Raw genomic sequence first — 72089 nt, forward strand, 5'->3', positions numbered from 1 at the left:
CCCTACACACCCCCTCCAGCGGGCTGTGTGTCCAGCCTGATAATCTCACAGAGATACACAGCGCTCAGCTGACCTCTGACCTCACCGGCCGGCGTGGACACCTGTGCTACTGCAACATCTCATCCATCACAGGCTGAAGGAACATGGTCTGGTTGTTACATGGATTACCTTCAACATTCCTGTATGCCTGAGCATGACGCATACTTTTTACAATACCCAGTTTGGATGCTCTGACCACCACATTTTTTTAACCCTCTGAGGTCGGCAAACGCGCCGGCGGGACCTCAGAAACAAAACACCAAAACACTTCACAAGTCTCTGCTTTTCGGCGAGTTTGAAAGACGTGCCGTGAGCTTACATTGGATTTACATCAGAAGAAGAAGAACGCGATTTGAAGACAAGAAAGATGTAAGGTAAGAAATTCTTACATATTAGTTTGTTATTGTTGCATAAATTTCACATTGCAGTTGAACTGTTGCTAGATATATGGTGAATATTATAATATTTAGTGTTTACTGTTACTGTGTTTGTGGATATCTGCTCAAACATAGATATGTAGGCTATATGGTAACCATAATGTTTTATATTTGAGCGCGATCGCGTTTGAATGTTTCATATTTTGGATCGCGTTTGAAAAGCAAAACGCACCAAACTAATCCGTGTATAATTCGTTCTTTTCATATTCAATTGAGATTCCAAAATCGGAAAATGAAAAAACGGTTTGTTATTTCGTTATTTGTTTATAATTGTGATACCAAAAAACAAATAACGGGTCATTTTTCATACTTTTGATTTAATGCTCAGATCAAAAATAAGAAATGAAATAAAGGGGGCACGACGGTCCGTGTACTTGGCGGCCAACGGATTTTCGTTTTGAAAGGAAAAAAACAAAAACGAAAAACGGCCGGTTTCCCAATTACCATTAGTAAATAGGAAAACGGAAAACAACCCGTTATTCGTTTTTTGTTTTGATATTAAAAAACGGAAAACGAAAAACAATCTCGTTATCCGATTGTCCTTGATGTGTTTATATATGGAAATCGGAAATCAAAATACGCACGTATAAAGTCGTAATCCTTAATTCTGCATGGGTATTTTTTTGGACCCGGAAGTTGTTACTCCCGCCATGCCAAGACCCGCCCGTCGGCCAGGCGTCCATGAGCAAGGTAAAACCAATACGTAACTGCGACAATGGAATCAAGCTATGTTCTTTTTCGAGAAGGCAAACGAGTCACAGTAAGAGACGATGACATGTCTGTTGACAAAATATGCAGGATATTTCAGGTAAGTTAAGTTACTGTTATTGCTCAATATAATAGAGGGTTTTCACCAACGTCACGTTCTGGGCGGTAACCGCACAGGTTCCGCGGCCATTATATGGAGGCACTCGGATGTAAACAGCATGGATTGCACTGCTTATGTACTACTGAACACATTGTTACACTAATAAATCACGAAAAAAAAACCTCATGGAAGTTGCAAAAAACTAAAGTTTGACAAACTAAAGTTAATGTGTGGGAAAGATACGAACGAGCTAGCTTCTCTAGCCCTTACTGCAGTGCAACATGACATGTTTGTGCATGAAACACAAGCTCACAGCCATATTGTAAGTTAATACACTTTAACTAGCAGAATAATACAAATGTGTGTGTGTGTGTGTTTGAGAGAGTGGGAGACAGAGACGCGTGCGCGATCGAACAGTGGAAACAAAAAAATACTCCGTAATTTTGTGTTCATAGCAACCCCCGTCCGAGACTGCGGTCAAGCCAGCCGACACCCCGAAGTGCACTGTCAATCTAGCCGCCGCTATATTCCGCGGTTCGCGCATACACTAGCTATTACGGTCAGACCTCTCTCTCTCTCTTTCTCACACACACACGCATATTATGAACATATCCCAGCAGCAATGCAATCTTGACAAACGTCGAACGTTGGGGAAGGGGGCGGGGCTATGTCGAGTTTTGGAATACAACACCCATTGGTTACATGGTTACTACGTAGCAAACACATCAAATTATAATCGACCTGGGGTGCGTTTCCCGAAAGCATCGTTGGCCAACTATGGTCGCAAGTTCCGTCGTTACCAATAGAGTTCAATGGACATTGCGATGAACTTGCGACCATAGTTGGCCAACGATGCTTTCGGGATCGGGAAACGCACCCCTGTTTAGCTGGGATGCTGTCTATTTTTGTGTGGTGTGGAGAAATGGAGTCAGTGAGCGGAAATGGAGTCAATGGAGTCAATGGAGTCAATGGAGTCAATGGAGTCAATGGAGTCCCCCCCCCCCCCCCCCCCATCCCATCAATGCAACGTCATTCCTGTATTGCCAAAGACCTGCATGGACACACAAATCAGATCTGAACAGTTGCGATACAGTGTGGACATTATTTTAGATCAAATTTTAATCATTTATTATTTTATTAATACAACTTATTTAAAAAATACAAGGCTTAAGACATTTATAAAAATGCCTTCTGCATTTTTGTTTTGCTTTTCACTCCATTGTACCGAAATCGTACCGAACCGTGTATGAACCGAACCATGACTTCTGTGTACCGTTCCACCCCTATGTTAAACTAAGATATTTTTATGTTTTCAGAAATGTTATTTAAACGTTTTGTTTATATTCGTTATTAAGCTAACAATGAATCTGATGGATTAGCATTAGTCTTTTTACTGTTTACCATTTATTTTAAATGTTCTTTAAACTTATGGTATTTTTCATTCTATGCACTTCAACAGGTTGATGGCAGCAGTCTGTACATTACAGATGATGCAAACACCGCAACATTTCCAGAGCCATCTGGACGTTTTTGCATCCTCAATCTTATGCATCGCGGTCATTACGAGGTCCACGGGGATCCAGAACAAAGTCAGCTTCCTGCAAGCAGAGCCCTACCCACTGCTGCTGTTGCTTTTGCCTCCATGCGCCGCCCGCTCCTGCTGCTTCTGCCTCCACCGAAACACCACGACCTTCCCCGGGAACTCCACGAGCTACTGGCCTGTTCCCTGCAAGATCCTTCCAAAGGTTACTTGTTAAATATGCAACTGAACTCTGCTGCTAAGATGTCATCCTATAGCTAAAATATTAATATAATTTTAGGCCCACAGGTGTGATTATAAACAGTCTGGTTTATCCACAGGTCAGTCCATGTTGCTGAAATAGTAAATGACAAGCTCAGTACTTCCAGGACAGTTGTTATTCGCTTTTTGGAAGCTGATGCAACTGTTGAACGAATAACAGCAAAGGTGAAGGATGCATTAGGCTGTGATGAGCCAATTACCCTGACAGACAGCCAAGGAAATGAAATTGTGGACTCAGATGGTACAAGAAGTAAGTTTTATGGTCATAATGTTGCTTCTAATTTGTGTTTTGTAATTAGTGTTGATTTTTAAAGGCACGTATTATGCCCCTTTTCACAAGATGTAAAATAAGTCTCTGATGTCCCCAGAGTGTGTATGTGAAGTTTCAGCTGAAAATACCCCACAGATCATTTTTTACAGCATGTTTAAATTGTAATTTTTGGGGGCTGAGAAAAACGAGCTGTTTCAGGCCTTGTCCACACGGACAGTCGTGGGAGGGGCTTGGGCAATTCTACATCACATTGCAATGATTCTGAGAACAGCTCATTCCGAGACACTGCTTATGATTTATGGGGATTAAAAAAAAAAAAAAACACTGGTTGGATTTTTATCATTATGGGGTGGTTGTGTACACACAGCCAACACACATTTATGTTCAAACACAAAAGTGAAGTAAATTTTTTCTGCTTCCTAAGGTTCCCAATACTGGAAACAGAACTCCAGAAAAATCTACGCCATCTCTGAATATGACTTTGTAGAATGGAAGAAGAGCTAAAGCAAGGTAATACAACATTTCATGTGAAGGCAAAATCATATGAATGTAAAAAATTGAATATAGATTTTGGATATGTGACTTACATTCTCTTGTAGATCCTTTTTTCACTACATGCATGATTAATATTTGAAAATAATTTACAAGAATCAGTTTTGAGTCATGGTCATGAATTTATTCATTATGATTTAATTATAAGTCTATTTACTCAACAGAAATGTAAATTTAAAACAACTAAGAGAATGTATCTGAGGTTGACACTATTACAGAGTAAAATATTCAGAAATATGTGTAATCATTTGTTCATACCGTATACATCATTTGAATGCATCTTGAATCATTTCTTTTCTGATCCTACATTTAAGTCGAAGGGCTGAAGACAGTTTGAGTGCACAAGAGGTCATTGGTAAAATTAACCAACTAAAGCAAGCTGCAGAGGGCCTCCAAGACATCACTACAACCATATACCAGCTGTCTGAGCTTGCAAAGTCCAAAACCACAACAGTAATGCCAGATGCTTGTCTGCACACTTTAAAGGACGCCTTCATCTGTCTAATTTGTAAAGGTATGTGTGAGTGATGTAAGAGTAGGTACATATACAGTACATGTTAATTTCCCTTTTATATTGAAATAAACTATTAAATGTCATTCTGCATATTTTTCTTTGATTACTACCTTGCAGCTCTAATGGAAGAGCCCATGTTTTCCACATGCTGCGAGTCTCTGGTTGGATGCCACACACGTGTGGAGCAGTGGCTGTTGACCGCAGATCACTGTCTGAAATGCAGAGCTCAAGAGTTTGACTCCAAGGTGCACCAGGTTAAGGGTCTTTCTGCTTTCCTGTCTTCTTTCAAGGAGATACAAACAGAGTAACTCATGTAACACTGTTTCAGCAAGGATGGCATCCATGTTACTGGAAAGCTACAGAGGCTGCACATTTTTTATTTTAGCAAACACCACAGCTGTTGATTTTAATAATCTGTTTTCTCAGAGGAAGATGAACTTGTTAATAAAATCATCTGTTGTGGTGTTATGTTGAAATGGCAACATGCAGCTTTCCAGGAACATGTCTAACCATCTCTGTTTTGCATTTTTCATTATCACATCTGTTTGATACGTGGTTATAATGTTCAATCCCGTTTGATGTTTTATAAAACACTTTGGAATGGAGCAGTTGTTCCTCAACAGCAATTGACCGCTTAAAAGAACAGTTAAAAGAAGAAGTAGTTAAAACAGATTAACTGATGTTATGTTCTTTATTGTGATCTGATGAGCTAGATTTTTATACAAAAGCTCAACTTCTTTACATGACAATTACATTTAAAACAAAGACTTTACAAAGAAACAAAGATTGTAAGTGCTGTGTATTCATTGTAAACATTCAGAGTTACTGCATTGTTAGTGCAATTTATCTTTTTTATTTTTCTTGTTATGGACTGAAACCACTTTTACAGTTTCCTCTGTAATAAATGTTATTTTTGGAAGTATGCTGCTTCTTTATTGACCACTGCAGGTCACAAACACCTTCTGGTGAAATCAATAAGAGACCTAACTGCATCTTTAAAAGGGCCGTAGTTATGGTGAACCACATTTTCGTACAGTGATAACAAGTCAAAGTGAGAACCAAACTCAGTTTCAGTCCATTGTTGGGCCTCTGCAGAGGGGAAAGGATCACATCCAAAAATGGATTCCCTTTTCAACGCGGATCCCATTTCCTGCTGATACAGGTCAGCTGCAACAGAGCCAACAGGCAGAAGGTCCTCTGGAAGTTTCGCAGGACACCCTTCTTTAGCCAGTTCATTTGGTATTCCCTTTCCTGTAAGACATAACATGTTTTACATGTTTAATCTGCCCATATACTGTAGTTTAAATATACATTTTCAGTTTAATTAGCTACAAATTAATTCAATACAGATTGAAATCTAAAATAGAACAGCAAAAAATATTTAAACTGCTTAATTAATAAGTCATAACATTAATGTAGCCAGTAAAATGAAATGTATTATACCTGGGATCCTGTGTGCATTCCATGCCTCTGTGACTTTTGTGATGCCAATCCTAGCCATCTGGCATGTCAGGTTTGACACACAATACTTTGATGTGTTGTCCTCCATGTTCAGTTCATCTTGGTCCACCAGCTCTACCAAAGCTGTCTTCAAAGGGTAGTTGACTCTGGCATTCACCTCCGACCACATTCTCTCGATCACATGGTTCTGTGCAGGTTTTTAAGGATAGTGTTAGTCTGCCTGCCCTCATTAGAAATACAGTTGCAAGAAACCTGGATTCATTTTTAACAAAACATGTATTTTACCCTTGTAGAAGGAGTCTGAAGGTAAGGCTGCCTTTGAGTATTGTGTCTGTGTTCTGCCAGCTTTTCCTGTATGAAGAATGCCAGATAAAACTCTTTCCCACAGTCAACTCTGACCTGATCCCATAGTCCATACGAAAGTACAGCAGGTCTGAAGACAAATCACAGACAAACATAAAGTAACCTTTACACATGTAGAGCATTATCTAAGCCATAAATCCCTAAAGTGCAAATTAAAAGTCCAAAGCACTTAACATTTTTCCAGCTGCACTCCACACACACACACAAGGTGGTGTGACACCCATCAGATTCTGTGACCCAAATAAGTAAAGCGCTCAGGGTGGTTGACGTTGTGAATTGGTCGCAGTTTGGTTAGGTTTAGGCACCAAAAATACTTGGTTAGGTTTAAGAAAATATTGTGGTTTGGGTTTTGACACAGAATCTGATGGCTCGTAGAATTTGGTGTTACACCTGCAAGCTACCACACAACCACCGAGAAATTTGGGCACAGTGTCTTGCCCAATGACGCTTTTGACATGCAGACTACCACTACTAGCACTAACAAAGTTATTTTACCTGTACACTTCCTCATAAATGATGATGTTGTTCTTTATTGGCATAGTGGAGTGACTGACAATCTTCTTGCTGAAACCATCGATAGCCATTACATGGGTCACTCCAAACATAACAAGCTTTTCATTCTGATCCATATGTAGCTTGTGCCCCATGTATTGTGCATTGTAGGGTATTGGGTTCAGATTTCGGGCACCCTAAAATATAAGAACAACATTATTATAAAATCTCAATAATCCTTGATTTGTATGATAAGATTCACCTACACCTAAGTTACAGCGGGGTCCAAACATCTGAATCCCTATTTCAGCAAGCAGGCTTAACAGACACAGCTTATCCCTGAGCTCTGAGTTGACTAAATCTGAGATGGGAAAGTCAGAGTTTTAGGTTCCAGAATAGCTGATAGAATTAGTTTGATCAACTCGTTGAACCGGTTGGAAGCACGTGAGTGGGGAACTGGGGATGAAAAAAAGCTGTCATCAATGAAGCTCTGATACTACGATTTACCATGGCAATGGGTGAATAAAGAGCAGAGCCTCCAATCTAATCCAGTGGCACTAGAAATATGAATGTGTGCCAATGCGGACCATGACATTTATCTTAAAAAACAGGAGTGGAGGAAGGATCAATAAGTTACAAATATAAAATTGTATTCAGCGTATTCCACTCGTGGAATATGTGACTTCCATCAGATTCAACATACTGAATATTGAACTAATTCTATGAGCTGTTCTGAAACCGTGTTTCACCTCTCAGGGTCAGTCAGCTCAGAGCTCAGGGTAAAGCTCAGAGTTTGTTAAGCCTGCTTCCTGAAACAGGGCCCTGATGTGTTCTATTGAAAAAAAAAAGACCTTTACCTGCTGTCTTGCAATGTGGTAGGGTTGATGAATACGTCTCAACACTTTGCCCACTCTGCCCTCAGAAGCTTTAACCCCTTTTGCAGATAGATAGCCTGTCATCATTTTTCGTCCGAAAGACGATCCAGTCTGGGAGCAGGAGTGCAACTTAGTTTAAATGTTAATTGTTATGCCTAAACATTCTACTTAGTGATAAAGTGATTAAGGCATTTTTTCAAATACTGATTTTAGCATCTATCGATAAACAAAACATGTTTGGTGATTGCATCGGCCTAGCGGTGGTCAGCTTTTTATTTAAGAGTGGCATCAAAGAGTATAGAAGCCCAAGAGGTGAAACTCTGTTGTGTTATAGGTAACACTGTAGATGGCACTGCTGAAAGCTGCTGAAATCGTTAGCCCCAGTCAATGGCAAAATCCATTTTAGTAGGTGTTTATAGTTCATGTGTGCACTTGCTAGTTTGCACATCTTTTTTGTACCTTTCCGCCTCTAATAGGACATTCACAGATTGTTTTTGTTCTTGCCATTGAAACGTTCACTGTGTGCACTTTCACTGAAGATGTTGAAAAAACAAGTTGTTAATATTTATGTGATATTCTATGTAAAATATTAACTGTCTTTAGAAATGTTCATTTATAATTTTATTTATTTATTTATTTTTCCAAATCATATATATATATGGTGATGTTCACTAATTTCAAAATCAACATTAAAAAAAATATCTTATTACTTATATCTAATTACTGTGTGTCTGCCTATAGCCTATATTATTTCATGAATTTCTGTTAGTCATATAACAAGGAAAATGCATAACAGAACATAAATATTGATAGATTAAAGTTTTGCAGTAATTGTATCTTTGCAAACCGTAAGTGGTAGGCTAATGAAGCCGATTCGGTGGGGGACATACCCTTACGAAAAAGTACTATAGGAATCTTATAGTATTTTGGGACACAATATTATAGTAATCTTATAGGAATACTATAGTAATTTGCGACATACTACAGAAGTACGACAAGACTACTATAGAAATACTATAGCAGCTTTAAAATATTATAGAGGTATTACAGAACATCACAGAAGTATGTTATGTTCTGTAATACCTCTATAATATCCTAGAGCCGCTATAGTATTTCTATAGTAGTCTTATAGTACTTCTATAGTAATATTTTGTCCCAAAATACTATTTTCCTAAGGTAATTAGGCCATGCATAACCAACACATAGACGTATATTTTCTGTCATTTAACGTCGGTCATCCTCATTAATGTATTTTAAATTGTTTTCATATTTAGATATGACAGCCAGAAAAAAATAAGTTATGTTAAGTTTTGTTATGTTAAGTTTTTCAGTGCCATTGACTCCCATTATTTTTCGGCGTTTTCCTTCAGTTTTCAGTCCATAAAGGCGGCCGCGCCGTCACGTCATGGGGGCAACTGTTGCTATGGAGCGTTCTATTGAGTTTCGCCTCTTGGGCTTCTATACTCTTTGGTGGCATTCATTTGTATATTTAACAAAAGCGGTAAACGGCGATTGATAAAAAAAAAAAAAACTTACCTCAGCAATACCTTCAGCGATTTCAACTTCAAGTTGGCCGTCAGGACAGAAGTTCCTCCTAACAAGTCCCTGCTCAGCACACCACCTCCGCACACTCCTCTCAGAAAACCCCCGTATCGTTCCAAACTGTGAACCCAACGCAGCTGCTATCTCCCCACAAGACATTCCATTTTTTCGGTTTTCTAAAATAAAACTAGCATATTCATCTAAAAACATTTTACGTCCTGTCTGCCGTGTCAGAGAATGACCGTGTTTATGGTGTATCTATGACAACCTATGATGACAACCGCTTACTACTTACGATCGCTTCCGGGTCCAAAAAAATACCCATGCAGAATTAAGGATTACGACTTTATACGTGCGTATTTTGATTTCCGATTTCCATATATAAACACATCAAGGACAATCGGATAACGAGATTGTTTTTCGTTTTCCGTTTTTTAATATCAAAACAAAAAACGAATAACGGGTTGTTTTCCGTTTTTCGTTTTCCTATTTACTAATGGTAATTGGGAAACCGGCCGTTTTTCGTTTTTGTTTTTTTCCTTTCAAAACGAAAATCCGTTGGCCGCCAAGTACACGGACCCACGACCGATTTTGATTTTGATGTTTAATTTGCCCGTCTTTCAAATGTTGTAACTAATAGCTGTATTTTTCTTAACAGACAGGGCCGTCTTATGGCCGCAAGTTCATGACTGGCTATCTGTCTTCAATGGGAGTCCGTGCAGGAGAATGTCGAGTTGGGAAAATCCTCAGAGAGATTCATCAGCCATACCACGAATTCCGACGCCAGGTAGGCTATGCTAAGAATCAAGTAGGCCTACAGGATATTGTTATGTGGTCTAATAATATTAATAATAGTAATAACACCGATCAACCATGACATAATGACCACCTGCCAGTGTTGCGAGTAACGCGTTACAAAAGTAACGCAAATACAGTAGGCCTAATTTATTGCTTTTTGCTGTAACGCAGTTAACGCGTTACAAAATAAAAATCTGTGATATTATACCCCATCACAATCTCAAGAACACGCATTACAATCTCAAGAACACGCATTACAATATCAAGTCACCTTTATGTATATAGCGCTTTTTACAATACAGATTGTTTCAAAGCAGCTTTACATAGATCACAGGAAAATAATGTTGTAATAATATTTATAAATCTAAAATTAAATGTCCCCAACTAAGCAAGCCAAAAGGTAATGGACACAAAGGCGAAGAAAGGCGGAAAAAACTCCATCAGTGACAGAATGGAGAAAAAACCTTGGGAGAACCCAGGCTCAGTCAGGGGGCCAACAAACGAACTACAATGCATTTTAACACGAAATTAAGTCCTGTCTTTTTTAAATATAGGTATAATTCACAAACACTGAGAAACATTTCGGCACCCATTTTTCCGGCTTCTAACATCAGCTATGAGGACATGATGTTTACTCACTGACAGGTGCCATGATAACAAGATAATTCGTGTTATTCACTTTACCTGTCAGTGGTCATAATGTTATGGCTGATTGGTGTAGATCATCATTAGAAAAGCTTAAATATATTTAGGAGTTGAACTTAAAACAACTAGAATAATATAACCAGCCCATGCATATAATAATTTATTTGTTGTGACAAAATTTCTTCAGGGTGCTCGTAATCTAAATCCCATCCCGTATAATGCTGAATATATGGGCCATAAAATTCACCTGGACCAAAACGAGAAGCTTGTTATGTTTGGTGTGACACATGTCGTGGCAGTTGATGGCTACAGCAGCAAAATTGTTGCCAATGCCACCATGCCAGTGAAAAACAACCTTGTGATTTATGAGGAAGTTTACAGGTGAATACATTCAGAACCAAAGTTATTGTCATAATAGTTTCTGTTCAATGTATATTCTCTTTTCATTGAATGTAATTTTCATTATTGGATAAATTAAGTTCAGTGCAGCCCTTTGCACATGTACACATTCTTTTATCCCAGATCTGCAGTGGTTAACCCTCTGGGGACCGAGCTGTTTTTGGGGCCCTTGAGATGTTCTGACATGCCTTGACATTTGTGCTTTTTTCAGTTATTTATAAACATGTTAATGGCAAAGGTGTAAATTCACTCTATATAGCACAAACAGGGCTACCATAATATGCGAGCAACGTGTATGTAGATGTTTGTATTTTTAAGAGAATAATGTTTATGCGTGGTTATTGGAAAAAATAAAAATGAAAGTTGCTGAATTAAGACCACAAAACACATATTAAATATGTGTCCACAAGACTTTTGACTAATGGATGTGGTCCCTTTGAGTTCTAGCTTCAAAATTATGTGAAAATAGTCTTGCTTTATCGTTCACAAAAAAAAAAAAAACATTGATTTAAATGGTGTAAAACAGGTTTTGCTTGGAAAGCCAATATGCGAGGGGGGCGTGAAGGAGGAGTAGTTTACACCTCAGATGTCCCACCCACTCTGCATAATGACTCTGCATAGCCATTCATTCAGGTGTGACACTAGCTGTGTCCCAAAGTGAAGGCTGCATCCTTCGAAGGCCGTATTTGAAGGCCGGATGGCCGCATTTGAAGGCCGATTGCGTCACCGCGGCTCGATGAAGGCGGTCCCAATTCAATTCTCCATCCTTCGAAGGCCGTATGCGAAGGCAGGTTGCGTCATCGCGCCGCGACGAAGGCTTCCCTGATTCAAAAGCGACGCCAAATGCACCCTTCGTTTCCCCGTGAAAAGAAGGATACATAAATGGACACTTAGCGGCCTATTCTACCCCATAAGTCATTGCGCGCCGTTGACGACAGCATTTATTTATTTATTTTTAAAGGCGGCCGAGAGTAGAGATCGGTGGTGGACAGCAAATTCACATTTAAATGTAAGTATTATGTTTTCATTTACTCAAATAGCTAGCGAAACCAGAGTTAAACTTCTTCTTAACTCCTTCGTCACCATTGCGTGGCTACATTTATCAGGTAGTTTTAGGCAAAACTTGTGGTAATAACGTTATTAGTTTAACGACCTATTTGTGATATTTGCACTTGTGTATTATAAGAAATATCACTCACCCAATAAAGCCCAAAACAATAAGAAAAGCACTAGATAAGGCAATGGGATTTCGTTTTTGTAGTGCTGTCATGCATACAAAATATTTAAGAAATCATATTTCTGTATACTAAAATTTGGTTTAAACCACATAGATATATATATATATAGATATAGATATATATATATATATATATATAAGAAAAGTAATACACACATCTTTGCTAAAAATTTATTGTCCTGTTGTGGTTAACAAGCCATGGTTTGTGGTTAATAAGCCATTTGCTCTGCCTTTAGGATTGCAAGTGTCCTGGGACAGGAGAGGGTGTGAGTGGGAAACCCACTGCTGAAACTTGGCCCCCAGCACCAGCAGGAGCACCAGCACCAGCACGAAGCCGGCGAGACAGGACGGGTTTTTGGACTTGATCAGAGAAGACATGCAACTAGAGAGGGAGGCAGAGGCGAGGAGAGCACAGGAAAGAAGGGAGAGGATGGACAGGCTGTTTTCTCTTCTTGAGAGAATGATTGAAAAATATATACATTTTCTACATATTCTTGTTTAACGTTTTTATTTGTATGCAACTTTAATTGTGTAAATAAAAGAGAATGAATTGTTCTGGACATTGTTTATTTGTAATGACAGTAATACTTTCTGTATGAAACAAATTCTGTATGAAACAAATTCTATATCTTTTTATTTTTTCAAATAAAATTGGTAAATGAAAATCATTTGTTCTATAGGCTACATTAAAGTACTTTTTCCAACTATTTACAAAATACGTTAAACATATCAAAATCAACATAAACATTTAATTTTACAATACATAAAATAATAAAAAAAGGATGTAGACTAGACTCTATTGAGCTGAGCTGCTGGACCGGGATGGGCTGCCCCTGTAAGGCCTCCTGCTGGTGGGACATCATCTGGGATGGTCTCCAGAGTGCATATTTCCACTATCCACTAAGTTGTCTACTAACAGGTTTGCGGGGCTGATTCAATCGACGGCTTTCTGAAAAAAGTACTTTTAATAACTACTGCATTTATATTAGGCTAATACTGCATTACTGCGTAGGCTATGTTGCATTTTACTTCTGGATATTTTCAATATACAGTAATATCTGGTTGTTACATACTTTTGTGTAGTTTAATGTAATCATATTGTGATGTGAGGGAAAAAAGTACTTCAGTAGGTTACTTCACATTTGTAAGTGAATACTTAACGAAATATGCAGTTCCGACAATTAAAGTAACAAAATGTTGGCTTATTGTCACAATATTAACAAATTGTTGCTAACTACAGCAGCGTCCCATATCAAAGGGCGCATCTGAAGCGCTCGGAACGGTCTAGCCTACAGAGGATTGTTCTTGTCGCCTGGCAACTGTGACAGCTGCAGATGACGAGCGCGAGAAATACTGGACTTTTTATATTCAATTGGGTTTTATATTCAAACAGGGCTAAACTGAAAATACATGACCTGGCAGTGCCGGGGCTAAAAAATCCTCACCATGTCCTCCAGTAAAATATAAACCATAAAAATGACAATAGCCAATTCTGGCTCCATAGCTGTTTACTCAGTTATCAAAATGAATGATCAGGATGACAGCTGTCCTCTCGCACCGGTGCTTGGCGCCAGGAGCGGTGATCGGGAACACCTGGTTGCACAATTAGGAAATCATAGGAAGGCTACATGGTGCGTCCTTCAAAGGATGCAGCCTTCAACATTGGGACACAGCTACTGACTGAGCCACAATGCAAGGACAAAAGATATATTTAGAAGAAGACTTATATTGACAATTTAAGATTTCGCTTACATCTATCTTGTAAATATGTTTTGCTATTTTATTAAAAAGGTTACAATTACAACAATAATTACAATTTCAACAATATTTCAAGTGTACTCTTTCTTTGTAAAAAAAAAAAAAAAAAATTATAGGCCTACATTTTATCATATGTATTCATTAGTTTGAATATAGCCAACATTGGAACATCTAACATCTTAGTCTATGACTTTATTTTTGACAAAAATAGTGTGACTAACGCCTGACTAACGTTGTTTTATTGAAATATTAGGGCATATAAATGTTAATTTACGTTGCTTATACAAATACATTTTATTTCAACATATTCCAGTCGATTTTTACTCATCTCAGTAGGCTATAGCAAAGCAGTTTATTCTTTCACACACAGACGCCCGATTCATATTTAGGCTAAACACTCTTTACAAATATGTACCCTTCATTCATCTCACAGAAATATTATAGAAATGCGATTCATCTTTTTGCGGTTTACATAGGCCTACACTGACGTTATTCCATAACGTTATTCCACATCAACATTTGAGAAAAGAAAACAGCCTACCTCACTCCTCAGCGGGACTGCTCCTCATATCAGGAGATATTCCTCCTCATATCAGCACTGTTCTGAGGAAACTTTTCTCCATAAGGTAGGCTATATTATGCCTCACTCGCGACGCGCTGTGTTTACAGCTGATGTGGGCGTTTCACAGGTCTGAAATGGTTCTCAGAATTTGCGTTTGAAAAGCATGCGCTCTCCGTGGGCGTGTCACATTACTTGTGAATGAGCTCGTAATGAGCTCGACTGGAGTCGCTCTCTTTTTATACAGATTACAGAAGCTGATAATATTTGTTTTTTATATAAATTACTTCATTTAACTCTCTGAGGTCGGCAATCGCGCCGGCGCGATAGGCTCGTTTTTTTCCTTATCAGTGAAAAAAAATAAATAAATAAAAATATTACTTTTTATCTTATATGCTTGTGTTATACATCAATCGATCCTGTTAAGTGTGTATTATTTTTGTATATACTCACAATAAAAACAAAGTGTTGTGCTTTTTGCCAAATAAAGAAAAATAAACGTGATGCGAGTTCTAACTTCTCTCTGTCAGTGAAGTCCATTCTGAAACGCGTCCGAAAATGAACTGTAACTTAGCGAATACTCAGTCAAACAGACATATAAACACACACGCATGAAGCTTTAATTCTCTTATTTTAAATGAAGTAATTTATATAAAAAACAAATATTATCATCTTGTGAAATCTGTATTAAAAGAGAGCGATGTCAGTCGTTCTCATCTCAGCTAATTTTTTTTAATGTGACTCCGCCCACAGAGAGCGCGTGCTTTTCAAAAGCAAATTACTGAGGCAATCCTGCAAACCTGTTAACGCCCCCCATAACAGCTCGAGAAAACACAAGTTTAATCTTATCATTGTAGCCTACTAACACCGTCTGGCAGTGCTGTGAGGAATAAAAATAATGGAAAATCTACCTCAGAAGTGCGGGTATTGCGAGGAGCGAGGATCCGACTGAGCTGAGGAACTGTAGTAAGTTTTTTTCCTTCTCACGTGAATCGCGTTTCTGTGAATGAACGGCAGCCGCAGAGATGCACGCTGTTTACCACGGCTCGCAAAAAGACAGTTTAAATTTAAATTGCTTTTCTGTGGGTGAATGAATGATGATGTTTTAGCAAACTGTATTGCTATACTGAGATGAGTAAAAATCGACTGAAATATGTTGAAATAAAATGTAGGCTATTTGTAGCAACTGCAAATTAACATTTATGCCCTAATATTTCATAAAAACAATGTTACAGTCAGGCGTTTCTGTGTGTGAATGAATGTTTCGCTTTTAACAAACTGTATTGCTATACTGAGTATGTTAAATATAGTATGTTATGTCAAAAATAATCAAATAATCAATCAAATCCTTAACTTTGAAATATGTATGATAAAATGTATACTTTAGTTTTTACAAAGAAAGATTACACTTGAATTGTTGTTGTAATTGTAACCTTTTTAATAAAAATAAAAAAACAAGGTAGATGTAAACAAACTAATAAAAGGTAAATATAAGCCTTTTCTTTAAAATAAGTTTTTATTGTGTATTATTAGTGACAAATTTGGGGAGAGGATAAATATTCCAAAACTGAAAATACAGTATGAGAATTAACTGCACAATTACTAGACATGTTTTCCTTTTCATATTATAGGCTAATTTGCAAGCACAATTTGTGGAAAAATTAAAAAAAATGTAGATGCTTCCAACTGTTGCTCTTGCATTCTTTCTTGTGTCACACCTGAATGAATGCCTCATTAAGTATGCGGGCCCCATTGTCTCCAGGTGCGAACCACTAAATATGCATGATCGTTGACGCCCACTCCGCATATTGCCTTGCCAGACAGAAAGTGTTTTGCAAAATTTAAATCAATGTATTGTGTTATGTGAATGATTAGGCAGGATAATTTTTACATCATTTTGAAGAAAAAAATCTAGGCAATGACATCCATTAGTCAAAAGTCTTATTGACACATATTTATTATGTGTTTTGTGGCCTTATTTCAGAAACTTTAGTTTTTAGTTTTTTCAATAACCATGCATAAACATTATTCTCTCAAAAATACAAACATGTACATGCATGGTGCTCACATATTATGGTAGCCCTGTTTGTGCTATATAGAGTGAATTTACACCTTTGCCATTGATATGTTTATAAGCAACTGAAAAAAGCAAAAATGTCAGGGCATGTCAGAACATCTCAAGGACCCCAAAAACACCTCAGACCCCAGAGGGTTAAAAGATGCGATCTCAAGCTTTATGCCCGTGGGTCTGTTTGCCTGTTTGACTGAATTTTCGCGGAGTTATAGATCATTTTCGAACGCGTTTCAAATGGGAGTTTACTGACAGAGAGAAGGCAGAAATCGCATCATGTTCATTTTTCTTTATTTGTCAAAAAGCAAAACACTTTATTTTTATTGTGAGTATACAGAAAAAAAATAGAAACTGAACAGGATCGATTGATGTATTACACGAAAATGAAAGATCAAAATTAACAGAGCATTTAGTGTTTATTTTTCATTGCTAAAAAAAAAAACGAGCAAAACGCGCGGGCGCGTTTTTGGTCCCCAGAGGGTTAACCATGGGATGTGGGACCAAGTCAGGGTTGACCATGGCAAGGAGTTTTACATGTGCATGTGCTTGTACATGCAAGAGATGCTGTCAAGACATAGACACAACCCTAGCAGGCCACCATACCTTCAAACAACATCAAAAAGTGTGAGGTTTTTATAATACGGACAAACAGTACAACTAATATAATCAAACATAGTAAAGAAAGAAAGACTCTGGCCATTTATTCTTCTAACAAATAAGGAGTGAAAGCATTTAAAATGGGAATTAATTTCCCAAACTAATCTTCAACCTATTACATTTTCATACCATCTAAAATCATGTTTGTGTTCCAACAGAATCTTCGAGTGGAAAGGATTTGGCCCGAGGTGAACAATCGCGTGAATTACCCGTTGAAATACGCCCTGGTACACCTGCTGGACCAAGAAGTCCTCAACATAGAAGACAATTTGACTAAATTCTGCATTTCAAACCTGACATGTCAATTAAGTCAAATTGGACTAGGCAGAGTGGTGCAATCGTGGAATGCACACAGAATCCCAGGTATGCTAAACTGAGTATGTAGAACACTCCAACCACATACAGCATAAATGGCATTGCTTTTTTAGTTATTTGTTTCCTTGTTTTAGGCCGTGGGATACCCAATGAACTCGCAGCATGTGGCTGTCCAGCTAAAATCTCTGAAGAGCTGCTGCCCAATGCCTCTGTTGTGGCAAACATGTATGAGCAAGATTTGGGATCCTCGCTGACTTGGGAGTCTGTTTTTGGAACTGACCCATTTTTCATCTGAGGAGGATAGATGTCATGCAGAACAAGACTTTGCAGACACCTACCCTGCAGGCCCGGAGTGGGTAATCGGGAGAATCGGGAGAATTCCCGGTGGGCCGCCTCACTTTTGGGCCGGTCGAGGTTTTTTTTTTTTTTTCACATTTCAATGTCACATAGTTACATTAGGCTATACACGTTCCGCATTCACCGCAGCACTCTGCATGGGTTGTACCTCCCCTCCCCTCCTATAGAGTTGGTTGGGTCCATAACCCGTCTAGTCCAAAACGTTTTCTCAGGTAGGCTACCACGGCACCGCCGGCGCCTACCGTTAGCTGGGCCGGCCGTAACGGTCCGCGTCAGGGAGGATGGATGGGAGGAAGAGGCCAGGGGGTATGGAAGCTTTGTTTCCGCCACAGAATAAAACATTTTAAAAGATAATTGCGACTTTTTATCTCACAATTGCGAGTTTACATCTCGCAATTATGACTTTATTTCTCAGAATTGCGCCATATAAAGTCAGAATTGCGTGAAATGAAGTCGCAATTGCGTGTTGTAAAGTCAGAATTGCGAGATATAGAGTCAGAACTGCGTGATATAAAGTCGCAATTGTGTGTTATAAAGTCAGAATTGCGAGATATAAAGTCAAAATTGTGTGAAATAAAGTCGCAATTGCTTCTTATAAAGTCATAATTGCAATATATAATCAGAATTGCGTGATAAAGTCGCAATTGTGTGTTATAAAGTCAGAATTGCGAGATATAAAGTCAGAATTGTGTGAAATATAGTCACAATTGCTTCTTATACAGTCAGAATTGCAAGATATAAAGTCAGAACTGTGTTAAATAAAGTCGCAATTGCTTCTTATAAAGTCTAAGTGAATTATTTAACCTTTACATTATTTGTTATACAAATTAATACAAATTACACAATAGTACGAGCTGTTGCTTCATTTATCCAATTTTTTTTTTTTAAAAAGTGCTAATTTGGAATTCCACCATGGAAAAAGTGGGCCGGTCTTGGGCCTGAAACTCCCGGGCTGAAAAGTGCCCCCACTCCGGCCCTGCTACCCTGACATCTCTCTTCTTTTTAATCATGTGGTAAACAATGACTATACACCTTTCCAAGATGCCTTGTTGCACCTTATAAATGTCACCCGAAGATATGTTTGAAAAAAGTAACTGAAATGCTGTGGTATTGAGTAGCTAGGACATCAGACTGTGTTATGCTACAGTGCTGATTCAAAGTTTGTCAACCCTTTATGCAATTAGTTTTTATATAAAATCTTTGTTGGCCTCCACACTGTTGGAATCGACTATTGATCAGTATGTTTTGTTCTCTACTTCATCAAACTGTAATCAGTCTGCATACAGCTTCTATTGATACCCTCTTAATTGTTGCACTTTTTACTGTATGTTTTATGAGAGCACCCTGGATAACCCTGCTCTTTAAAAAAACCTAGGCATACAGATTGTTATAAAAATCGTATGTAGCTGCTACTGTGCCCCCAACTTGCCAGTTGAATAATTTGACAAATAAATCTTTGCTTTAAACTCTGTTGTATTGAACCCTTTTAGGTGAAATAAAACATTGCATACAATGACAAAGTATTGCACTAGTATTGCCAGAAGGGCAGACTTTATATGCTTAATTTAAACTGTTAACTTTAAAATACTGAAAAATATACAACATAAAATAGTGCAAATTTGAGATTGTAACAAGTTTTGAAATCATTAAAATGACCTAATAAAACTACACGCATGAAATAGTGCTTTAACTGTAAACTCGACCTGTTGTTCAAGAAGAAATAGAACACAAAGCGGCAAAACTACGCTATTATGAATAGCCTACTTAGTGTACAATATTCCTAGAGTATGTTTCCAAATGCAAACAATTTAAGAAAATATACAAAGTAGTGCAAATCTGGGATTGTAACTTAGCTTTCACAGCATTGAAACATGAGGAAAAATGTTTTTTTCTTAAATTGTAGACTTGACATGTTACCCAATAACAAATTGAACACAAACAACAGTAAAACAATGCAATTACACATGATTGCATTTTGTACACAGTTTTACTCCCTGAGTATGCTTCCCAATGCAGTCGATGCATCAGAGAGTCCAGTAAGTCTTTGAATGTTGCCACCAAAATCATCAATTCGGCATTTTGGGCAAAAGGCAGCTCTTCAATGCAGCTCCTACAGCCAACAAGACTTTGGCAGCACGATGAGACCATGGGCTCAACCACTGGACCTGCCCATTTAAATCAGAAAACAGTTTCAAAAACTACAGTATTTGATTGAATTGAATTGCTATATTTGGTCTATGTTCTTCATGGAAAGAGTTAATTAGTTGCACACACACATATACATATACACACACACACACATATATATATATATATACATATGTTAAGTAGACTAAACTTTGGTACTATGGTATGGTACCATCTGTTTATTTACTGTATCCACATCTGTGGTTGTCAGAAGTCAGAACACCTGACCTGGGATTTTCCTTATTTATCTTTATGTTTTTTTAACAACTTCTGAATTATAGGTAATACAGGTTTTTAAGAAAACAATATTTTTTTAAAAAAAATTACTTTTGCAGACAATGCAGGCAAAGGCATCTCTAACAGCAGCTGCTTGGGCCTCAGTCAGGGACAGTGTTGTTCTGCGGTTGGAATTTGCAAACTCCATCAGCTCCTTCATTGTAGTGGACAATTCTTGCAGTCCCTGGGATGCCAGGACCACCTCTTCAATTCTATCAAAAATCAGATCGAGGCCTGTATCTTCTCGTCGACTGAAAAACAAGCACAATATACAACAAGCAAATTATATCAAATAAATGCAACAATTTTAACCCTGACAATATCTACTATGGTCACTGTAGACATAGTATTGAATAGCCAGATGGTTTTATGCTGTAAGACTGGAAAAACTGAAAGAACTAGTTCTATATGGTTTAATGTGAATAATTATCATTGAATATTATACATATTTAGAATCATTTAAAACGTCTCAGGGTGACTGGTACAAATGTCAAATGTCTTTCCCTGGAACAATTTGTGACTATCTGTAACGGGGCCTATATTGGCAAAACATCTTACAGTTACTCCTCACCTATGAATTTATTAAAACAAACAAATATGCGACCATAATAATGTGCATTTTCCAAATTAAATACCTCAGTCTCCTCTTTTTACTAGCTTGTAACTGCAAGAAGTGTTCTTCCTTCACAGCAAATATTTTCCTTGCATTTTGCTTCCAAAATGCTGATCCTGTGTAGAAAATAGTCCATTAATTATGCAAATGGCATGGCATGTCTCAGGAGATGGGCAATAACTCCTAATACAAATAAGTTCATTCGAAGCATACAATAAAGGTATCCTGGATTTATATATACTATTTCATATTTTTTTCATATAAACAATACAAAGTGTTCAGTTATACCTCTGGTTCCTTCAGAGTCCAAGATTTTGTTCCCCTGGCCGTCAGTGAGGATGCGTGAATCCTCTTGTTCAAGGGCATCATTGACTTTGTAGAGGATGCCCATAACAGAAGCTTCAAATTCTGAAAAACGCACAGTCAGCGTTGTGCTAGTCTCCAACTTGCCATCCACAAGTTCAGCGATGAAGATGTTCCTGAATATTGATAATAGAAAACATTTATTTTACTTAATTTATATTGTTTAGGCTTTATTCCTACGATACAGCCATATTCATAATGCAGCCTATCAAATGCATCCAGGTGAATTATGCAGATATAGTATTGACTTGATAACATAATGAAGCCATTTCATTGAAAGCGCATTCGTCTGGAGATGTATTATCAGTGTCAAATATGCTAAAGTCAGACTTCTGAAAATGTTTTATTTCTGTATGTAGTTATGGCTAGCATAACAAGCATAGCATTGCCTTGAACACAACTGTAATCGTATTAACATACTCTTAACATTGGTGTGATGGTGAAAGTTTTATTTGGTCACCTTTGGAATGTTTTTGTCAGATTAGCTCTTTGATTTGCTGAAGCCCTTGCAGCAGAACTTGCAGCGCTGGTTGGGCGGTGGAAAGAAAAGCGGGTAGGGTGTGTTGCTGGCACACTGCAGGTAGATGAGTCTTCCACGCTGCTTTCGCCGTGCACCTCGTAATGTCCTCTTACAATGAGGTCTAAAGTGCTAAAACGGCCATCAGGCCCAGGAAATAGGGCTATGTTGCTGTCATCGGTGATGTAGAGACTGGGGCCATGTACCTTTGCAAATGTAAACAGTGAAGGAAGGGTACAACGTTAGTTATAAAATAAAGTAACGTTAGCTAACAGTTAACTTTACATCAGTGCAATTTTACAGAACAAGACAGACTTCTTTTTAGATGAAACTACAATAAGTTACCTGAAAGATCCTGCCGATTTTTTCGGTCGTCATGTCATCTTCTTTGATAGTCACCCTTTTAGTTCCTCTGAACAAGATAAAACTGAAACTCTCCATGATTGATCTCACATTTAAAGGCTGACGTTTGGTTAAACTGAAGAAGTAATCACTGCAAGATTGAGGGTTTGCAGGCTTCCTTTAACTCTTTGCAAAATTGCGGCAAACTTCCAAGTGCAACACACACACACACACACACCCGCCACCTATCTTGGAAAATAACTTCCGGTTCACGCAAATGAAACAAATTAAACATCAAAATCAAAATCGGTCATGCCCCCTTTATTTCATTTCCAATTTTTGATCTAAGCATTAAATCAAAAGTATGAAAAATGACCCGTTATTTGTTTTTTTGGTATCACATTTATAAACAAATAACGAAATAACAAACCGTTTTTTCATTTTCCGATTTTGGAATCTCAATTGAATATGAAAAGAACGAATGATACACGGATTCAAACGGCTTCATGTTTTTACTATTATCTAATTTCATATCATCATAACGAATGGAAACATTTGAAGTAACATGATAATCAATATATTTTTCTCTAGCTTAGTTGTTACTGAAATATTTTGGAAGATTTATAGGCTGCTATAGGTTATTGTTATTATTTTATGCAGCACTGCGCATAGCCTATGCTTACAAGGCACAACAAACCTGGTGTTCATTATATTATATATATTGTTGGAAACATTTGTGTGTGTGTGTGTGTGTGTGTGTATTCTGTGAATTTTAAAAAGCAAATTTAACCAGAAAAATCTACATTTTATTCCCAAAAATCGTGCAGGCCTTTCTCTTGATATCAGTATGTTCACTTTTTCTTTTTCTTGAAGTCCTGCTGACTTCAACATTCACACGAGTCTCTATATGAACATGGTAAAGTGAAAATCAAACACTTTGGAAATGAAAGGTATTTACAATGTTTTTAGGAATGGCACAAAGGTCTCTGTCTTTGGATCATTGTTTTCAATAAGTGCTTTTTTGTCATTTGTTGTGTATCTTTGGATTATGTTGTGTTGTAAATAAATCCAAACAATCTAAAAGCCATTCTTTTTTAAATCTCCTCATACTTTGTGAAAGGTTGCTCAGAATGACAGGGCCTGATAGCTCCTAATAGGGCCGTTAGGGAGTGTCTTTGTCTTTCTCAGGTGTGAAAAGCTTACATATTAATGAGGTGATCCGCCCCTTCGCATAAAGCTTTCTCACACAAAACACGTCTTAGAAATTTTAAATCAATATATTGTCTTCTCTGAATGAGCAGTCAGGGTGATTTTCACATAGTTTTGGAGCAAATATTCTAGGCTACGTCATACAATTTTCAAAAGTCTTGTGAAGAAATAATGGTAACACTTTAGAATACTGTATCTTACTTACTGCATAACTAATAAGTAATTATTGAGGAACTAATAGATAATTATTTATTAACACTTAAGTCACTACTGTTAACTACTAAGGAAGATGTGTTAACTAATTAGTATGTAATAGAATTGTATGATTGTGTTAAGTTTCAGTTAGTTAATCAATAACTAATGAATTATGTCATAACTCTTGAAGAACTATTATTAATTATCTATTAATTAACGTGCAAGAAAAATAACTAAGAAGTAACTACTAATGAACAGTCATACACAGTGGTTACTACAATAAACCGTTTTATTTTAGCAGTGGAGTGGTGGATGAAGTACACAAATCAAGTACTTGAGTAAAAGTACAGATAACCCAATAAAATATTACTCCAGTAAAATGATAAACTATTGGCCTATTCATTTTCAAAATTACCTTAGTAAATATACAAAGGTAATTACTTATAAAGTAAAAAGCACTGATCAATGTTTTTTATTTTATTTTCTAGCCAGTTTGTCATTCTTCAGCACTAATAAGAAAGATAAGTGCAGACATTTACTAGGCTATATATTGATCTGCAAATAAGCAAACTTTTTATTTAATTAGCAAAATGTATCATAATGATAACTTATCTATTTTACAAAGGTTTAGATAATACCGTTAATAATGTGTTTTTTACAGTAAGTTTGATTTGAGTCAGAAGTATGTGGTAATTCTGTATTAATTACTAGTGAGTTCCCTATATTCTCACTTTAGAATACTGTTCCAGGTTCCAAGTAATTCCTGAAGAATTATCTAATAATTATTTGTTAATTACCAATTAATTTCCTTATATGTTCACTTTAGAATACTGTTTCAGGTTATAAGTAGCCTAATTCCTGGATAATTATTTGATAATTATTTATTAATTACTAATGAGTTCCCTATATTCTCACTTTAGAATACTGTTCCAGGTTCTAAGTAATTCCTGCAGAATTATTTGATAATTATTTATGAATTACTAATAAGTTCCCTATATTTTCAGTTTCCCTCAGTCATTGCCTCAAACATGAATTTACTCAATGGCATTCTATGCTGAGGAAAACAGACACACACAGTACTGAATATAAAATATAAAAACTAATCTGAGGTTAGTTTTGTATGACTGTTCATTAGTAGTTACTTCTTAGTTATTTTTCTTGAACCTTAATTAGTAGATAATTAGTAGTAGTTCTTCAAGAGTTATGACAGAATTCATTATTTATTGATTAACTAACTGTTACTTAACACAATCATAAAAATATATTACATACTGATTAGTTAACACATCTTCCTTAGTAGTTAACAGTAGTGAAGAAGTAGTTAATGAAGAATTACCTATTAGTTCTTCAATAATTACTTATTAGTTATGCGGTAAGTAAGATACAGTATTCTAAAGTGTTACCGAAATAATCAGTATGGGTTTCATGGCCTTATTTCAGTGACAATTTTTTTTGGTATATTCACAAACCACGCATAAATGTCATTATCTCAAAACTAAACAAAAGAAGTGGCTAGCCGCACACTGATCCACTCAAGACTAGAAGTCTACAAAAGCATATTTTATTTTTCAAATTGCATCGTGCAAAAAAAGTGCAAAGTGCATGTGGGTTAAAAACAGACTAGACACCAGCAAACGTTTCAGCACATTGCTATCTTCAGTGCTCAGTGCTATCTTCATTATCTCAAAACTACAAACTTTTACACACATGCTGCTGATATATTATTGTAGCAGAGTTTGTGCTGAATACAGTGTAATCAGACTTTAGCCATGAAAATGTCACAAGTAACAGAAATAAGCACAAATGTCAGAGCATGTCAGAACACCTCCAGGGCCCAGAAAACACCTCAGACCCCAGAGGGTTAAACCCAATCTTTGATTGAATACATAAATTTAAAAGGGGAAAAACATATGCATGTGTGAATTGTTCACAATAGATCCATTACACTCATTTAGAAAGTAGATAGGATGGAATTTCTTGTTGTGCAGACTTTAAGTTAACTCTTACCAAAGATTAAAATGCTGAAGTTTTAATCTAAATTGCATTTATTTAATTGTCTTGAGTAAAATTGAAACGCAATATACCTATTGTATATAGGCCTAACCCTAAACATCAACTTTTAAACAGTAATCTACATTATGAATTACCATAACGCCCGATTTTGTGAGGTTGTATGCAAATCCGGCAGGAAGAAGGATCAGCCATTTCATTGGATTTGCCATAGGAATACATCATTTTGGCACCTTTTTAACAGTTATAGCGCCACCAAGTGGCCAGTCACCGCGCATCATTTTTCACGTGCATCATGGGAAAATGAGCAATAACACTAGGGTTTCAGCACTGAGTGCTTGAACCCCTAAATATCAAAACGTGCGCAGAATCAGAGTCCGTTAAAGGTCGCGCAGGAGGACTCAGAGACAGCTCCACACAACTGCAGATTCAAGAGGTGAGATGGACAGATATAGAACGTATAATTGTTGACTTTAACAATAAATGAAGTTATTTCAACAATTAATTATATGAAATGGATTTTAAATATTAAGACAATAATGTAAGTTCTACCCTGATTGGACAGTCTCTGACAGGGGAATCTGTTTTCTGAGGAACGTTTTACTTCAATAATGTATTAACCTTTCAAAAAGAAAACAATAACAAAACAACAACAAAAACATTTCCAAGAAAAAAACAAACAAAACCTGTACTGATAGAGGCCTTTTCTCCACTGCTTGACAGGATAGTTCTCTCTTTTTTTAAAAGTAAATATTAATGTCACAAGAAATGTTATCAATGAATATGAATTCATTTATTAATCTAATGTATTTATTTATTTAAAGTCATTGATATCATTTATTGTGAAGTAAAGATTTACCAAACCCTTGTTGTTATAAACCACGGCAATATAGCCCGTTTGATTTGAACCCTGGCGATCTATTTTATTATTTTATAATTATATATATATATCTCTCCTTTTTGGACTTGGGGTGTCCTTTAGTGGTCAGTAGAAAGTGGGTCACATTACGCCATGAGTTACTCTTTTTTCTACTCTATCCATAAGTATTTCTTTTCTTCTGACATGAGATTCTACAGAGAACAGAATTTAAGAGGATAGCAAACATAACAGTGTAGGTTTTGTTATTAATAATATTTCTATTTACACAGGAACAACAAAAATTGCTTGTTAAAAAATGCTTGTGTGTATACAGATCAAAATGAATAAATAGTACTGTATACACAGATTTCATAAAAAACACAAAGTGAAACACATATAGACAAAAAAATGAGAAACTCATATTAGTTAAAAAATCTAAAAAGTGTTCATACACCAAATTGTTTTAACAGACCAATAGAAGGATTCATAATGGTAAAATTTCACATAGAAAGGGAATATTGAATAAATAAGTTAATTGAGAGTTAATAATTCCACACACACTGGCCCTCATTTATCAAAAGTGCGTACACCAAATTTTCAGCGTACACCCAAAACCACGGTGACTTTGAGATTTATCAATTTATCAATATCAATATAATATATATATTAGTTGCCCCCTCATTTTAAGATTGGCCCCCCCAAAAATAAAATTCTGGCTACGCCCCTGTTACACAGTGAGATCGATTTTAGACATTAAAAATCAGTATGTGCACGAAAAATAAATATTATTCCACATATAACATGAGGGTTTTTTTTTCAAACGGCATTCCTCACGACGAACGAGTTTCGTGACGTCATCCGATGTCGTCGCTACATAAAAATTAAAAACAGGCAAAATACAAAAGGTAAAATTCTCTTTCCACTCAAATATGATTAGGCACACGATTAGCTACAGATACATACTACTATTTGGTTTTTGTAACCATAATCTGATTTTATATTGCCATTTTTCCTCGTGAGGTACGTTGTTTCACTCTTGCTCAACCAGGTGCGGTAGAGAGAGTGACCTAGTTACACGAAAACTCGATGTAACTTTATAATTAAAACTTTTTTCACTAAAATTATTTTACACAACTGTTCTCTCATTTATTTACGTGCAATTCGACGTCTTGGAATTTTTTTTTTTGGGCCGTTTAAAGCTTAGTTTAGCCGTCTTGTAAGAAATATTTTTTTTCAAGCAACCGCCCATATAAGGGGGACGCGCAATGCGCGCGCCCACTCTCTCACACTTCGCCCCGTGAATGTGCAGACACGACGATTGCTCTCTCGAATTTAGAAAAGAACTCTATTTTAGACACATTTAATTCAAATATATAATATATATTATAGAATATCCTAGTATTGTATATATGATATATTCAGCCTCTTTTTGCTTACATTGTTCTCTTACGAGAGTTCTCTCGTACTGCGTTTTATCAAAACGCTACGGGAAAAGTCTCTTTTCACGAAACACTGAAGCAAAAAAATTATCCTTTAATTTTCATATATGTAAAACGCGTTGCGGCAGCAGCAGTCAGCTATGGCAAGACGGCTTGCTCGCTCATTGGCTGCTCTGCGGCAACTGCATAAGCCTATCGAGCGAGGCCTGAGATGACGTCAGGCCAATGAGGGCGCTTCGCGCCCTCCTCGCCACTTCCCGCCGAAACGGGCGTGGCTTACCTCTATAAAAGGAGCTCGAGAAGGCTGATTCACTTGATTTTAATCTCTTCAGCGAAGCGCACGCATCGCTGGATCACGGAAGCAAGCGTCGTTCGAAGCAAGCACTTCAGCGGGACGAGCCCTCGAAGCCGCTGGCCAACGCCGCCTTCTACAGCCGTACCTGCTGCGCTTTCCGACGCCTATATCCTTTATTGCTATATTGCTCTGTTTTCTGTGTGTGTGTGTGTGTTCGCTGCAACACTCACCCCTAAAAGAGCTGCGTCTTTTTCAAGACGCCTTCTCATGCAGCGCTCGCGCTCGCTGACGGCGAAACGCCCTCACTCCGAGCCAATTGCCTACGGTGTCTCTGAGGACTCGCCAGGCATCCTTTCCGAGGCTGCCCTTCCTGGAAGCGGACGGCGGGATTAGTTTTTCTTTACGTTACAAGAAAAGCTACCCTGCCTCCGCACGCGTCATTCACCGGCGAAGGAGAAAAGAGTGTTCTCAGTCCCACCGTTGGTCGGTCTCACCTCTTTTCTCTCATATTTCTCAGTTCCCTGTTCGGCGACTGGAAATATTATTGCAGCAAGTGAGTCTGTTATAGCACGCTTGCCTGCCAGCAAACGCCGAAGAATACATGTTGACGCCGCCTTTGCCGCCAATGCTTCACTCTGTCAGTCCCCTGAAGGCGACTGCAGAGATGCATTTTGCAGCCAGCAAGCGCGTAGTACCCGCTTGCCTGCAACCGAACACCGTTTCTACGGTTCCCGTGCGTCACTGGCGAAAGGAGAATGGAGTGTTTTCAGCCCCGCTGAAACTGGGCGATATCCACTCTTCTCACATTCAAAGCCTATATCCCCCTGTGGCTCAGTGGCGGAATTATAGGTTTTCCGCATGGGAGACCGGAGTTCTAATCCCGGTCTAGCGGCATATATTTTTATGCCGCCAATGCTTCGCTCTGTCAGTCCCCTGAAGGCGACTTCGGAGATGCATTTTGCAGCCAGCGAGCGCGTAGTACCCGCTTGCCTGCAACCGAACGCCGTTTCTACGGTTCCCGTGCGTCACTGGCGAAAGGAGAATGGAGTGTTTCAGCCCCGCTGAAACCGGGCGATATCCACTCTTCTCACATTCTGGCATATTTCAGGCGTCTGAAAATGTTAGTATTGCATGTCGTGCTTACTCGCATGCCTGCAAGCAAACGCCAGTGTGGATAATACTCGCGCTGACTTTGTCTATGTATCTTCACTGTGGTCCAGTGGTAGATTATTAGACTCTCACGCGGGGGATCCGAGTTCGAATCCCGGGTGTGCCGGCAGAAAATATTATGCCGCCGAATGCAAATCACTCTGTTTGTTCCCCAAGAGGCAACTGCAGACGTGTTTGTTTTCGCAGCCCACGAGCACGTGGTACATGCCTGCAAGCAAACGCCAGTGTGGATAATACTCGCGCTGACTTTGTCTATGTATCTTCACTGTGGTCCAGTGGTAGATTATTAGGCTCTCGCGCGGGGGATCCGAGTTCGAATCCCGGGTCTGCCGGCAGAAAATATTTATGCCGCCGAATGCAAATCACTCTGTTTGTTCCCCGAGAGGCAACTGCAGACGTGTTTGTTTTTGCAGCCCACGAGCGAAGTCTCGGCCACGGCCGATGATGCTATATGTGTACAGAAGATGCCCACTGCTTGTGCCCATCCCTACACATTAGCACAGCCCTTCACACAGGGCCCGCGCTCATATATTCGACTCGGGTCGATCACGCACACAACATAGTGAACAAACACTATGTTCTGCATGCCTTGTGGTTTCTGTAAAGACGAAACCTGTGTGCATTCACACTGGACAGTGCACTCATTGCAGTAATTGTGCCCGCTCTCCCGCGCCCACACTTACTAACGGCCATTATATGTCCTACGGGACTCGCCCAGCCCTCCCTTGCTCGGTTAAACACCGCAGCGGGGTCGAGCGCAGGCATTCTGCCCGGCCACGGCCGATGGTGCTATAAATGTAGTGTCGATGCCCACTCCTCAGTGCCCATCACTACACACAAGCACAGCCCTACACTTAGGGCTCGCGCACATAAAATCGACTCAGGTCGATTGCGCTTCCAACATAGTGAAAGTGCCCACGAACACTATGTCTAACAGATCACAGGCTCTCTGTAAAAACGAGACCTGTGAGCGCGCGCTCTGCTCAGGCAGACAGCGCGCCCAAAGCAGTAAATGTGCCCGCTCCCAGCCCACATCTACTCGCTCACATGAGTCCTATGAGACTTTCTCAGTCCTCCCTCACTCAGCTAAGCACTGTAGTAAGGTCGAGGACGAGCGTTCCGCCCGCTGTATTAAGCGCGCGCCCCGCCTCAAATGCCACAGGCATAACGCCTATGTTTTTATCCCCTGAAGCGCCTCTGTCGCACGGCGAACAGAGCGCGCTCCGTATCCAGCCCCTAGCCAGCCATGCAGAAGCATGGGCAGCGCTTCCAGGGGTTTCGGACTGGGTGCTAGGCATTATAAAGAGAGGCTTCTCGCTACAGTTTTGTCGACGCCCTCCCCGCTTCATAGCGCGCGTCGAAACTACGGTTTCGTTGGAAGTAGCACACCTACTTCGAGCCGAAATATCAAAACTGATAAGCAAAGGGGCGATAGAGCGCGTTCCCCCAGCTCTAAGCGAAGGGGGGCTATACAGCAGATACTTTCTAGTCCCCAAAAAGGACGGCGGTATCAGACCCATACTGGATCTAAGACGGCTGAACAGAGTATTAGTGAAACGCAGTTTCAAAATGCTCACAACCAGCAAAATTCTCGCGCATGTTTGCCGAGAAGACTGGTTTATGTCGATAGATCTGAAGGACGCGTATTTTCAAATACAGATAGCGTCACGTCACAGGCGATACTTGAGATTCGCCTTCGAGGGTCAGACATACCAGTATACAGTCCTGCCATTCGGCTTGTCCCTGGCACCTCGTACATTTACGAAATGCATGGACGCAGCGCTCGCTCCTCTCAGACTCAGAGGCATGCGAGTGCTGAACTATTTGGACGACTGGCTGATCCTAGCTCAATCACGATCACAGCTCGTGGAGCACAGAACCATTTTACTCGATCACCTCGAGAATCTTGGTATCACGGTCAACTGGACAGAGTTCATTGAACCCCAGTCAAACGATTTTGTTTCTGGGCGTCGTTCTGGACTCACAGTCTATGACAGCGCGGCTGTCACCACAGCGCGTGTTGCTCATTCAGCGCGCGGCGAGATCTTTCCGCCGCGGCGCTTTCACCCCGCTCAGGAAGTTTCAAAGGATGCTGGGTCTCATGGCCTCAGCATCGTCAGTTCTCCGGCTGGGCTTGCTCCGCATGCGCCCGCTGCAGTTCTGGTTGAAAGCGCGGGTGACCGGTCGATTACGCCTCAAGGTCGATCAGAGCTGTGTTTCAGCCCTGGCGCCTTGGATGGCGGACGACTGGTACCGATCAGGTGTAAGCCTGGGGACTTCCTCGAGAGTGAGGATGGTGTCGACAGACGCATCCACCTCGGGATGGGGAGCGCTGCTCGAAGGCAGACCGTTCTTCGGCCTGTGGTCGGAACGAGAAAAGCTCCAACACATAAACTGCCTAGAAATGCTGGCAGTGCACAACAAAAAGGGTTTTTGTCCCCACATCAAGGACGAGCACGTCATAGTCCGTTCGGACAACATGGCTGTGGTGTCCTACATAAATCGCCAGGGCGGTCTGAAATCCATATCCCTGTACAGGCTGGCGAAACGCCTCCTATTATGGGCTCAGCACAACTTACGCTCGCTGAGAGCAGTGCATGTACCTGGGCTTCAGAATGTGGGCCCAGACAGACTGTCCAGGAACAATGTTCCCCCGGGCGAATGGTCTCTACACCCACAAACAGTACGGCTGTTGTGGGAGAGATTCGGCAGAGCGGAGGTGGACCTATTCGCGTCCCACGAAAACGCGCACTGCCCCGCGTTCTTTTCAAAGACCGACAGCGCGCTGTCCCGAAGGTGGCCGCGCTGCCCGTTATACACTTTTCCCCCCGTCTCCCTCCTGCCACAGGTGTTGGAACGGGTCAGGAAAACAAAATGCCCAGTGCTGCTTGTAGCTCCGTTCTGGGAGAACCAGACATGGTTCCCAGTTCTGATGCAGTTGGCAGATATCGCTCCATGGCCACTGCCGTTGAGGAGAGATCTCCTCTCGCAGGCCGGGGGCTCGATTTGGCACCCACACCCGGAACTGTGGTCCCTTCATGTGTGGGCGCTCAACGGATACCCGTTGGTCTCGCAGAGGGAGTCGTGAATACCATCACTCAGGCTAGAGCGCCATCGACTCGGCGGCTTTATGCTTCGAAGTGGTCGGTTTTCTCCGGCTGGTGTACAGCTCGGAGCCTTTCACCCCTCGAATGTGAGGTAACGGAGGTTCTCTCCTTCCTACAAGAGCTGTTGGATAAGGGCAGATCCCCTTCCACGCTCAAAGTGTATGTGGCGGCTATTTCAGCGTTCTCCGGTTCAACGCTGGGTCAGTCACTGGGAAGGAATGATTTAGTCATCCGCTTCCTCAGGGGAGCTAGGAGACTGAATCCACCCAGACCTCCTTCAGTCCCTATGTGGGACCTTTCTACGGTCCTGGCGGCCATGAAAGGTGCCCCTTTCGAGCCTATCCAGTCTATTAGCCTCAAACATTTGTCTTTCAAAACAGTGTTTTTGATGGCTCTCGCTTCAGTGAAGCGCATAGGCGATCTGCACGCGCTCTCTGTGAGCCCGGCGTGCTTGGAGTTTGGTCCTAATGACTCTAAAGTCATACTCAAACCTAAGCACGGCTATGTGCCGAAATCCCTCAACACGCCTTTTCGGGCTCAGGTTATTTCCCTGGCTGCCCTGCCGGCATCGAGTGAGGAAGGGGACTCGAGTTTTCTTTGCCCTGTTAGGGCTTTAAGAGCTTATATGTCCCGCTCTGCTGTCTTCAGACAGACAGAGCAGCTCTTTGTCTCGTTCAGCGGACGTTCCAAAGGAATGGCTGTTTCGAAACAAAGTCTATCCAGATGGATAGTTGACGCCATAGCGCTGGCTTATACTGCCAAGGGCATTCCATGCCCGTTGGGAGTTAGAGCGCACTCTACGAGAAGCGTTGCTTCTTCGTGGGCTTGGTCCAGCGGGATTTCCCTACAGGATATATGTACGGCGGCAGGCTGGGCCTCTCCGTCTACATTTATCAGGTTTTATAACCTAGAGGTTCCCGCCTTACAGGCTAAGCTTTTGTCGGTGTAATCTGTTCAGCCGTCTAGTCAGACCGCTGAAACCCATGCGCAATGCGCTACCGACTATCTTGGGCAGAACTGTGTAAGACCCACATTTCCCACATTAGTTCAGGTTCCCTACCCTGTCTATGTGATGGTATACTTGCGTCTGTGGACATGTCTATTCTACGACGCTACAGTATAGGGAATTAAGGCTCCCACCCTTATTCCCTGACTCTGTGTGAGTCAATCTGGTGATTATGCACTGTATGCCTGAAATAGCTTCCGGTGATCAGTGTTTTTATCCCAGCACGCACGGCGTTTTGCAAGGGGTTCCCGTAGCGTTTTGATAAAACGCAGTACGAGAGAACTCTCGTAAGAGAACGTACTCGGTTACTAACGTAACCTCGGTTCTCTCTAGAAGAGGGAACGAGTACTGCGTTCTCTGCCGTGCGTACGGTTCACTCTGGTTCGCTTCGGCGATCAAAATCAAGTGAATCAGCCTTCTCGAGCTCCTTTTATAGAGGTAAGCCACGCCCGTTTCGGCGGGAAGTGGCGAGGAGGGCGCGAAGCGCCCTCATTGGCCTGACGTCATCTCAGGCCTCGCTCGATAGGCTTATGCAGTTGCCGCAGAGCAGCCAATGAGCGAGCAAGCCGTCTTGCCATAGCTGACTGCTGCTGCCGCAACGCGTTTTACATATATGAAAATTAAAGGATAATTTTTTTGCTTCAGTGTTTCGTGAAAAGAGACTTTTCCCGTAGCGTTTTGATAAAACGCAGTACTCGTTCCCTCTTCTAGAGAGAACCGAGGTTACGTTAGTAACCGAGTACGTTTTCAAGCCTGCCTGAAGAAGATATAGTAAACGTCGCGAAGGCTTGTGTTCTCTTTTCAATTTTTTCCTTTTATTTTATTATTTTATTATTTACATTTATTTACCATTTTACTTTTGGGATTGATGAGATGCTGCTAGGATGGATGTCTTTAGAGGCCGTGTGAGACAGAGAAACTCCACGTTATAGACTCAGACTCTCCAGCAGTTCTCCTGTTCAGAACAGAACAATTATAGGGTAGAAATATGAATATGAATTCCCAGACTTTTGACCACACAAATGGTCATAGGGTTAGGGAATTCAGAAACACGGCCAGGGCCCTTACAAAAATTACCTACAGGAATCCTGCAGGATTTTTCGCTAGGGATGGGCGATACCAGTTATTTTCTTTTCGATCCGATACCAAGTATTTTCAAGACAAGTATCGGCGATACCGATACCGATACTTCTATGAAAATGTATTACGTAAGTGATTTTATAGAGTCTTTTGATTGTAACATTATTAATAAATAAAATGGACATGAAAAGTTTTGCTTACGTTTATTTTTAAACACTGAACACTTTTACCACATTTCTTCCCTTTATAGATTTTTTAAATCAAACAAGTTGAAATTAACAGTTTCCTCTTGAGCCTGTTTTTTCTATGACTGATAAACTCTCCAGCTTAATAATAAAATAAAACAAATCCCTGATAAAAGACTGGAATGCACTTAAAATAAAACCAGGGATGACTGTTAGGCTGAGAACAGTGTCATAGTATGTTATTTAAATGTCAAACTTGAACTTCAGGCTGAATTTTAAGTTGTAATGTTCATATGTGTACTGATATACGCAGCCAGCATGAGTCGGATTTATAGGAAAAAGAGAATGTTGACATTTTTCCCCTTTAGTCTGTTCCTTCTTTGACTGATCAACTCCCCTGCTTTGGAAAAAATTCTCTCAGAAGGGACAGATGATGCAGTGATCCCAAGATATTTCTTTGCCAGTTTGCTGAGAGCTGGAAAGGTCTGTTCATGATTTCTCCACCAAACTAATGGGTCTTGGTTTCGGGGAACTACTTTTTCCTCAGCATAGCGACGCATTTCAATTATGGAATTGCTGCTTCCTGATTGTTGTTGCTGTGCTGATAGAACCTGCGAGTCAAAATCCCCCCATATGCCTCCTTTGGCTGTAGATGATGCAGTACATGGGGTCATTGACGGAGTCACTGATGATGCTGAGCTTGCTGTAGGTACTGACACAGACCTTAGGGCAGATGTTGAGGTAGCTTCTGGTGCAGCAGCCAAGTGGACATCCCGCATTTCAGAAAGGAGTCGCTTTTTTACAGCTTCTACATGATCTTTGTAATGAAATGCCAGGTGCTTAAACCTTATGTCAACAAAGGTGCTGGCACCAAGACTGTGTATGGTTTCAAGTCCACGGAATCTCCGCTGACATTGGTTGGCTAGTTCTGTGGCAAAAGAGCTTCCTTGACGCTCAGTGGCAGCAGGGATACTAGGGGAATGACCTTTGAGACAGAAGTGTATTTTTCTGCTGATACTTCACGTGTTGCCTCCTCAAAAGGTTTCAGGGCCTCAATGGTCAGGTGGATAACAGACTGCTCTTCAGTTGTAAAGCACAGGTCACTCTTTCCAAGTAAACAGAGGGCTGTGGTAACTGGATCTATTTGTTCATGTAGCCTCTCCAACATGTAAAAAGCTGAATTCCACCTGGTTTCAACTGAAATAATCAGTTTATGTTCTGCCACTTTCAGTTGATTTTGTATCTGTTTAAGTTTCTCTGTGGCTTTTGTGCTATGGTGGAAAAAGGATACAATGCTTCTGCATTTTTCCAGCAGATGAACGGTCTCCGGAGATGCCTTTAATTGCATCTTTGACCACCAAGTTTAATGTGTGGGCAAAAGCAGAAACCATGTTTGCACCGTTTGTGACAACTGCAAGCACCTTTTGAGTAATGCCCCATTCTTCAGCTATTCTTTTCAGCTAATATTGTCACCTGTGTGCTGTACACTGAAATGGCAGGTTTCTAGCACAAAATCATGCGTTTGCCAGCTGTTGTCAATACAATGACAGGTCACAGTTAAATATGCCTCTGTGGACCTTGAGGTCCACATATCTGTTGTGAGAATGACATGGTTTGCATGTTGTAATGTTGTCATTACGTTGGCTTTACATTCAGCATACATATTGTTAATTGTACAGTCCATCAGCTTTTTCCGGGAAGGGATTTGGTAATGTGGATCAAGAATCTTGACAAGAGCAATAAAACCTTTGTCTTCTACAACTGAGATTGGCTGGAGGTCCCTTACAATCATCTCTCCTATGCGTCTTGTAATTTCTGATGCTCTCTGCGAGTCATCTATAAAATATAATACATATATTATGTTCTTGAAGCTGTGTTACAGGCATTAAGAATTTATAATGATAGTAAATCTCTCCCGTATTACTTGACACTTAAACTGTCATTTGTTTAATACATTTTTTTTAAATGATAATTAATTACTACAAATGATTTAATCAAAGTAGCTTATAGCTAAAAATAATGTGACTTGACTTTTTGAATTCAAATAATCAAACCACAACTTGATACCTGGGTAATGTTGACCTCTCTGAAAGCATTCTGCTAATGAACTCTGCCTCGAGCCAGAAGATGGGGGTCGTGGTTGTGTTACCTCCTCTGCTCGCTTCAGCTGCACTTCGTCCTGCTCTTTAGGGTGTTTTGCTTTAAGATGTTTTGTCAAATTTGTGGTATTACCACAGTGGCGTATTTTTTTTTTTTTTACAAACGTCACACGAGGCTTCATCAGTATTTACTGGAGTGAAATAACCCCAAATTACGCTTCTCTTTCTTTCACTCATCGCAGTCATGCACTCGAACACCTTTCTTAAACCTGCGCTGACCGACTGTTTGAGTGTGCTGCAGGATTTTTCGCTTGATCTTTCGCTTGTGTTGGATGTTCCTGCATGTTTCTGCGTGATGATAAAAAGTGAACTCAGACAATCAGGTGATCAACCAGGTATTCGACTACTCACACTGACTTAAGTTCAAATGCCATCGAAGAATTTCTCTGCATCATCGGCACTACAATAGAGTTTTGGTTTTCCGTCCACATGGATACACAAGGGAGTGCTTGCAGCCCGCTCCACGTAGTTTCTTTTTTATAGTGTCCAACTGCCTGCGTCGTTTGACCAGCGGCCTGTACCATGAAGCCGGCTTAGGTGGCTAGCCAGCTATGTTCCAGTTTAGTTTCCGCCAACCCTGGGTTTTAGCTACTATGAAAGTAGCTCGGTTTTAATCGGTGTTCGTTGCCATGGTATCGTACGCTGCACGGCTACCCTGCTCCGGGGCAGGCTATGTTCTGGATTCGAGATCTCAGACTGAGAGCAAAGAAACACATAGGTGACGTAACTTATTCCCAGCGTCTGTTCTCTGTTGCAATGGCTTCACCTTTTCTCCCAAATCCTGTGGATATCTCCCCGCAAATTGTTAAACGAGCACTTCGTAGAGAAAGAGTTTTTGGGGACAGACAAAATCCATTTGATTTTCCTGACAGTTACTTGTATGAAAGATACAGATTTTCCGCGGAAGGAATGTCTTATCTTTGTGAACTTCTTGAGCCGCACATAACGAATGTGACTTGTCGAAGCCATGCCCTTACTGTACCGCAAATGGTATGTATTGCGTTGCGTTTTTTTGCAAATGGTACTTGTATGCGGTCGGGGATGCAGAGAATCTAGGGGAAAACACGGCCTGTCGAACCATTCGCAAGGGTCCTTGCTCTGCAGGGGTACATAAACAGCTTCATTGTGTTCCCTGGACATTTATCGACCATGTCCATGAAAGAGGGCTTTTACAAAATTGCCGGTAATATATCTTGATAGGGTGACATCACATGAACAAATTAACCTTTCACACTCATTTTTTTCTTCTTCAAAAAAGCATATTTCACACTTAGAAATCTATTATACAGTAGTCTGCAGTAGCTACCTGTTAAGAATGATTTTAAATATATATATTTAATTCCTATGATAGGATTCCCTAGAGTCATAGGAGCAATAGACTGCACACATGTTGCAATCTCCACAGCTCTCGGAGAACATGAGGCAGATTATGTGAACAGAAAGTCCTTTCACAGCCTTAATGTTCAGGTAGGGCTACTATATAGCCTATGTGAAGTGATTTTTATTTGCATTGAGATCAATCTTTAAATAAATAGTGACTAACAGGACAATTATTTACTGTACATCTGCAGATGATCATGATCACAAGTTCGGATGCCGAATGGCCTGGCTCAGTGCATGACTCACGAATTTTCCGTGAGTCTATTTTGTGTCAGCGCTTTGAGGAAGGCAAGTTAAATTTGGTACAGTACACTTTAAAGTTTTAATTTTAATAGCAAAACTTGCACAATGTTCCCCTTTTCTGTTCTATGACAGGGCTTTTTGATGGCCTGTTGGTAGGAGATCGAGGTTTTGCATGCCTGAGGTTTTTGCTAACCCCCTATCCTGACCCTCAGATAGGGCCACAAAACCGCTTCGATGTGGCCCTCAGTAAAACCAGGGTCAAGATCGAGATGACTGTGGCATCCTATAGGCACGTTTCAACTGCGAGTGTCACCAGAGCGGGCATCACAGATAGTGCCATTCTGCACAACATAGCCACTATCAGAAAGGAGCGAGTACCACCACAGAACCAGCTTCTCCCCGATGAAACTGACCCCATCACACTGGACCACCCAGCTGGCGCAGCTGTCAGAGATGCAATCACAACACAATATTACTGACACTGCAGATAGGTCTCAAACTGTTTTATTGGTCATCATGTGGCTAGGGGGGGGGGGGAGAAAGAGAGCAAGAAAAATTACATTAATAAACATTTATAGTGTTCATACTAAAGGGTTACTTGGTTAAAAAAAAGTTCACATACTGAGATCAGTTTTTCCAGCTGTTTGATCTCCAATTTAATTTTTTAATTTGGAGCCTCATCTCACAGTCCAGCTCCTTCATCTCACAGTCCAGCTCCTTTAGCTCACAGTCCAGCTCCATCTCAGTCCAGCTCCTTTAGCTCTCAGTCCAGCTCCATCTCAGTCCAGCTCCATCTCAGTCCAGCTCCTTTAGCTCACAGTCCAGCTCCTTTAGCTCACAGTCCAGCTCCTTCATCTCACAGTCCAGCTCCTTCATCTCAGTCCAGCTCCTTCATCTCACAGTCCAGCTCCTTCATCTCACAGTCCAGCTCCTTCATCTCACAGTCCAGCTCCTTTAGCTCTCAGTCCAGCTCCTTCATCTCACAGTCCAGCTCCTTTAGCTCACAGTCCAGCTCCATCTCAGTCCAGCTCCTTTAGCTCTCAGTCCAGCTCCATCTCAGTCCAGCTCCTTTATCTCACAGTCCAGCTCCTTCATCTCACAGTCCAGCTCCTTTAGCTCACAGTCCAGCTCCATCTCAGTCCAGCTCCATCTCAGTCCAGCTCCTTTAGCTCACAGTCCAGCTCCTTTAGCTCACAGTCCAGCTCCTTCATCTCACAGTCCAGCTCCTTCATCTCAGTCCAGCTCCTTCATCTCACAGTCCAGCTCCTTCATCTCACAGTCCAGCTCCTTCATCTCACAGTCCAGCTCCTTTAGCTCACAGTCCAGCTCCTTTAGCTCACAGTCCAGCTCCATCTCAGTCCAGCTCCATCTCAGTCCAGCTCCTTTAGCTCACAGTCCAGCTCCTTTAGCTCACAGTCCAGCTCCTTCATCTCACAGTCCAGCTCCTTCAGCTCACAGTCCAGCTCCTTTAGCTCACAGTCCAGCTCCTTTAGCTCACAGTCCAGCTCCTTTAGCTCACAGTCCAGCTCCTTTAGCTCACAGTCCAGCTCCTTTAGCTCACAGTCCAGCTCCTTCATCTCACAGTCCAGCTCCTTTAGCTCACAGTCCAGCTCCTTTAGCTCTCAGTCCAGCTCCTTCATCTCACAGTCCAGCTCCTTTAGCTCACAGTCCAGCTCCATCTCAGTCCAGCTCCATCTCAGTCCAGCTCCTTTAGCTCACAGTCCAGCTCCTTCATCTCACAGTCCAGCTCCATCTCAGTCCAGCTCCTTCATCTCACAGTCCAGCTCCTTTAGCTCACAGTCCAGCTCCATCTCAGTCCAGCTCCATCTCAGTCCAGCTCCTTTAGCTCACAGTCCAGCTCCTTCATCTCACAGTCCAGCTCCATCTCAGTCCAGCTCCATCTCAGTCCAGCTCCTTTAGCTCACAGTCCAGCTCCTTCATCTCTCAGTCCAGCTCCATCTCAGTCCAGCTCCTTCATCTCACAGTCCAGCTCCTTTAGCTCTCAGTCCAGCTCCTTTAGCTCACAGTCCAGCTCCTTTAGCTCACAGTCCAGCTCCTTCATCTCACAGTCCAGCTCCTTTAGCTCACAGTCCAGCTCCTTTAGCTCTCAGTCCAGCTCCTTCATCTCACAGTCCAGCTCCTTTAGCTCACAGTCCAGCTCCATCTCAGTCCAGCTCCATCTCAGTCCAGCTCCTTTAGCTCACAGTCCAGCTCCTTTAGCTCACAGTCCAGCTCCTTCATCTCACAGTCCAGCTCCTTCATCTCACAGTCCAGCTCCTTCATCTCACAGTCCAGCTCCTTCATCTCACAGTCCAGCTCCTTCATCTCACAGTCCAGCTCCATCTCAGTCCAGCTCCTTTAGCTCACAGTCCAGCTCCTTTAGCTCACAGTCCAGCTCCTTCATCTCACAGTCCAGCTCCTTCAGCTCACAGTCCAGCTCCTTCATCTCACAGTCCAGCTCCTTTAGCTCACAGTCCAGCTCCTTTAGCTCTCAGTCCAGCTCCTTCATCTCACAGTCCAGCTCCTTTAGCTCACAGTCCAGCTCCAGCTCAGTCCAGCTCCATCTCAGTCCAGCTCCTTTAGCTCACAGTCCAGCTCCTTCATCTCACAGTCCAGCTCCTTCATCTCACAGTCCAGCTCCTTCATCTCACAGTCCAGCTCCATCTCAGTCCAGCTCCATCTCAGTCCAGCTCCTTTAGCTCACAGTCCAGCTCCTTTAGCTCACAGTCCAGCTCCTTTAGCTCACAGTCCAGCTCCTTTAGCTCACAGTCCAGCTCCTTCATCTCACAGTCCAGCTCCTTTAGCTCACAGTCCAGCTCCATCTCAGTCCAGCTCCTTTAGCTCTCAGTCCAGCTCCATCTCAGTCCAGCTCATTTAGCTCACAGTCCAGCTCCTTCATCTCACAGTCCAGCTCCTTTAGCTCACAGTCCAGCTCCTTCATCTCACAGTCCAGCTCCTTCATCTCACAGTCCAGCTCCTTCATCTCACAGTCCAGCTCCATCTCAGTCCAGCTCCATCTCAGTCCAGCTCCTTTAGCTCACAGTCCAGCTCCTTTAGCTCACAGTCCAGCTCCTTTAGCTCACAGTCCAGCTCCTTTAGCTCACAGTCCAGCTCCTTCATCTCACAGTCCAGCTCCTTTAGCTCACAGTCCAGCTCCATCTCAGTCCAGCTCCTTTAGCTCTCAGTCCAGCTCCATCTCAGTCCAGCTCATTTAGCTCTCAGTCCAGCTCCATCTCAGTCCAGCTCCATCTCAGTCCAGCTCCTTTAGCTCACAGTCCAGCTCCTTCATCTCAGTCCAGCTCCTTCATCTCACAGTCCAGCTCCTTCATCTCACAGTCCAGCTCCTTCATCTCACAGTCCAGCTCCATCTCAGTCCAGCTCCTTTAGCTCACAGTCCAGCTCCTTTAGCTCACAGTCCAGCTCCTTCATCTCACAGTCCAGCTCCTTCATCTCACAGTCCAGCTCCTTCATCTCACAGTCCAGCTCCTTTAGCTCACAGTCCAGCTCCTTTAGCTCACAGTCCAGCTCCATCTCAGTCCAGCTCCATCTCAGTCCAGCTCCTTTAGCTCACAGTCCAGCTCCTTTAGCTCACAGTCCAGCTCCTTCATCTCACAGTCCAGCTCCTTCAGCTCACAGTCCAGCTCCTTCATCTCACAGTCCAGCTCCTTTAGCTCACAGTCCAGCTCCTTTAGCTCTCAGTCCAGCTCCTTCATCTCACAGTCCAGCTCCTTTAGCTCACAGTCCAGCTCCATCTCAGTCCAGCTCCATCTCAGTCCAGCTCCTTTAGCTCACAGTCCAGCTCCTTTAGCTCACAGTCCAGCTCCTTCATCTCACAGTCCAGCTCCTTCATCTCACAGTCCAGCTCCTTCATCTCACAGTCCAGCTCCTTCATCTCACAGTCCAGCTCCATCTCAGTCCAGCTCCTTTAGCTCACAGTCCAGCTCCTTTAGCTCACAGTCCAGCTCCTTCATCTCACAGTCCAGCTCCTTCAGCTCACAGTCCAGCTCCTTCATCTCACAGTCCAGCTCCTTTAGCTCACAGTCCAGCTCCTTTAGCTCTCAGTCCAGCTCCTTCATCTCACAGTCCAGCTCCTTTAGCTCACAGTCCAGCTCCATCTCAGTCCAGCTCCATCTCAGTCCAGCTCCTTTAGCTCACAGTCCAGCTCCTTCATCTCACAGTCCAGCTCCTTCATCTCACAGTCCAGCTCCTTCATCTCACAGTCCAGCTCCATCTCAGTCCAGCTCCATCTCAGTCCAGCTCCTTTAGCTCACAGTCCAGCTCCTTTAGCTCACAGTCCAGCTCCTTTAGCTCACAGTCCAGCTCCTTTAGCTCACAGTCCAGCTCCTTCATCTCACAGTCCAGCTCCTTTAGCTCACAGTCCAGCTCCATCTCAGTCCAGCTCCTTTAGCTCTCAGTCCAGCTCCATCTCAGTCCAGCTCATTTAGCTCACAGTCCAGCTCCTTCATCTCACAGTCCAGCTCCTTTAGCTCACAGTCCAGCTCCTTCATCTCACAGTCCAGCTCCTTCATCTCACAGTCCAGCTCCTTCATCTCACAGTCCAGCTCCATCTCAGTCCAGCTCCATCTCAGTCCAGCTCCTTTAGCTCACAGTCCAGCTCCTTTAGCTCACAGTCCAGCTCCTTTAGCTCACAGTCCAGCTCCTTTAGCTCACAGTCCAGCTCCTTCATCTCACAGTCCAGCTCCTTTAGCTCACAGTCCAGCTCCATCTCAGTCCAGCTCCTTTAGCTCTCAGTCCAGCTCCATCTCAGTCCAGCTCATTTAGCTCTCAGTCCAGCTCCATCTCAGTCCAGCTCCATCTCAGTCCAGCTCCTTTAGCTCACAGTCCAGCTCCTTCATCTCACAGTCCAGCTCATTCATCTCACAGTCCAGCTCCTTCATCTCACAGTCCAGCTCCTTTAGCTCACAGTCCAGCTCCTTTAGCTCACAGTCCAGCTCCATCTCAGTCCAGCTCCATCTCAGTCCAGCTCCTTTAGCTCTCAGTCCAGCTCCTTTAGCTCACAGTCCAGCTCCATCTCAGTCCAGCTCCATCTCAGTCCAGCTCCTTTAGCTCACAGTCCAGCTCCTTTAGCTCACAGTCCAGCTCCATCTCAGTCCAGCTCCTTTAGCTCTCAGTCCAGCTCCATCTCAGTCCAGCTCATTTAGCTCACAGTCCAGCTCCTTCATCTCACAGTCCAGCTCCTTTAGCTCACAGTCCAGCTCCTTCATCTCACAGTCCAGCTCCTTCATCTCACAGTCCAGCTCCTTCATCTCACAGTCCAGCTCCATCTCAGTCCAGCTCCATCTCAGTCCAGCTCCTTTAGCTCACAGTCCAGCTCCTTTAGCTCACAGTCCAGCTCCTTTAGCTCACAGTCCAGCTCCTTTAGCTCACAGTCCAGCTCCTTCATCTCACAGTCCAGCTCCTTTAGCTCACAGTCCAGCTCCATCTCAGTCCAGCTCCTTTAGCTCTCAGTCCAGCTCCATCTCAGTCCAGCTCCTTTAGCTCACAGTCCAGCTCCATCTCAGTCCAGCTCCATCTCAGTCCAGCTCCTTTAGCTCACAGTCCAGCTCCTTCATCTCACAGTCCAGCTCCTTCATCTCACAGTCCAGCTCCTTCATCTCACAGTCCAGCTCCTTTAGCTCACAGTCCAGCTCCTTTAGCTCACAGTCCAGCTCCATCTCAGTCCAGCTCCATCTCAGTCCAGCTCCTTTAGCTCTCAGTCCAGCTCCTTTAGCTCACAGTCCAGCTCCATCTCAGTCCAGCTCCATCTCAGTCCAGCTCCTTTAGCTCACAGTCCAGCTCCTTTAGCTCACAGTCCAGCTCCTTCATCTCAGTCCAGCTCCATCTCAGTCCAGCTCCTTTAGCTCACAGTCCAGCTCCTTCATCTCACAGTCCAGCTCCTTTAGCTCACAGTCCAGCTCCATCTCAGTCCAGCTCCTTTAGCTCACAGTCCAGCTCCTTCATCTCACAGTCCAGCTCCTTTAGCTCACAGTCCAGCTCCTTCATCTCACAGTCCAGCTCCTTTAGCTCTCAGTCCAGCTCCTTTAGCTCACAGTCCAGCTCCTTTAGCTCACAGTCCAGCTCCTTCATCTCACAGTCCAGCTCCTTTAGCTCACAGTCCAGCTCCTTTAGCTCACAGTCCAGCTCCTTTAGCTCACAGTCCAGCTCCTTCATCTCAGTCCAGCTCCTTCATCTCACAGTCCAGCTCCTTTAGCTCACAGTCCAGCTCCTTCATCTCACAGTCCAGCTCCTTTAGCTCACAGTCCAGCTCCTTCATCTCAGTCCAGCTCCTTCATCTCAGTCCAGCTCCTTTAGCTCACAGTCCAGCTCCTTTAGCTCACAGTCCAGCTCCTTCAGCTCACAGTCCAGCTCCTTCAGCTCACAGTCCAGCTCCTTTAGCTCACAGTCCAGCTCCTTTAGCTCACAGTCCAGCTCCTTTAGCTCACAGTCCAGCTCCTTTAGCTCACAGTCCAGCTCCTTTAGCTCACAGTCCAGCTCCATCTCAGTCCAGCTCCTTTAGCTCACAGTCCAGCTCCTTCATCTCACAGTCCAGCTCCTTTAGCTCACAGTCCAGCTCCTTCATCTCACAGTCCAGCTCCTTTAGCTCACAGTCCAGCTCCATCTCAGTCCAGCTCCTTCATCTCACAGTCCAGCTCCTTTAGCTCTCAGTCCAGCTCCATCTCAGTCCAGCTCCTTCATCTCACAGTCCAGCTCCTTTAGCTCACAGTCCAGCTCCTTCATCTCACAGTCCAGCTCCTTTAGCTCACAGTCCAGCTCCTTCATCTCACAGTCCAGCTCCTTTAGCTCACAGTCCAGCTCCTTTAGCTCACAGTCCAGCTCCTTCATCTCAGTCCAGCTCCTTCATCTCACAGTCCAGCTCCTTTAGCTCACAGTCCAGCTCCTTCATCTCACAGTCCAGCTCCTTTAGCTCACAGTCCAGCTCCTTTAGCTCACAGTCCAGCTCCTTTAGCTCACAGTCCAGCTCCTTTAGCTCACAGTCCAGCTCCTTCATCTCACAGTCCAGCTCCTTTAGCTCACAGTCCAGCTCCTTTAGCTCACAGTCCAGCTCCTTCATCTCACAGTCCAGCTCCTTTAGCTCACAGTCCAGCTCCTTTAGCTCACAGTCCAGCTCCTTCATCTCACAGTCCAGCTCCTTTAGCTCACAGTCCAGCTCCTTTAGCTCACAGTCCAGCTCCTTCATCTCAGTCCAGCTCCTTTAGTGAAGTCTAGTTCGAGACTCCTTTAGTACAGGGCCCTGACTGAGTCTGTTTACACCTGAAACATAATTCCACCACAATCATTACACATTTTCTGGAGGTTGATCAAATCACAAAAAGTGGCTTGACTTTCTACAAACACAGGACTGACTGTAATTCATGTCAAGGGTTTAAAGCATTACCTTGTTCACATTCCTTCTGAAGCCCATTGAGGTATTCAGTTTCTGGGGCAGGTTGTGTAAAATCCTACAAAAGAGATGTGTAAGGGCCAGTCACTTAATTATGACATTCAAATGTTTGCCATAATAAAAGCTCAGTGCATTCACCTCAGCAACTGTCTCAGAACACACAGACAGAGTGTCTTCATCGTTTGGTTCACCCTAATAAATAAAAGGCCAATGTAAAGCATAACTGTTATAAAGCAGGTTATGTGTGGTGTTCTGTCTGCTGCTTAGTGACCTCTGTGTGGGAGACTGTGTGTGTGTGTGTGTGTGTGTGCTGGCCACTGTGTTTCCCTCTACTGCAGAACATACAGTCAGCCACATTTAACTTTTTTTAAAAACCCAGTGTTACTTGCTTAGAGGAGCCAGCACCAGGGTCAGACTGTACAGCACATGCAATCCATTACCGGCCGTCCCTTATTGCCTGCTCAGCGCCGACTCCTCCGCCAGTGTAATCTTGAGGAGTGGCCCTCCCCCAGTTTTCCTCATTTCACATTTTTTTCTGTTTGCTGCAAACAGGTGTTTGTGATTAAATGTTCAAAAAAATAATAAAAGGTTATGGTAAATACTCACCACTTTGAATTATATTTTTATATTTTGTCTCGATCTGCTGCCAAGAACGTTTGGAGTTGGGGTTGCATCTAAAAATCAATGAATATCAATCTTTCTTAGGATGTATTAGCCTATACATTCACATTTTACATACATCTACACACACGTATGCATGTATATCAACATGAATACACTTTCATTTTAGCATTTAATACATCTTTAATATGATTAGCCTACATAAATGTACATTAATTGTTTAACCTACGCATTAACGCAATCAGCAATCTTCCTCCAAGATTGTTCTCTTGCTTTGGCAGCAGATACAGTGTTACTGCGTGCTTGAAAAATACTTCTATATTCTTCATATTTCTGAAGAATTATCTCCTGCTCCTGCGCAGAAAAGTATATAGCTCTCGCTCTATCCATATCGAACGCGATTGGTTGTTCAGTGTCGACGTCACTCTTTATGTGCACGTGCGCGTGGAGTAATCATAGCTTCAGGATCAAAGCCTGAGTCGACAGAGAAAGTTGATGAGCTTTGGTTTTTGCATCGGTTTGGTTTTGTCAACTCAAAACTAATCCTGTAACCCCGAGTTTGTTCAGCTACCTTCATGGTACAGGCCCCCGGTCAGCGCTGAAGTCAGGATAAATCTGGATCTGCGAGCCCTTGTACAGGAGCCCCTTTTTCTCCCTGGCCAGGCGCAGTGTCTTTGTCTTGTCCAGGTAGTGCAGGAACTTGGCGATGATCGGTCGAGGTTTGTTTGATTTATTTGAGTTGTAAGACGGAGTACGATGAGCTCTTTCAATCACCGGAGAGATGGAGAAGTTGTCACTGCCAAGTTGACCAAATCACGTCAACTCCTTGGCTCTTCTCAGGAACATTGATGAACCGGAGATTGTTTTTACGGCTCCTATTTTCAGCTTCATCCACCTTCTCTTTTAGGTAAGCATTCTCCGCCTCCAATGTCTGCACTCTTGTTAAGTTATCTACATTATCCTCATTGCTACTCACTCGCTGCTCAAGCTCAGATATTTGATCTCCAAGCGATGATAAAGCACCATGAATATTGTTGAGACTTGTCTGCAGTGGTTCGACTTTGGAGTCAATATGAGCAGTCATTTCAGCCTTGCTTTGTTGGATGGCCTCCCAAATTGTTTGCAAGGACATCTCAGCCATTTGGATTCAGTCAGTCAATCCTTTAAGGCTGTTCAGGATATAATGGACAACAATTGGAGCTGCAAATGCTCATACAGTTGTTAAAGTGAGTTGTTATCTGTCAATTTAGGATATGCATTAAGTCACATGATAAAAAATAAGGTAGTAGCCAGAGATCCTTAAGAGGCCAACTAAGCTAAGCACTTTGGATGTTGTATGCCTGAGGCTGTAGGCAAGTATACACAGCAGAGATTCTTCATTAGTGATTTTGGCATTTGGATCTATTTTTTCCTCACTGGCACAACACTCCTCTTTCTTCTGTGCTTCCCTCACAAACTGCACTGTGGTTTCTGACAATCTAGAAAGTAAATATTGCACTAATTACAAGCTGCCACATAAAGAAGTGTGTGCTTTAAAAAAAAGCATGAGGCTATAGACTAGATACATATGCTAAACTTTATTCTCCCATGAGTCTGTGGAAGGTTTGCATCAGCTGTGCTAAAAACATCACCCTCGTCATCAGCAGAAAAGCCTTCCTGTCAGAAATTGTGCATTTATTGTATTAAAACAAAACAATCCACATGAACACCGATATTTACAAATGTATGCAAAAAGCATTGGATTAGAAAAAAAGATCAGAAATTCATTCTTACATCAGCATCTGAAAAGTTTCCATCAGCAAATGCTGTCATTATTGCGCTCCCTCACGCTGTTTGAACCCGAAAGCTAGCAGGGGGAGGGCAGACGGTACAGTCAGACAGCGCTGACAGACTCGTCAAGATCTTGTGGAAAACACAGCAACTCCAGGAAACAAGATTGAGTGTAAGTGTCATCTTCTTTATATAGACCCGTTGCATACGCACAAAGCCCTAACATAGAAAGACTCGTACGGAATTTTCCACGCAGATCTCGGGGTTTATAAAACAATAAACCTGGTTTGCACCTTACGAAACTACAGACAATGCTTACAAACTCTATTACCTTAAAAAGAACAATTTTAACCCTCTGAGGTCTGAGCTGTTTTCTGGGCCCTGGAGGTGTTCTGACATGCTCTGACATTTCTTGTTATTTCTGTTACTTGTGACATTTTCATGGCTAAAGTCTGATTACACTGTATTCAGCACAAACTCTGCTACAATAATATATCAGCAGCATGTATGTAAAAGTTTGTAGTTTTGAGATAATGACATTTATGCGTGGTTTGTGAAAATACAAAAAAAAATTCTCACTGAAATAAGCTCATGAAACCCATACTGATTATTTCTTCACAAGACTTTTGAAAACTGTATGACGTAGCCTAGAATATTTGCTCCAAAACTATGTGAAAATCACCCTGACTGCTCATTCAGAGAAGACAATATATTGATTTAAAAATTTTACGACGTGTTTTGTGTGAAAAAGCTTTATGCGTGAGCTCATTAATATGTAAGCTTTTTACACCTGAGGAAGACAAAGACACTCCCTAATGGCCCTATTAGGAGCTATCAGGCCCTGTCATTCTGAGCAACCTTGCACAATACTGTAAATGAGGAGATTTAAAAAAGAATGGCTTTTAAATTGTTAAGAACATTCTACATACCTTTCATTTCCAAGGTGTTTGATTTTCACTTTACCATGTTCATATACAGAGACTCGTGTGATTATTGAAGTCAGCAGGACTCAGTGGCATCTGGGCCCTGAAAGAAAAAAGTGAACATACTGATATCAAGAGAAAGGCCTGCACGATTTTGGAAATAAATATTAGATTTTTCTGGTTAAAATTGCTTTTTAAAATTCACAGAATACACACACACACACACAAAATGTTTCCAACAATATATAATATAATGAACACCAGGTTTGTTGTGCCTTGTAGGCATAAGCTATATGGCAGTGCTGGATAAAATAATAATAACAATAAATAACCTATAGCAGTATAAATCTTCCAAAAGATTTCAGTATAACTAAGCTAGAGAAAAATATATTGATTATCATGTTACTTCAAATGTTTCCATCCGTTATGATGATATGAAATGAGAAAATAATAAAAACATGAAGCCGTTTGGTGCGTTTTGCTTTTCAAACGCGATCGCGATCCAAAATATGATACATTCAAACGCGATCGCGCTCAAATATAAAACATTATGGTTACCATATACATATCTAAGTTTGAGCAGATATCCACAAACACAGTAACAGTAAACACGGGTCTAAATATTATAATATCCCCAGTTCACGAGTCCACATTGACCATTGACATTGACGCACTAGATAACACGTCAGCAGCGTCTTACGTCAGCAGCGTCAATGTGGACTCGTGAACGCGGATGAAAACAGACCGGAAGAGAATACAATGTTGAATAAAGTCGTAGTTTTTGTTAATTTTGGACCAAAATGTACTTTCGATGCTTCAAAACATTCTAAATAACCCACTGATGTCACATGGACTACTTTGATGATGTCTTTATTACCTTTATGGACGTGAACAGTGACACGTCCATTGACTTACAATGGAGGAACAGAAAGCTCTCGGAATAAATCTAAAATATCTTAAGATGTCTTCAGAAGAGAAACGGAGGTCTTACGGGTTTGGAGTGACATGAGGGTGAGTCATTAATGACATAATTTTCATTTTTGGGTGAACTAACCCTTTAAAGTGTAATTTAATCCTGTGATGCAAAGCTACATTTTCAGCATTCAGTGTCAAATGATCCTACAGAAATCATTTTAATATGCTGATTTATTATCAGTAATGCTGCTTAATATTTTTCATAAATTGTACTTTGTCTAGGATTCTTTGGTGAATACAAATTTAAAAAGAAACAACATTTATTTAAAATAGAAATCTTTTGTAACAGTACACACTAGTGTTGTCACAGTTGTGTTCAGTTTGCTTTAGTTTTCACGCACAGTCAGTTTGTTGTTGTTAGTCACACGTCTTCCTTTGTTCAGTTTTCCTGCCACTCCATGGACACCATCATTATGAGTTCAGCTGTGCTCTATTAATCATCTTGTTTGAGTTCCTATTTAAATTGTACCCTCACATTCATTCTCTGTCTGGTCTTGCTTAAGGTGTATTGCCACATTCTGATTACATGCGTGTTATTGAATCAAAATCGTGTTGAAACTTTATTCTTCTGCCTACAACAACCGTTCAAAAGTGTGGGGTCAGTTTTTTTCCCTTTTTGAAATAAATTAATATGTCTATTCAGCAAGGATGGGTTAACTTTATTTTTTTAAAGTGATAGTGAAGATTTCTATTGTTAAAAAAAGATGAAATTTAACTCTTTAATCATCAATGAATCCTGAAAGAAAAAAAGAAAAATATTAACCAGCACAACGGTTAACGACTTAAATAATAACCGAGTGTAAACATCAACATATACATATTACAACGATTTCATATTTTAAAATGTCAAAATAGAAAGCCATTCTTTTAAAGTGTAATACTATTTCACAACATTAGTGTTTTTTGTTGTTGTTTGTTTTTGTTTTTATTCAAAAACCCGCAAACGGTAGTGTATATCAAACAGTGTAGTCCCAAGTAGTATTGCATTAGTGCACCTAGATGTATACATGCTCTTACTATACTTACTACAGCAGTCTACTTAAAACCTACTTGAACATTACTCAAGTACACTACATAAAATGGCTTGAAATGCACTTAATGTTTTTGTAAAAAGAGTAAATCCTGAAGCCCACCTCGCCGACTATTAGTTGTACAAAGACTAACAGCATTGGGTGGGGGGACTAGGATCCTGTTGCTCACTCAGTCTTCCTTAGTATAGTGCTGAATATTTCCCCCACAAGATGGTGGCATATTTCCCTCCGCCACAAATGCATTTATACATGTATATACATTTATAAATGACTTTGTGAAGCATAAACAAAAAAGCAAAAGTAAAAACGAACAAATTTATTATATAAATTTACTTTATTTTACTTTATTTTATTATACGGTTTCTCTCCAGTGTGGAACCTCTCGTGTGATTTCACACGTTCTGACCGACTGAATGTCTTGTTGCAGTGTGAACACTTGTAAGGTTTCTCTCCAGTGTGGATCCTCTGATGCCGTTTTAAATCTGCATCAGTAAAAAAAGTCTTCCAACACACAAAGCACAAATAATTTCGAACACCAGTGTGTCTTTTCTGATGTACTTTTAGGGTCTGAAGACGTGCAAAACTCTTTCCACAATGATCACATTCGTGCGGTTTCTCTCCAGTGTGGATCCTGTGTGGCACCAGGTCTGAAAGACAGTAAAAAAAGTTATATTTTAAATAATCATCGAAATTCAGAGAGAATTGTGGCATCTCTAGTCAGGAGACGTCATAAGTGTTCCTGCTGGAAGGGCTAGTCACATCGCGAGATGTGCAATGTAAGCATAGGGATTGTAGTTGTAGATTGTGGAAGGGTGTTGATTGTGGTGTTAGTGATCCACACCCAGTTTAGAACACATGTGATTCGCGGATTGACTGCAGTTATTTATTTTATTGTATTACAGGGACAGTGCATATTAATAAACATTTGTGTCAATATGCCAGAGTTAGCCAGAAGGCCATTGTTCATCTGCAGCCCCTAGACGGATGGTAAAAGTCACCCTAAAAAGAGAATACAATGACACATAACAATATAAAGATTACAATACATTTAGTAAAACATACTATTATGTTAAAAATGTACAATCGAAACACAGCAAACCAACAATCAAACAAACATCAGACAAAAACAAATATATCGATATATTTTTTAAATGCGATATGGAATTATACCATATCGCATATATCGATATAGTTCACTTTTGCGCTGTGATCCTTGCTCCCCGCGCCCCCACTCCTCCTTTCCCACTCTGCGTGTTTAGAGCATTATGTTATGAGAGGCGAATCATGATTACTTCAGAAAACCCAGCACAATAGGAACCAGGCAGTGACATAAGTGTACGCTGAAATAAAGTTTTTCACCTCAGAAAAACAGACTTTCTTGTCCTGTCAGCCGTTATCCTGTTCTCGTAGCGCACACTCAATTGCGGCGACGCGCGCTGTGTATCGCCTCACTGATCAAGTGCAAAAGAAACTACGAGCATGCAACGCCGTTACGTTGTAAATTACCCGAAATAAAAGTAATGCAGGGATGATTCTCATTCTATTCACCAGGAGCAGTTTTCACGTTTCACCATGGTAACCATGTCGTTTCCATATTAACCCCAAAATGCCACTATTTTTCGTTGTTATTTTTATATTTATAAATGACTGTAGTGGCTCATACCAACACAAAAACTAGTTTGGCACTGTTATTTAATAGCTTTAGCATAGGCCTAAAGTTTATTTATTAGTACTAGTCTTTACTATTAGTCATATTCTTACAATTTAGGTTAAGGGGAAAAGTAGCCTACTTGTGTGTTAACAAATTTTGTGTAAACATGTTATAATTTAGCTGATTTCAATAAACTACTTGTGAGTCGTGATATGTCATATTTGACTTTGACTAAACATTTGCTCTCACTTTGCGGAAAAAATATCGGGATATATATATCGTATATGGATATTCAGCCTAAATATATCGGGATATGACATTTGGTCCATATCACCCAGCAGGTTCTAACCATAGACGGTTTAACATGTGCGTTCCTCAGCGCGTACACGTGAAGCTCACTGTCTACCAGCGCCTGGATACTGGACTAAGTTATCTTTCGAGTCTTATTGTGCTTATACTGGTAAATACACACAAGGTTTAGATAAAGTCGGTTATGTCTAAAGTGAAAGAAAACCTGCTTGTCCAATACACGTATATTAGACCCATCGCGCGCAACTCTTAAAGGAGCCGTATGTAAGATTGTGGCCAAAACTGGAACTGCAATCACTTTCAAATTGCTGTAGAGCGGTGTATCCCCTGATATAAGTATTTGAAATGAACATGATTTCTTAATGTCTAGAGACATATCAGGGCCATTTTATGATTTATTGAAATACATTTCTTACATACAGCTCCTTTAAAGAGGCAGTAGCAATAGTAAACACGCTGCCGCTTGTCCTTCAAGGGATAGTTCACCCAAAAATAAAAATTATCTCATCATTTATGCACTCTAATGTTGTTCCAAACCTTTATTAATTTCCTTCTAATATTCTTTTTATAATATTAATATTTGGAAGAATGGGGCTATCCAAACAGTAGCTGGTCCCCATTGACTTCCATAGGAGAAAAATATACTATGGAAGTCACTGGGGTACATCAGCTGTTTGGTTACCCACATTCTTCCAAATAACTTTTAACACATAAGTAATGTAGAACAAGATAGTCAAATTAACTACACTGCATTCACACGTACAGTTTGTTCTTACTAAGATTATGTTGGAACAGCTCAACATCATATAATGTATAATTTTGGTCTCATAATTAATGAAAAAAAATATCCAATAAACCAGTAAAACTCATGTTATTACATTAGTTCATTCATATGTATTTTTAATATGAGTAAATCAAAAAACAAAAACCTAGATGAACTCTGAGCTATGGCTACACCGCATCATTTTGAAACGTTGAGGTCTTTTTAAAGTCACACAACATACCTTCAGTCAATGAGCTGACTCCCTGATCAGTGTCCTGACTACTGAACCATGGGGTGATTGAGACGCACCCCTGGCCTTTGAAAGCAGCCAGACCAAGTGTATGTGTTCAAATGTCAAAGGTCAAATTTGCACCCCATAACTAAATGATCCTGTATGATTTCTGGAACCTTTATGTGGCTGCTAATTTGACTGAGGCTCACTGTCAGAGGAGGAACGTGCACACCTGTGTAAGAGGAGCTATCCCTGGTCCTGAACACCACTGGGTGTGATAGATGGAGCTATCCGTGGTGCTGGATGTAGTTGTGTTGCTTTGTGCAGGACCATTATGCTACCACAATACAGACAGAGATGAATCTATATTGGGATTGTAGATTGTAGCAATGTTTATACACACAAAGACAATACAATACAACAATAATGACAAACAATTAACTAGTGTGCAAAATGGAGTAATTACTCATGTATAAAAACTTCAGTCAAAATATATGCATTTTAAGAACAACGAACAATTAACTAGTGTGCAAAATGGAGTAATTACTCATGTATAAAAACTTCAGTCAAAATATATGCATTTTAAGAACAACGAACAATTAACTAGTGTGCAAAATGGAGTGTACTAAAGTGTCAGGGTGTTACGTTTTTGACGCTCGAACACTAGAAACTTTGGTTTAATTTTTTTTCTCCTGCTCCACAACCAGCTCACTTCTTCTCCTTCTCTTCAAAGTGGTCTTGATTCTCTCTCCGATGTACGCCTGAAGATCCTTGGTCCCCCGAGGGCTCCAGCCAGGACTCCAGACTCTCTCACCAGCTGCTTTTATGACTTCTGCCTTGTCTGCGAGGCCCTTGGTGTCTGGATAAAAAAAATATATAAATATTCAAACAAACAGGTTAACACCCAAATATGTATACATTTAGCCTCAGCGTACAAGGCAAAGGAAAATGTAAACATACCAGTAATGTTCAGCCTGTCCATTTGGAGATTGAAGAATGCAGCCTGGAGTGCTGTAAGTTTCTCCTGTCGTGTGTGCCTCAGTCTCATGTAGGGCCTTATTTTGGCAGAAAGTTCGGGTTCCAGATCGTCTGGAGACTGGGCCAGCTTGCGCTTGTGCATAGCGGGGGGCTGTCTCTGAAGTCCCGAGGAACCGGCCTGGGCGAGAGGTAAACAATGAAGGTCCAGGGAGACCTCCGTGTCGCGTCCCACATCCGAAACCTGGGTGGAGGAAAGTGCTTCATCTCGTTCTGGGGTCTGGTCAGTGATGGATTCAAAGGACGTTGCTGTGGTCAACACCGCAAGCTGACTCGGGCCGATCTGAGACGGAGAGGCCGCACTCTGAAGGTCCAGCAAGACCTCGATGTCGCGTCCAACATCCAAAACCTGGGTGAATGACTGGGCACACTGACTTGGGCCGATCTGAGACGGAGATGCCGCACTCTGAAGGTCCGGGAAGATCTCCGTGTCTTGTCCCACATCCGAAACCTGGGTGGAGGAAAGTGCTTCATCTCGTTCTGGTCAGAGCTGGATTCGAAGGACGTTGCTGTGGTCAACACCGCAAGCTGACTCGGGTCGATCTGAGACGGAGAGGACGCACTCTGAAGGTCCAGGGAGACCTCGATGTCGCGTCCCACATCTGGAACCTGGGTGGAGGAAAGTGCTTCATCTCGTTCTGGGGTCTGGTCATTGATGGATTCAAAGGACGTTGCTGTGGTCAACTCCGCACGCTGACCAGGGCTGATCGGAGATGAAGAACCCACACTCTGAAGGTCCGGGAAGATATCCGTGTCTTGTCTGGCACCTGGGTGGAGGAAAGTGCTTCAGCTCTGCTCAAAAGGCCATGAGCACGGCGTGGTGGCGTGCTCGCGTCAAAAGAAGCCACCATGTTGCAGACCTCTGCTTCTATCACAGTGATCCTCGAAGCCAGCGTGTCGAGTATCCTGTCCACCACGACCATCCTCTTGGTCACAGATTCCCCAATGGCCTTCACCATTTCTTCAACACCACGTTTAGCAGAATTGCAGTTTTCCTCCAGCAGCTGGAGGTCAGATGTTACCTTTGCCTCTAACCTCTCTCTGTAGCAATTCAGCTCCTCCGTCAAGATGGACTCCTTGAAGGCTTTTAAATCCACGTGCACCTTGGTCTGAGAAGAAAACAGATTCTCTTATGGCCTTCAGCTGCTGGAGGAAAAAGTCCCTCATAGTGTCGAGCCTTAAGCACAGCTCCTCCTCCATGCTGAGGACATCTTCTCCGTCATCATCAACGTCATCCTGCACGTTTTCAGATGGCCGCTCACCCTCCGACATCTTGGTCTGAAAAACAGAGGCATGCGAATTTTAGGCCAACGCTAAACTAATAAAAACGTATGCGCTCGGTTGAGGTTGATAAACTGTGGCGCAAACACGTTCCAGAACATAACACAGATAACAGTTTTGACATGCAAGTTTGGAGTTAGCACCAATGGGTTAAAATTCAATTGGGTAAACGGCTCCTTCAACTAATTTAAGTCAAATAATTGTCTGTACAATACAATGAATGCTAGAATTGAAAATAATAAAATAAAATAGTTTTGTTTCCTGAGAATAATTTGTTGGGTCATAAAATCTACAGTGTTTCTAAAGCCACTTCGACTGTAAGCTTGTAGACAGCTAGAAATGTTTTGTTCTACAAACGTCCCGAGAACATTACCAGGAAGTTATAATAATCTTTTCGGCGGGTATTTATATTTTGGTTCCCCTAACGTTCTCCTAAAAGGTTCAAAGCAAATTGAGTGATTGAGCATTACTGAAGAAAACCTGATCTTAACAAGCAGAATCCCTGAAGGAGAAGGAAAACAAAACTATTTGAATATTATTTGATATTGAACAATTATTGAGAATTGTTTGTTTTAGTTGGGCTCTTGATCCTTAACCTAGGGGTGGCGGCGACATGGCTAAAATATCATATCACGTTTTTTTTTGTTTTGTTTTTTTTCAGGAAAATCACGATTCACGATTTTATCGCGATTCTTTTTCATGTTGGTTTTACTATTTTGTGACTGAGCATTACAGCCAAACTAATGTCCACATTTTAAAAACAAAGTCTTAGGTAACAACACATAAAATAAAAAAAGAATGGCAGACAGTGGCGAAGACATTATTTTCTTTGCTCAAAGATACACATTACACATACACAACTTGAAAGGAGAAATAAACCGTTCTTTGTTTTCAGCTACAGTAGGTGTGTTTAACAGTAGCATTGAAGAAAGTGATTAAATGAACAAATATAAACATAAAGCAAAACAGACTTCACTGTATAAATTATACATTGATACTTATTAAAGCTACTATTGCAGTTATCAGGCAAGAGCAGTGAGTGATTTCCTCTTTGCATTTTGTTGTTTAGATGTTTACTTTAAAACATTAACCAAACTTGTAGGGAACGTTATCCGAGGTTCCGAAAACGTTCCCTGCTAGCAGGAGATGGGTGATGTTAATGACAGCACCAGCGCTCTTTTCTGATTTGTCAAAATGACAAATATACGCACGCACAATTTACCCCCATAAGCACAAACTATATTAATGAGTACTCACAGAATGGATGATTTCCTCATCTTCAGAGATCAGGATGATGTCTAAGCAAACAGAAAAATACACATCATGAATATTTATTTTATTTACAACACAGATAAAAACATATTGTTTTTGGATTTCTAAAAAGGCTGCTGTTCAGGACTTGGGTAGATGGTTGGGCCTCATATAATGGTTTCACATTCAATCAAGTTGTGTGTTGATTTTTGACGATGATAACCGATTTCACTTTAAAGTTGGGTTTAAACAATGTTGAACACACACGAGCGCACAGAAAACAAGCGCCCACGCACACACAATAGATTAAATTAGGATAATTAACTCTCAGGAATTCATTTCTTATCAAATTACACAAAATTAATATTTGCAAAGAAGAGGAAACACAGACACTGCACCTGAAATGGCATTTTGAAGCGTTGAAACTGACCGTGTAATGCATAGGTGACAAATGCAGAGTGTTAATCTATTGAAATGATTTAAATCATGAAAGATCATTTAAACAGCAGCTAGGTGACAGCAAGACGCTGATAATCAGTGAGTCGTTTAGTTTCAAACGATTCATTCAAAAGATTAGTTAACTGTATTATATTATATCAATATATATATTAAAAAAAGACAGGAACCCCCCCCCCCCCAATAGAATATAGCAATCAGTGAAAACATGCGCGAAATAGGCCAGCGATCGTGAACGATAAATAAATATAAAGCTTTGATACATTGTGTGTTGATTTTTGATGATGATCCCCGATTTCTCTATAAAGTTGGTTTAAAACAATGTTGAACTCGAGCGCACAGAAAACAAGCGCGCACACACACACACACACACACACAATAAATTAAATTTGGATAATTGACTCTCAGGAATTAATTTCTTATCAAATTAAACAAAATGAATATTTGCAAAGAAGAAACACAATAAAGAAGAGGAAACACAGAAACTGCACCTGAAATGGCATTTTAAAGCATTTAAATGACCGTGATTTCATTTATTCATTTAGTTTCCACAGATTCATTCGTTCTATGCGCGAAAAAGGCCAGCGAGCGTGAACGATAAATAAATATAAAACTTTGATACATTTTATTTAATCATTTGAAGTATACTTTTCTCAGTAAAAGTGTATTAGTGATGCGAAAACTATGATGACAGACACAAAATGATCGAGCATTAACCTCAGTGTATAATTTAACTGGCTATACTCCAATAAACGAATGCTTTATTACATCAAAAACTCTGATAACAGACACAAAGTTATATTGTATTTCACCTGAATCTCCTGTTGCTTCCATGTCTTTGGATTATAACAATTCTGACTAAATCTGATGCACGCTGACAGGAGGTCCGGTAAAGTGAAACCACACCCTCTCGAAGTAAATCTAGCCCTAACCCCAAAACTAACCACCACTTACACAAGTGAGCTCTGCGTGAAAGGGTTAGGTTAGGGCTAGATTCAGATATAGATTCTTTATTTTATATTCTATAGAATTTTTTATTCATTCATCCCAAAGTTTTAAAAAACTGCATATAATAATTATATAGACAAATGTAGATTAATTCAAATTAGTCATGTCTCAGTTAGTGTTACCTGAGAACACCGCTGGCTTCTCGTCCCCCTGTACATGAACCATCCCATCAGGAAGTCAGAGAAGAAATGCATTCGCTCTCCATAGTGTTGAAGATGAAGATTTGCAATGTTTACACACACAAACAAAAGTAAACAAATATTCACACCTTTTTAAACATCTAATAATCACATTTCATCCCCATCTTATCTCAGAAAAAAATTCTTAATTTCAAAGTAAAGGACCAGCGAGCAGCACTGTGTTGACACAACAAGAACGCGCACGTGTTTTCTGGATTACTCTGTTCTTCTGTTTATTTCAGTGTTGTTTTAGTCAAGGTAAGGCCATCTTCGATTCTCTGCTTACTTTGTATTTTTAACTTCACATAATTCTGTATTTTAGATAGACGCGCTGCTGCAATAAACATTAAGCCGCGAGTGATAATAATTATTATTATTGCAGCCTAATTTGCACGTAAGCCTTTGCTCCTATTGCAGTTTCGTCTTGGCACATTTTCGTGTTATTCAGACTTAATTGCCCCACCGAAACAGCTGTACTCACTCACGCGGTGAAAGCATTATCTGTTTATCTGTGTAATTTGCGCGCTGTCGCGGAAGCGTCAGCGGAAGCGTTCAAGCTCTCGTGTTCAGCCTCCTCGTGTGAAGACCGACTTGAGTAAAGACCAGCGTCTCTACCTGCTCGACTCCACCGAGCAAGGACACCAGAAAGGCACTTAAGTATCTCCCTCTCCCATTTCCTTCACTCTCTTCATCTTATTGTTCACCTTAATCAACATGTGCTTTCAATACATTACTGTTATCTCTCGGCAACGCCCTTTCATCATGCGCAAAAGGCAGCGCAATAATGCCAATCTGCGTCCCATTCTCTCATCCGCACACACTCCTCTCTCTCTTTCCGTGGGTCTATGGAATTGTCAGTCAGCAGTCAATAAAGCTGACTTTATTCCAGCCTTTGCAACTCATTCTACTCTTAATATCTTGGGCTTGACTGAGACCTGGATTCGTCCAGAAGACTCAGCAACCCCTGCTGCTCTCTCTAGCGATTTCTCCTTCTCTCACTCCCCTCGCCAGTCTGGGAGAGGCGGGGGTACCGGGCTCCTCGTTTCTAACAATTACAAATACTCTGCGCTCTCTTCTCTATGCAACAGCAACTCATTTGAATATCATGCTATTACACTTACAACTCCCATTAAGATCCATATTGTAGTCATTTATCGTCCCCCAGGTCAGCTGGGTAACTTTGTGGATGAGCTGGATGTGCTGCTGTCCACTTTCCCTGAGGACGGCACCCCACTTCTGGTCTTTGGTGACTTCAACATCCATCTCGACAAGCCATATGCAGCAGACTTCATCTCTCTCCTAGCCTCTTTCGATCTCAAACGACTAATCACCACAGGTACTCATACATCAGGCAACCAACTGGACCTGGTTTACACACGCAACTGCACCACAGAGAACATTTTGGTGAGACCCCTCCATGTTTCAGATCATTTCCTCATTACGTTCAGTCTACAACTCTCTACCCCTGCACCACCAACCCCACCACCAGTCACTTTCAGGCGAAACCTGCGCTCACTTTCCCCCTCCCATCTTTCCTCTGCCGTGTCATCTTCTCTTCCCCCGCCCTCACAATTCTCATCTCTGGATGTGAATACCGCAACAGATACCTTATGCTCCGCTCTAACCTCTTCTCTAGACAATATCTGCCCTCTCTCCTCCAGGCCAGCACGCGCTACTCCCTCCAACCCCTGGTTATCTGAGGTTCTTAGGGAACACCGGACCGAACTCAGGGCAGCGGAGAGGAAATGGCACAAATCAAAAGACGCATCTGACCTGAGTATGTATCAATCTCTCCTCTCTTCCTTTTCTGTTGATGTTCATGCTGCAAAATCCTCATACTTCCACAACAAGATCAACAACTCCTCCAACACACGATTACTCTTCAAGACATTCAACTCTCTCCTCTGTCCTCCTCCACCACCACCCACCTCCTCCTTAACTGCTGGCGACTTTGCGATCTTCTTCACCAACAAAACAACATCTATCAGCAGTCAGTTCTCAGCTCCACACACACACGAACCCAGACCGACCCCTTCCACAGCCTACATCCCTCTGTCCTCCTTCGCTCCGCTAACCGAGGAAGAAATATCCACACTTCTCCTCTCCAGTCATCCTACCACCTGCCCCCTAGACCCCATCCCCTCACACCTTCTACAAGCCATCTCTCCCACACTTCTTCCAGCACTCACACACATCATCAACTCATCCCTCCATACTGGCACTTTCCCTACAGCATTCAAGCAGGCTCGGGTTACTCCACTGCTTAAAAAACCAACACTAAACACATCATTTGTAGAACATTACAGACCTATCTCTCTCCTACCATTAATTGCGAAAACACTTGAAAGAGCAGTTTTCAACCAAGTAACATCCTTTCTGTCTCTAAACAACCAGCTGGATGTCAACCAATCCGGCTTCAAGAAAGGGCACTCTACTGAGACTGCATTACTGTCGGTCACAGAAGCCCTACGGATCGCAAAAGCTGCTTCCAAATCTTCAGTCCTCATTCTCCTGGATCTGTCTGCTGCCTTCGACACTGTGAATCACCAAATCCTTCTGTCCAGCCTCTCATCTCTGGGCATCACAGGTACTCCTCTCCACTGGTTTGAGTCCTATCTCACAGGTAGATCCTTCAAGGTCGCATGGAGAGGCGAGATATCCAGAGCACATCAACTGGCCACAGGTGTTCCTCAGGGCTCAGTTCTTGGCCCCCTCCTCTTCTCCATCTACACCACATCACTGGGACACATCATACAGGCACACGGCTTCTCCTACCACTGCTATGCTGATGACACGCAGCTCTTCCTCTCATTTCAACCAGATGACCCCACAGTAGCTGCGCGGGTCTCAAGCTGCCTGGCGGACATCTCGACATGGATGAAGGAACATCACCTGCAGCTCAACCTGGCAAAGACTGAGCTTCTCGTCCTCCCTGCCAATCCGTCTCTACAACACGACTTCACCATCCAGCTAGAGTCATCATCAATCACCCCATCAATGTCGGTGAGAAATCTTGGAGTAACGTTTGATAACCAGCTGACCTTCACAGATCACATTTCAAATACAGCTCGATCATGCAGGTTTGCACTGCACAACATCAGGAAGATCAGGCCTTTCCTAACTGAGCATGCAACACAACTTCTCGTCCAGGCCCTGGTCATGTCTAGGCTTGACTACTGTAATGCCCTTCTGGCCGGACTTCCAGCATGCGCAACTAAACCCCTGCAGATGATCCAGAATGCTGCAGCTCGTCTAGTCTTCAACGAGCCCAAGAGGGCCCACATCACTCCTCTGTTCATCTCTCTGCACTGGCGACCTCTCGCTGCTCGCATCAAGTTCAAGGCATTGACGCTTGCCTACAGAACTATCACAGGCTCAGCTCCCTCCTACTTTCACTCACTCCTACGAGTCTACATCCCTACCAGAAGCCTCACACACACACACACACACACACACACACACACACACACACACACACACACACTCACTTCTACGAGTCTACATCCCTACCAGAAGCCTACGATCGGTCAACGAGCAACATCTCGTGGTTCCATCACAGAAAGCCACAAAATCACTTTCCAGAACATTCTCATTCACAGTTCCATGCTGGTGGAACGCTCTCCCCACCCTCGTCCGGAATGCAGAATCCCTGACAACCTTCAAAAGACAGCTGAAAACCCATCTCTTCCGTGAGCACTTAACCACATAAAAAAAAATAAAAAAAAAACCCTCCCCTTTCCCTCTAAACCTCACTTATCGGGCTTATGCTACTCTGAATAATGACTGACTGAACTTTGTATCTTGAGCACTTCTTGCGCTGCTTTTGTTTGTGCCTCCTCATGATGACTCGCTTAATCTAGTCCTGCTTTGTAAGTCGCTTTGGATAAAAGCGTCTGCTAAATGACTAAATGTAAATGTAAATGTAAAGTGGTAAAATAAGGACTACTGACAAAAGCAAACTTGTTTAAAATATTTGTTTTAAAATACAAATATTAACCACAAAATTACAGAGAATACTGATACTGAGAAAAAATAAAGAAAATACTATTAACAATTAATGCCTGGCTCACACTACAGGAGTTTTAGGCCGATTTATGCCCGATTTCCCCCTCCCGAGAATCGGAGAAAAAATCTTGTCGAGGACCTTGATCGGTTCTGATGTTCGGCGCAGATTATCTGGTAATGTGAGGCGTTCACAGATCGAATCTTGCACCTGCCGATCTGCTCTCACACAAATCGGGCTCGCCCCGATCATATCAAACATGTTTGATATTTAAGATTTTAAATCGGGATGAGCAAGTCAGTGATTACGTCAGTACTGTCAAAACAGCCAGGAAACAAGTAGGGCTGTCGTGCTGAAGGAATTTCCCTTGAGATAATTTTGAGTGACTTAACTCGATATGCGTTTTTATCTCCTTTTATTTATTGCTAAATAAATAAGTGTTACGCTGTGGTCAGCAGGCACAGACGAGTATGTTCAGTAATTAAAACCGAAACTAAAAAGCGCGTTAAAACGAAGTAAAATGAAGACACAACACGTCAAAATAAGGGTCGGGGGTCCACATAATATAATAAACACAATAAACCTGACAATGAGCTTGTTAGACCATTGTTATATAACAGTTAATTCCTTGAATCTCACTTTACGAGAGGCTTTCTGCTGATATTTCACCAGTATTGACATTGAAAGTCTCACGCATTAGAGACGGTCATTAAACTCATTCAACGGAAATGTAAAAATGCGGATGCATTCACAGATAGGTGCTAGATGTAATGAAACAAGCTGTTAATTATTTTAATATTTAATTTAAACTTTGAGCTCCACTTTACAAGACTCAGCTGAGCAGGACAACGCTGAAGCTGACGCATCACTCCATGATCAACGCCATTGATTTATTGTATTGACCAGCGCTGACGCCATTCATGAGACATATCCTTAAGGATGATTTTTGAAAGATTTCGCTTTCCTTGGTCAGGGCTACCTTTTCACCAATATGACTTGCAGGCGCACCCGTCGTTTTGGGCGGCCAGGGGGCTGGGCCCGCCCCCAAAAATGCTTGTGTTTTTTTTTTTGTGCTATTTGTTAAAATATTATAATGTTATTTTTTTCCATTTAGGCTATGCTGATTATGAAAAAGTGAACAGCACGAGTGAGATATGATGTGCAATGTATCGGGAGACATAGAGTGGATCAGACATGATTTTGACCACTTTATTAATTTTGTTTTGTAGAAAGCCTTTCTTTAAAGTGAATTTCGTTTTGTATAAATTGTATCTTAATTTTAATCAATTTTTCATCAACCAATTTGCCTGGATTTCTGGATAATCATGGAGGCGCCCGCGCGGTCACTTGCATTGCACGTTAAATGGAGCGCATCTCATTTAACTTAACGAAACTCAGTGTATGCCTCACACAGACATGAGAAATACATCAAATGCACAAAGCTTGAAATGTCTTTAAACGATATAATTCAAAACGAAAAGAAAAAGGCTACTCTCTGATTATGCATTTCTCTCTATAGGCGCGTAACGCGCGTTCACTATATGGCGATCGTCAACTTCATCTTTGCAGCTGACACTGTCAGAAAACACTAGTTTATTAATGAAAATTAATACACGCGTCACCGGATTTACAAATGCACATCTTGCTTGTTGCATGCACACATTTTATGTCGAAATAACGAGATATTATGTTGAAATAACATTATTATTAATAATAGCCTATCTTGTAGAATATTTGATTGAATGCTGAATGTTGCGCTTGTTCAATTTAATAAAATTAAAACTTTAATTGTGATCATTAAAATAATTGAATATTAAATATTTAGTGGCCAAGTTTTGCGCAGCTCCCCCTGTCAATGATCTAGCACCCCCTCAGCACATGCGTTAAAAATTCTCTGGAGCCGCCCCAGAAGCTATAGGCAGTGTAATTTTTTTTTTCGTTACCTCCAACCCCCGTTTTGAGGTAGGTTCAAAGTGCTCAAGTGCAGAGGTTAACTCTGCGTGTGTATGTGCGTGCGTGTGTGTGTCATGGCAATGCATATCCCATATGTTTCCATGCTTTTCCACTTCAGATCTGCTGCGTGAGATCACGTGAGGCGCTTCCTCTGGCACGATAATCTTAATAACATTTTGTAGTGTGTGGGGCACCGCGATTTTCAAACCTTGTAGTGTGAGCATGTTTAAGATTTGAGGGAAGAAAATCTGCAAAGATTTGAGGGAAGAAAATCTGCAAAGATTTTCCTTAAGTGTGTGCTGCAACCAGATTTCAAAATCGGTTAGGATTTTAAAACTCCTGTAATGTGAGCCAGGCATAACACATTGTAAAAGCTATCAGTTTAAATCTTACACACACAGACACACACACACACACACGGCTTTGAGACCATGTCAGTCATCAAGCCATGGAAGATCTCTCTCTTCCCCTCGGAATGATTCTCGACGAACGCCATAGTCCCACAACAGTTCCTCATTGATGGCAATGTCACGTAGGGCAAAAAAAAGAACAGATTCCCTAGGTCCATCAGAACAGTTTAAGGAAATTCTCTGAGGCCGCACATTATTTCTCCTTCGGGAATGATTCATCCTCCTCCCAAAAGTTTCTTTGTCAGGGTGACAGTCACAGGGGAATTTCTGTGCATCGATACAGAGAGGACTGCCATCCTTGCCAGTGAAGAAAAAAATGTATGATGGTTCCCCAGTGAGGGTCTCCAGCCTACGCTGCCCTTCCTGTTTGGAGACTACTTCACCGTGGTAGTCACAGACGACCTGGTTCTTCTTGAAGTTCATCGTGGCAATGACCCCTGCACAAAGGTAAATGAACATGCTTTTGAGAAAAAAAAGCTTGCCTCTTGCTGTTCCTCTAAATAATTACAAATGTTGGTAGTCTCACTTTGCCTTTCCCCTCAAAGTGCTTTATGGCCAGCCCTTTCCATTTCTGATGGACCACAGAAGAAATGAGGAGATGGCCATTTGCGACAGGGGACAGTTCCTGGCAGGGCAGCCACGCTAGCAGAACACTGTCCACAGTTGGCACATTGGTGGTCATCTTACATGTTCTTCTTTTCTCTTCAACTTTATAATTCCTTTGCACAGCTTTACAACGACTACATCTCCCTCTGTCACCCTGTCGTTGCATTGCTGGACCTGTGCAAACATTCAGACAAGAATGACAAGGTTCGGTGTTTCCATATGTGTTTGAACACGTCTAAAATAGGTCAGCAGATAGCTCACCTTGAACTCTTTAATACTTGTAGGACCCAGGTGATGGACCCACATCATTGTGGCGAGACAGAAGCTCCGGAAGTCTGTCTTGGACTTTGGAGGGACCCCTTTATCTTGGCAGAGACGGTTGCACACCTCACCCATTTCCTCCTCTGTGAGAGCCAGAATTTCAGACTCCAGGATGGCAGCGCTAGGAAACGAAGGGACCATTACTAGGACGAACACACCCTTGTATAGTCTATTACGACCATCAGAAGTGACAGTGACACTTTTTCAGTCAGGACCACTTCGCCAAGTATGGATAAATAGATTTATTGCGATAATATAGCATACAGTTAGTGTTGGCGGTATGGATCTGTTCTGGGCAAAACTCCCACGCCTGTCCATGCAGCTATGCCTGCACAGAACGGGAGAGCAGCAAGGCAAAACCCCCAAAACAAACCATATGCCGATACCCCCCAACACAACTGAAGCATTTGAATGGACCATAACGTGAATGTTGGCGTACATAATTATTTTAATTTAATATGGGAAGCGTCGGCCGAGGCTCAGCGAGCGAAGACGGGCAACAGCGAGTTGCTTTAGCTGCTTAGAGTTTTTCGTAAAAGGGGGAAGCATACACCCCTAGCGGCTGCAATTCTATATTTCCAAATTGCGTGACATACTTACCTTAAGGGGGAAGCATCACCCCTGGCTGAGTAATTTAGGATGCAACAAGCGTGCTGCTTAGGCGAGTGCGTAACGAGTTACCTATATAATGTATAGCCAGTGAATGATTGTACTGTGAAGCATCGCTTCTGGTAACGAAGATGCGCAAGCGTGTCTCTTGAGCTGATTAATGTGAATTATGCGAGCTTAAAGGGGGAAGCATACACCCCTAGCAGCGGCCAATTTATTTATATTTTTATTCAACTTTTTTATTTATATTTTTTATTTTAAACTGCGTCGGTAAAAGACAACGTAAAAAAAACGTTTTTTTTTTTTTACAGATGTGACAATGAACATGTCCAAGCACCTGTCCCGAAGAGAGCCAAGGCAAACAAGCAGGCAAGCAACAGGCAGTCCGCTCTGACATGGAAAACATGAGTTGTTTGAACATTGCTTTGTTTATAGCTGACTGATTGGGGGTCTGTCACACCCCTGGTCTGAATCTCATTAATATTGATAGGCCATTACCACTCCCACGCATAAACCTCTTCTGACAAAAAAACTGACTTGCAAAGTTTAAATCAATGTATTGTTTTATTTGAACGATTAGGCAGGATGATTTTCACATCATTTTGAAGCCAGAACTCGAAGCGACCACATTCTCAAACATAGTCAAAAGTCGTGTTTTGTGGTCTCATTTCAGAAACTTTCATTTTTATTTTTTTCAATAACCACGCATAAACATTATTCTCTTAAAAATTCAAACGTATACATGCATCTTGAGCACATATTATGGTAGCCCTGTGTTAACCGTGTGCTCTCAATGTGTATTATGTTTTTGTTTTTTTTCTCTTTATTGATTGAGCTGAATGAAATGTCACGTGATGAGTAATGGGGGTGTGTACATTTGTAATTGTTTGTTTAATAAAATCACCTTGAGTGAGCACAGCTGTAGCTGTGTGTGTGTTGCAAGTCAGAAACGTTGTTGCGTTTACTCTGTGAACAGGTTATGGGCCCAGAAAGTCAAGCGTTTGTCTAAGTAGAGCCATGAGTAGGCCTAATGCCAGAAAAACGGAACATAGCGGTCGCTGGTCGCGGCTACTGTTCGATGGGGATGAAAAGAATTATGAACTTTGGGAGGTTAAGTTTTTGGGCCACCTCCGGCTGCAAGGCCTGAAAGAGATCATTACTACGGAATCAGCGGGTGTGGAGACACCGGAAGAAGCGGCTTCAAATGCCGAGGCATATGCAGAGTTAATCCAGTTCTTGGACGATAAAAGTTTGTCGCTTGTAATGCGAGAAGCAGCCGACGATGGGCGCGCAGCCCTAAAAATTTTCAGAGACTACTACGCAGGTAAAGGAAAGCCACGAGTAATAAGCCTTTATACTGAACTAACCTCGCTTCAAAAATCAAGCAGTGAGAGTGTGACTGAATATGTTATTCGTGCTGAAACTGCTATCACGGCTTTACGAAATGCTGGAGAGACTTTGAGTGACGGACTGCTGGTGGCTATGGTTCTAAAGGGGCTTCCTGAGACTTTTAAACAGTTTGCCATCCATATAACACAATCGGATGACAGGATAACGTTTGCTGAATTTAAAACAAAACTTCGGAGCTACGAAGACATCGAAAAGATGCGTGCTCCAGCTGCAGAGGACAATGTAATGGCTGTGCGGACAAAACAGTGGCCTGCGAGACCCACCAGTGCTGACTCAACTGAACGGGCTGCAGCGGATGTGGTGTGCTACAGATGCGGTCTGAAGGGACACATTGCCCGCGCTTGCCGGCGCAAACTGTGGTGCAGCCACTGCAAGAGTAATACTCATCGCGACGTAACCTGCAGGAGGAGACGGCGCCAGGACGCAACATGCAGGGTCACCGAGGAAGCGACCGACGAGTATGTTTTCAGGGTGACCGATGGAGCGGCAGGATTCCAGCCAAGCAACCAGGGTGTCGACGTGAGGGGCCTGATGGTCGACTGCGGGGCAACCTCGCATATCGTCACCGACATCTCCAAGTTCAAGAGGTTCGATGAGGAGTTCCAGGCAGGGACTCATTACATGGAGCTAGCTGACGGCACAAGGTGTAAGGGAGTAGCAGAGCGCAGAGGTGATGCTGAGGTATGCTTGGTGGACATTCGTGGTTGCCACCTAAAAACAATGCTGAGACGGGCGCTGTACATTCCCTCATACCCACAGGACATATTTTCGGTGCAAGCAGCGGCTTCCAGTGGAGCAAGCGTGACGTTTAGGAAAGATGAGGACATTCTGGTGCACAAAGACGGTACAAAATTTCCCATTCGTTTACATGATAGATTATATTATTTGCATACAGTACCTGATGGATGTGATGATCAAGTGAATGGATGTTATGATTTAAAAACATGGCATGAGATACTGGGACACTGTAATTTTGATGATGTGCAGAGATTAGAAAGTGTTGTTGATGGTATGAAAATTCAAGGTTCAACAAACAAACCTATAACTTGTGAAGTGTGCACCCGAGGCAAGTTTACACAAACCAGAAACAGAAAGCCTGATGTAAGAGCTAAAAGGCCTCTAGAGCTAGTGCACACAGATTTGGCTGGTCCAATTCACCCAGAGTCCAGAGAGGGGTATAAATATATGTTTTGTCATTCACTGATGATTTTACCAGTGCCGTGTTTGTTTATAGTCTTAAAAGTGACACACTACAAGCAACGGAGAGGTTTCTTGCCGATATGGCCCCATATGGTAAAATTCAGCGTCTTCGATCAGACAATGGCACTGAGTTTACTGCAAAGCAATACAAAACTCTGTTGGTTAAGAATGGTATTAGACACGAGACTTCTGCGCCATATTCTCCCCACCAAAATGGTACGGCAGAGCGAAATTGGCGTACACTTTTTGACATGGCACGGTGCATGCTGATAGAGAGTAAGTTACCTAAAGATTTATGGCCTTATGCAGTGCAGACCGCAGCCATAATCAGGAACAGGTGCTTTAACAGACGCACCAAACATACACCATTTCAGATGCTAACAGGGAGACGGCCCAATCTAGCCAGGATGCAAAAGTTTGGTTCAGAGTGTTTTGCTTATAAACAAGATAAAAGAAAGCTGGATCCAAGATGTGAAAAGGGTGTTTTTATTGGTTATGATAAAAGCAGTCCAGCATACATTGTCTATTTCCCTGACAGCAGGAAAGTACAAAAGCACAGGTTAGTTAAGTTTCTTTCTAAGACCCGTGTTGAGCAACAGACTCAGACTAGCATTGATGATGATGATGATGATCTGAAGCAGAAAGCCAATAGAACTAGGCAGGATGTAAATTCAAGTCTAGCAAGTGACCAGGTTTCAGTCAAAGAGGAGGAACTGAGTAGTAGTCCTCAGATCCAATCAGTTGAAGCTATGCCTGAGCCTCCAAGATACCCTTCTAGAGTGAGGAAGAGGCCAGACTATCTCCATGACTATGTTTCTCAACAGGCATCTGATGAGGAAACTGATCAGGTGCAGATCAACATAGATTACTGTTATAGAGTGACATGTAATATACCTGTAACTTTCACAGAAGCTGTAACCTCGAACAGATCAAAAGAATGGGTCACTGCAATGGATGAGGAGATGCAGTCACTTAGAGAAAACCACACATTTACCCTAAGTAGTTTGCCTGAAGGTAAGAAAGCAGTGGGGGGTAGATGGGTTTATGCGATTAAGAATAACATAGATGGATCTGAAAAGTGCAAAGCACGTTATGTAGCCAAGGGATACAGCCAGAAGAGAGGTGTTGATTATGAAGAGACTTTTTCCCCTACGGCTAACTTGACAAGTATCCGTGTGATAATACAAAAAGCAGAACAAGAAAATCTGATTTTGCACCATATGGATGTAAAAACTGCCTACCTGAATGCACCAATAGATCACGAAATTTACATGGAACAGCCCGAGGGTTATGAAGTAAAATCTGGCACAAATGAAAAATTGGTTTGTAAATTGGAAAGGTCATTGTATGGGTTAAAACAATTGGGCAGAAACTGGAACAAGGTACTACATGAGTACTTGACCAAAAACCACTTTGTGCAGAATCAAGCTGACTATTGTGTGTATACATGGGAAACAGCCAATGAAAAAGTGATCATTGTAATATGGGTTGATGATTTGTTGATTGTGGCAAGTGATGAAAATGTTCTTAGACGTGTGAAGGACATGCTTACTGAAAGATTCCAAATGAAAGACTTGGGCAAATTAAGGCATTTTTTAGGTGTTGATTTTAACCAGAGTGACAACTGTGTGAGAATGTCACAAGCAAAATATGTGACAAAAATATTGCAAAGGTTTAACATGCAGGATTGCAAATCTAGATCGACTCCTTGTGAACAAAAACTTGACTATACTAATGATGCCGAAAAGACGATTGATGTGAAAAAATATAGAGAGGCAGTGGGAAGCCTCATCTATTTGTCCATCTGTACTAGAGCTGATATAAGTTTTGTTGTAAGCAAACTGTCACAATATTTCACAAAGCCAACGGTTGAGCAATGGTCCACAGTTAAACATGTATTGAGGTATCTTAAAGGTACACTTGACAAAGAACTGTGTTACAGAAAATGTAATGAGACACTGGGAATAAGAGCATACAGTGATGCAGACTGGGCGGCTAGTAATGACAGACGTAGTACAACAGGCTATTGTGTAAGTCTAACTGAATGTGGTCCTTTGATTTCATGGAAAACAAAGAAACAGCCAACTGTCGCACTGTCTACCTG

At 41.6% G+C, this 72089-nt stretch overlaps 3 protein-coding genes and 1 pseudogene across 4 annotated transcripts; 2 read left to right on the forward strand and 2 right to left on the reverse strand.

Annotated features, from left to right (window-relative positions):
• Nucleotides 1-9819: 9819 nt before the first annotated feature.
• LOC307164569 (uncharacterized protein) lies at nt 9820-17930 on the forward strand. Its single transcript, XM_079881546.1, has 6 exons — nt 9820-9942; nt 10786-10979; nt 11121-11129; nt 17102-17246; nt 17438-17642; nt 17729-17930. The coding sequence occupies exons 1-6, from the start codon at nt 9841-9843 to the stop codon at nt 17887-17889; spliced, it is 816 nt and encodes a 271-aa protein (XP_079737672.1). The 5' UTR covers nt 9820-9840; the 3' UTR covers nt 17890-17930.
• Nucleotides 17931-19605: 1675 nt separating this feature from the next.
• Nucleotides 19606-22473, reverse strand: LOC307164628 (uncharacterized protein). Its single transcript, XM_079881640.1, has 6 exons — nt 22253-22473; nt 21851-22113; nt 21316-21506; nt 21050-21143; nt 20466-20665; nt 19606-20116 (listed from the first exon to the last, which is right to left on the reverse strand). Exons 1-6 carry the CDS (start codon nt 22346-22348, stop codon nt 19716-19718), a joined length of 1245 nt encoding a protein of 414 aa, XP_079737766.1. The 5' UTR covers nt 22349-22473; the 3' UTR covers nt 19606-19715.
• A 15246-nt stretch (nt 22474-37719) lies between these two features.
• Nucleotides 37720-39065, forward strand: LOC307164709 (putative nuclease HARBI1; annotated as a pseudogene). The gene is made up of 4 exons: nt 37720-38146; nt 38315-38430; nt 38619-38631; nt 38719-39065. The product of its transcript is annotated as a putative nuclease HARBI1 (transcript).
• Nucleotides 39066-54797: 15732 nt separating this feature from the next.
• On the reverse strand, nt 54798-55617 carry LOC307165028 (uncharacterized protein). Its single transcript, XM_079882284.1, has 2 exons — nt 55224-55617; nt 54798-55122 (listed from the first exon to the last, which is right to left on the reverse strand). The coding sequence occupies exons 1-2, from the start codon at nt 55381-55383 to the stop codon at nt 54941-54943; spliced, it is 342 nt and encodes a 113-aa protein (XP_079738410.1). The 5' UTR covers nt 55384-55617; the 3' UTR covers nt 54798-54940.
• Between the last annotated feature and the right edge of the window lie 16472 nt (nt 55618-72089).

The sequence above is a fragment of the Squalius cephalus genome (assembly GCF_949319135.1).
Source record: "Squalius cephalus genome assembly, chromosome: 9".
NCBI classification, from domain to species: domain Eukaryota; kingdom Metazoa; phylum Chordata; class Actinopteri; order Cypriniformes; family Leuciscidae; genus Squalius; species Squalius cephalus.

Coding starts and splice junctions, on each gene's coding strand:
- LOC307164569 (XM_079881546.1), top strand. CDS start 9,841: ATGACTGGCTATCTGTCTTCAATGGGAGTCCGTGCAGGAGAATGTCGA. Junction 17,247..17,437: donor TTCAAACAACATCAAAAAGT/GTGAGGTTTTTA, acceptor GTGTTCCAACAG/AATCTTCGAGTGGAAAGGAT. Junction 17,643..17,728: donor GAATGCACACAGAATCCCAG/GTATGCTAAACT, acceptor TCCTTGTTTTAG/GCCGTGGGATACCCAATGAA.
- LOC307165028 (XM_079882284.1), bottom strand. CDS start 55,383: ATGCACAAGCGCAAGCTGGCCCAGTCTCCAGACGATCTGGAACCCGAA. Junction 55,123..55,223: donor GGACAGGCTGAACATTACTG/GTATGTTTACAT, acceptor TTTTTTATCCAG/ACACCAAGGGCCTCGCAGAC.
- LOC307164628 (XM_079881640.1), bottom strand. CDS start 22,348: ATGGAGAGTTTCAGTTTTATCTTGTTCAGAGGAACTAAAAGGGTGACT. Junction 22,114..22,252: donor AAATCGGCAGGATCTTTCAG/GTAACTTATTGT, acceptor ACATTTGCAAAG/GTACATGGCCCCAGTCTCTA. Junction 21,144..21,315: donor GGACTCTGAAGGAACCAGAG/GTATAACTGAAC, acceptor TTTTCTACACAG/GATCAGCATTTTGGAAGCAA.